The 65,544-nt window shown below is 39.3% G+C and overlaps 1 protein-coding gene across 1 annotated transcript; it reads left to right on the top strand.

Annotated features, from left to right (window-relative positions):
• The first annotated feature begins 14,329 nt into the window (after nucleotides 1-14,329).
• Nucleotides 14,330-37,944, top strand: GFRA3 (GDNF family receptor alpha 3). The gene is made up of 8 exons (XM_034441637.3): nucleotides 14,330-14,971; nucleotides 26,414-26,707; nucleotides 29,838-29,930; nucleotides 31,112-31,445; nucleotides 31,828-31,937; nucleotides 33,157-33,291; nucleotides 34,529-34,650; nucleotides 34,868-37,944. The coding sequence occupies exons 1-8, from the start codon at nucleotides 14,935-14,937 to the stop codon at nucleotides 35,012-35,014; spliced, it is 1,272 nt and encodes a 423-aa protein (XP_034297528.1). The 5' UTR covers nucleotides 14,330-14,934; the 3' UTR covers nucleotides 35,015-37,944.
• The last annotated feature ends 27,600 nt before the right edge of the window (nucleotides 37,945-65,544 follow it).

Genomic DNA, 65,544 nt, shown 5'->3' with positions numbered 1-65,544 from the left:
CAGAAGGGACCTTGGAGTTCTTCTAGTCCAACTCCCTGATCAAGCAGGAGACCCTATACCAGGGCTGTCAAACTGCCAGGCCGCGGGCCGGATGTGTCACACTCTGGCCACACCCACACCTGGTTTTGCGAAGGGGGGAAAGCCCCGATATGTCATGTGATGCCACCATGACATGAGTTTGACACCCCTGCCCTATACCATTCCAGACAAGTGTCTGTCCAGGCTCTTCTTAAAAGCCTCCAGGGATTGGAGCACCCACAGCTTCTGAAGGCAAGCTGTTCTACTGGTTAATTGTTCTCACTGTTAGGAAATTTCTCTCTAGTTCTAGGTTGCTTTTCTCCTTGATTAGTTTCCATTCATTGTTTTTGTCTTGCTTTTGAGTGCTTTGGAGAATAGGTTGACCCTCTCTTCTTGAATCTTAAGGGCAGCCCCTCAAGTATTGGAACACTGCTATCATGTTGCCCCTAGTCCTTCTTTTCATTAGATTAGAAATGCCAAATTCTTTCCAGAGTCTCAACATCTTTTTTTATAATATGCTGACCATAATTGGATGCAGTATTCTAAGTGTGCTCTTACTAAGGCTTTATAAAGCAGTACTAATACTTCACGTGACCTTGCTTGATTCTATCCCTCTGTTAAGGCAACCTAGGATTGCACTGGCTTTTTTTTTTTTTGTATTATAATCACATGACTGCACCAGTACACCAGCACTGAATTAACCACACCTTTGCCAAATTTCAATCCCATGGGAGTCGTGGGACTTGGATTTTGGATTTTGGATGCGTAGTTCAAATTCCTGCTGCCAAGAAAGACCCCTCATGTCTGCCTTCTTTAAAGGTAAAGGCACCACAGTAATTCATCTTATTATTCATCTGTTAAAGCAAATGGGAAGTACCTGCCCTTCTGCTCCAGCTGTCCATATTGACTGTAGCTGCAAGAAATGTGGGGAGGAGGGAGGCGCCTGTGGCTCTGTTGTCAGCCAGGGGTGGGGCACGGACACACAAAAGTGTACCAGACAGATTGATCTGCTGAATGTCACTCATTGTTTTTCTCTGTCTCTTTTCTAGTTTGCACAGAACAATAATTCTGTTTGCTAAGAGATGCCAAATTACTACTAAGTGGTGGTCAACAAGCAATTTATGATACTCTGTCTTGCTATACCTGTAAAATGTCACTGGGGCTGAAGGCTTAGCTTTCCGTTTTAGGTTTTCTGCCTATTAACACAAGCAGCGCAGAAAGATGCTTCTTTTTCTGAACAGCTGCTCCCCTCAGGCACTGGCCCAGTTCTTGCTCTCTTTATGTGCCAGTGCACATTCAATTCAGAGTTGCTTTGGGGGAAAGCAGTTCACTGCCACAAAAAAACGCAGCACATCTGCAAACTGGAAGAGAAAAACAAAAGAGACAATCTTGAAATATGAACAGCTGCTACTTTGTTTGATACCAAAGATAGATGTGTCTTTAAACACCTCTGCTCCATATTTTCATTTAAATTTGTTTCTATAGCTTGGGGATAGGACAGAAATTTTCAGTTCCATTTGTTCCATCAGATATAGCAACCTCAGATAAGTGTGCATGGCAAAGTGCATAAAAATGTATGCAATAGTGAGCAGAAATGGTCAGAACCTGCTGACCTCTGATCAAGATAGACCTGTCTTGCTTGAATTTATTAGATCCCCTTTTAAAACCATGGAATTAGCAGCCATTGCATCATATAACAATATGTTCTACAGCTTATTTTATATAAATCTTTGTGCTTATTTTAAATTTCATACAGTCGCCTTCATTGGGTGACTCCTGGTCCCAGTCTATAACAGAAAAGCAGCACTTTTCCCTATCCATTTTCCTCAAACCATATATGATTTTATAAATCTTAATCTTGTCCCTACTCAGATGGCTTTTTTTTACAGGTCAGAAGGTCCTAAAAATTCTAGTCTTTCCTTGCAGTCCAGGCCCCTGCTGATTTTGTTTGCCGTCTTCTAACCTTTTTCTACCTCTTTTTATGAGGGTTCTTTGCTCTCCAAAGAATTGAATGCACCACAGCATATTATAGCAGATCTGTACAAAATACTTTATTGCAACACATACTTTCCTCAACAATAGGCTGTTGTTCTGGGTCAATTTCACACTTCTAGGCTTGGCAAGTGATGTTGCCACACGAATATGTCTTTAATATTCAGGCCTTTGATACTTATTCTTTTAATACTCAGATCACACAAAATTCTAAAAGTAGAATAACATACAACTTTTGCCTTTTTCCAAACATTCCTGCACTAACTGGGATTAGGTGCTGCTTCGGTGTGTTTGCTCCTTTTTTAGTTCCAGGTAACGTTCCAAGCTCCAGACAGGCCTCTCTGCTGCTCAGTGTAGCCTGTGGTTTTGGAAGTTGAATGGTTGGGTCTGGGTGGGAGCCCAAATGTCTCCTCTCCATCACCCAACTTCAACTTGAAAGAACCCTCCCATGACTCAACAACCGAAGCTGTTGTTGGGGAAAATGTATGCAGCAATAAAGTATTTTCTACATATTTGTTACACTGTGGTACATCCAATCTTGATGAGCAAAGAAACCACACAAGTGGTGGTAGTGGTGGAATCCAGGCCTGTGGTAGGATCCAGGACTCATATTTGGGAAAAGGATGCATGGGATCTAAGACTGTGATGGAATCCAGGACTGCAGAGCAAGTAAATGTATGAATGCATTTATGAATGTATGAGGGAAGGGGTAGGTGGGTGGGTGGGGTGTTTCTGCCTTTCCCAAAACACAGGCAGCAACCCCAACTTCATTCTTTCACACTCTTACATTCTTTTTTCAACTGTACCAAGTTTTATAGATGCAGATACACCATTGATTTCTATAAAAGCATTACAGTGTTTGCTCTTTTATTTTCAGTCTCTTTCCTAATGTGCCTTATATGAAATTTGCCTTGTTCACAACAACCTCATATGAGGTATTAATGACTGGTGAACTACTAAGAGTTTAATTACTTTCCATTCCCTGCTGAAAAAGCTTCTTGGATGAGAAGTGAAAGATCTTCAAGAAAAATCAAGAAAGTCCAGTTGCAGATTGAAAAAAGCACCTTTGGGACATACCTCATATGAGCTAATATTTTCATTGAATTCTTTGTTGTTGTCCAATATCCGGTTAGTTAAACAGTCTGCATCTGCAGTTAGTGAGACACTCAGACTGCATCGAAATGTGTGTTGTCCCAGTATACTTCCTTTACACTTAAATTGCATTTGTCATTTACACAAAGAAATCTTTCTGGAGCTTTTCCTAGTCTTTTTATTTTTTACCACCTGAAATAATTTAGTACAGAGGTTCTCAAAAATGTTTGTTCATAGTGCCCACAGCATTTCTCAAATTGTGCACCACAGTGTTTTGTGCAGAGTTAGAACAGTTAAGTAGTTAAACTACCCCATGGCACCTCTGTGAGTTCACACATTTTAGGAACCACAAGTTTATTATCATCCATAATCTTGACTAGCTGGCTCATTGCCCACCCAAAAGTCAAGATCATTGATAAAAAAAATAATAAAAGCACTAATTTCAACCCAAATCCTTGAGAAATTCAGCTTCTTTTGTCTTTTCATTGCCTCTTTACTCCTAGTTTTTATTTTCTGTTCTTTAACCAGTTAGCAGCAACAGGACAAGTTTTCTCAACCCATGAGCGTTAAATTTACTCAAGAGTTTTTAATGAGGAATTTGTTAAAACATTTTGAAAACCCAGATATTCAGGCTGACAGGATCACCTTAATATATATGCTCATCTATCAAAAAAAGGGTAAGGCAAGATTTGTTTTTGCAGAATCCATGATGGTTTTTGTTAAGCAAACTTTACACTAATTTGCCCTGTATACTGTACATGGTAAGCCAGCATAGGCTTCCCTAGAACTGCCCTAGGTTCATTTTAAAAATTAATGGGGCACTGGCTACCTTCTAGTCCTCTGCCACTGAGCCTGATTTGAGTGAGAGGTTATGTATTTTAGCAAGGAGGTCACCAGTTTCATATTCTTCACATTAAGAATTCTTGGGTGCATACCATCAGGACCTGGTAGTCACAGTATGGTTTTTCAAAATGTTCTGGAATATTTTCTATCAATATATGCAATGCTATGCATTATTGACAAGTTAATTAAATGAAGGATTGGCATGTGCATAGTCCATTGCCCTCAATGAGGATTTATGTTGTATAGATTTTACATGTGGGATGATCAGGGAATAATTTTCTCCTTAATTTAAATTGTTTTGATTTCATGCAAATAACTCAGTTTGATCTTTTGTCCTTGTTATCTCTAGGTTACGTGGGGTGAATTGACTGCAGTGCAGCTGCATGGAAATAAAATTAGTAACTAATCAAACTTCAGTTTAATTTATTCGATAGGGCCACCCACTCCAAAAGATTCGGGGCAGTTCGCAAGATCCACAAAAAGCTGTAAAATACAGGTAGCCCTCGAATTGCGACCACAATTGAGCCCAAAATTTATGTTGCTAAGTGAAACATTTGTTAAGTGAGTTTTGCCCCATTTTACAACCTTTCTTGCCACAGTGGTTAAATTAATCACTACAATTGTTTAATAACACAGTTGTTAAGTGAACATGGATTCCCCATTGATTTTGCTCTTCAGAAGGTCGCAAAAGGGGTTCACATGATGCCGGGATAATGCAACCATCATAAATATGAACTAGTTGCCAAGCATCCAAATTTTGATCATGTGATCATGGGGATGCTGCAATGGTTGTAAGTGTGAAAAATGGACATAAGTCACTTTTTTTCAGTGCCATTGTAACTTTGAATGGTCATTAAATGAACTGTTATAAGTCAAGGACTATCTGTAACTGAAACCATTAAAACCCAAGCAAACAAGCCGCTGGATTAAAACAACTAGAATGACAAATGGTACCAATAGTAGAAAAATACGAACAGGAGCCCTACCAATACATTACAACCCCATGAACTCCCCTCCTGGGAGCAATGCTAGGTCTTAAGGACTTTCCAGAAGCCCAATGCTCAGTTGATTAAAAAAAAATAAGATCGTAAGTCTGAATTCTGTTTAATTTTGCATAATTTTTCAGAATTAAACAAAGTAGTGGTCATTTGTGTCCATATTGTTGCTGAGAAAAAAACATGGATGTGTCCATGAAGACATCAGGAATCAACATCAATTTATGAGGCACTTTATTAATAGAACAAACACTATAAAATCTGAAGTATCGGAACAGCTGCTATGTCATCTTATTAAATGTGCGTCTCCCTACAAGTTACCATCTTAGGAAAATGAAATAATTGTTTTTTTCAGCATCACAGTTGTTCTCTGGATTAGTTGCAGGGAAACAAATTTCACGTGACATGCTAAATTTCATGTGGCTTGTTTGGTTTAGGATTAGCATGTTGGGCAATTCAGTCACTGTGTTCTTTAAACCATGTTTATGACTTAATATATTTTGCAAATGCAGCAATGGTTAAAGAAAGCTTGGCTTGCAAAAATCTAACTTGCTACTAATTAGGATATCATACCTGCAGTTATTTACCAAGGCACAAGCAGAGATTTTGAGCCATGAGTGCATATTCTCTCCTGTACTAAACTCTGGACTGTACTTTATGAAGCCTGTAATGAACAGATGTCAAGAAACAATAGCACTTATGTTTGTGTCCTTTGAATGTTGACATTTGCTTTCCTTGGCTGTTTGCTGGAGGTTAATAATTCTGTGTGGCACAGGTACTAAATCATGTTTTGGCTATGTTGTGAATGGCTTTGCCCATATCCTAAGAAGGCTCCATTGTTCTCCTATTGAATTGGCAGGTATAAATCTGAAAAGCATCTTATTTCCTCTCCTTCCATATGCCCTCAAGAACTTCTGTCAGAGAGCAATTTCACATGATACCAATAAAGCATGTCACTACATTGTGGGAGACAGCAAAAAACAATGCCAACCTAAAGAATTGCTAACCATACTTCTAAACTCTATTCTGCCTGACAACTACATTAGGTAGAGGTTCTGTCCACACAAAAACCAGCTGGCAGTGAGAGGCACAGAATAATAACCTTCTGTTTTGGTGCCAGCTAGTCATCAATTCTTCGTCCCCCAGAGTGATCACTCCATGGGAAATGGAGAATGGCTCTTTCTTCTCTCACCTGCTCTCTCCTTTTCTCCTGCCACCCATGGCATGAAAGGCAGGGAGAGAAGAGGTCCATCTGGGGATCTCCTCCCCATCTTTTTTCAACCACCCGTGGCAAGGTTCCCCAGCTTTGTTTCCTTCCCACCCAGTGCCAGCTGCCAGAGAGAAAAAATGCCATCAATCACTCTCCCTTAGAGTATAGTGGAACAGGCTTGGGTAAGTGTGGGTGAATTCCTAGAAGAGAGGATTTAGGAGACATTGCCTGAGTGATAAGTCACTGGTATGGAAATGGCTATAAAGGGGAATTACCAGTGACCAGAGAGAGAAAGGCAATGCCAGTTGGAATTAAGCCATTGCTTATGGTGACATGAAGACCCACAGACAGCACTGTTTATGCCACACATTGGAAACATCACATCTGATGCAGAGCAAGGTGGGGGGGATGGAAATCACCCCTGCAGTGGGCAGGAGTATTTTCAGAATGCTGTTGTACATTCCATGTCCAGAACATTTTCAAGAGAGGGATAATTAAAGAAGCCATAAAATAGCTCATGCCTAAGTTAGTTAGAATCGCTAGCTTAATTCTGATGGGGAATCCAGGTTTGATTCTAGCAGCAGCTGCATCTTTCTCTTAATAACTAATTTCACATATTGTTTCAAGTTAAAATGTGATAGTTTTGGATTTGGCATGATGCGATGTGTGAATCTAGCCACTGTTTTTAGATCAGTCTTCTGTAAGCGTGGCATCACTCAACTGTCCTGAAACTGTAGCTCCCAGAATTTCCAGCTGTTTGGGAAAGACGTTTTCGGGTTGCTGTTGCTATAACATAGTACCCTTTTAAAATTTTGTGTTCCCTTTAATTATTAATTATTAATTGAGTAGCTAAACATTTATCGACTGGATTTACACATTGGCTTGGTTTTCATTGGGGTAGCATGCGGGCTTAGAAATTAAGATGTTGGACTTGTTGCCTGGAAATACCTGAGCACCATGCAATGGGGTGACCTCCCATCCTCACCCCAGCTCCTGCCAACTTAGCAGGTTGAAAGCATGCAAATGTGAGTAGATAGATAGATAGATAGACACAAACAGTGTTGACTGGTGGCCCCCAGGGGGAGAGCCTTTTTTGTGAGGGCACCCACCATCTGGAACGAGCTCCCCCCAGAGATACAGAAGATCCCGGATCTGCGCACTTTCCGCCGTGCCCTCAAAACATTCCTGTTTCAGCAGGCCGGCCTGGCCTAACTTTCCCTTTATATTGCTTTTGATTTTGTTTTAAACTGGGATGTCTTGAATTATCTAGGACCAGAGTGTTTAGTATATTTTAATTGGTTTTTTAACATTTGTATTACATGTATTTTTATCTTTCGCTGTTCACCACCCTGAGTCCCTCGGGAATAGGGCGGTATATAAATTTAATAAATAAATAAATAAATAAATAAATAAATAAATAGATAGATAGATAGATAGATAGATAGATAGATAGGTACCATTTTGATGATATGGTAACAGTGCAACATGACATCATGCTGGACACATGTCCACGGAAATATCTTCGAACAGCACTGGGTCAGTGGCCTTGAAATGAAGATGAGCACTGCCCACTATAGTCAGCAATGACTGCCAGAGTAAAATTTACAGGGATTCCTTTACCTTTTTTTGTAGTTTGTTCGTTATCATTGGGCAAAACTAGTCATTATGGTTATAAACCAGGTATTACTATTTATTCATCAAATTGTATTTCTGAACTGCTTTTTATTACAGGGAAACTTAATCACAACACATTTTTGACAGCCTGCATTTTTCACATCAACTTAATTTGCGTGAAACCAACCAATTGTGGTGTATTCAAAAAAATAAGCACAGTTTAGTGTAGCACGTTGTATAAACATAGGCAGCTTGGTTATACTCTCTACGGCATAAATAGTAGGGTTCCCAGACCTCAGTAACTGGGGTTCACATATTGTCCTATGCCAAAACCATCTTCTAGGTTAGCACAATGTGTATGGATCTTGTCAATAGGCTTGTTAGAAGCCAGCCAATTCACTATATTTTGGTGCTTGCTGTATACTCCCAAATTCCCACTGATTAACAAAAGAGTCCAGAGTCTACAAATATCTTTCTTTCCATATTATGTCTTCCCAGATATTATTGGCAAATGTTAACTGTAAGCAAATAATTGTGAGCACTTTAGCAAATTGTTAAGGAAACAAACAAACATCTTGGTTTGTATGCAATATGAGTAGCGTTTCACAGCGCAAGCACCTCCCCGTACCCTATAAATTCTAATTCAAAGTCTGTTCAAAATTGTTTCTAGGCTATTTTGATCATTAAGGAACCAGAATACTATGAAAATGGACACAGTTATACAAAAAAACCTGCTGTATTAGCCAACCAACACTCTGCTTCCAGCCTACCTTTGCTCCAAAGATTTGCATTGTTATTATGGTTCATCACACAGTCAGCTGATGTTTAAAGTGGATTTAGCATTACTGAGTTCTTTCCCAAGGATCCGGGATATGCAGATATTGTCATTTGATTATATTAATTATTATTATTATTAGATTTTTATCCTGCCATTTTTACGTATAACTCAGGGCTGCAAACATATCTAATATCCCTTCCTCCTCCTATTTTCATTTCCACACTTCAAAGAAAGAAAAAACCATTTTAATGGTGTTTCCTCAGGCTTCCCTGCTCCACTCCATTATCTTCTGTATAAGTGCTGCTGCTCACGTATCCATAACACTGCATTTCAGCACAAGTGACAGGCACACATACTGGATTCCTTCCCAATAGAAAAAGTAGACCATTCATATGCCAAGTGCACGTAAGCTGTTTACAAGAATCACTTCTACCATAATAATGGTTATGGCTGTTTCCCAAATGACCAAAACATTGGGAATTCAGCATCGTGTAACATTTTACAAAGCATCAACTAAAGCAGTAACTGAAGAGTAGAGAGCTCATTGTTTACCTTGTGTTCTCACAAATCTTATCACCCTCATAGGCTAACTCTAGGCAGTAAACAAGGATTACTAGTGTGGTTTTTAGGTAGGTGATTAAAGCTGCAAATTTCCCAGATTCAGTTCCAGGAGGTTCTTTAATGATGCTTTCGGCTGATCCCAGAAGTGGAAAAAAGTGGTTCAACTTTTCCATAAGCCGCTGACCCAAATCAGGATGGAAAGGATGGGAATGTTCTGTTTCTTACAACCCTGATAAAAAGGAGAACCCAAACTTATTTTCTTAACTCCAATTATTTCTTATTCTAAAACTGGATCCAACTCAACCTTTTATCAGGGCTGCCAAGTAATGTTCTGGGTTTTTGTTAGGAAAAATCCAACAAGTCTGGGAATGAGGAACAAGAATGTTCAGAATGAGCTGAACAAGGAATGAGGAAATGCTCTGAGTTTCTTTCAGCAGTTGTTAGGCCACATCATCAGATTAGCAAAAGTTAGATGCTATTTGTATAATTGCTAAATAGAATTTAGAATATTATGGCTACATACTTTTCTCCAGGGCTTAATTTGAGCTAAAGCTCACTCCAGAATCTGTTTTCAAAAGCAGAGCTGAATTCAGAATTCATAAACTGTAGGCATGGAGTGTCTTTTGCTTCATCACTGTAATAGTCCTCAGAGCAACCCATCAAAAAGTCTTATTACTTCTTAATAGCTAAAAAAGTGTTGGAGGGAGAGGCATAGCCAGGCTGGCAAAGAAGCAATTGAATCCTCAGAGAAAAGATCTCAGCACAAAGACTGGGGAAGCTGGACCTCTGACTTAATTCCTCTTGGAACTTGGTGGACGCTGATGCTAGTTGAACCCAATGTTTTTGTCACCCAAATATTCCCTCTGTCACCTCCCTAGCAACATAAAGTTGGAAGGGGTCATTTAGGCTCCTGAGTCCAATCAGTCCCACTCCCGTATGCAGACTTTTGGTTTTCTACTTGCTATCGATAAAATTCCTGTTTAATGTTGGTAAGTTTTGTGGTTCTAGAAGTGAACTGGGGAGTTTTTTCACCCTCTGACATTTTGGCAGACTTTTGGGGAAGCTGCCATCTGGGTTCCTATCTTCCATAGGCACATAAAGATCCAATAGATAACAATCAGACACCACAAGTGGAGTGGGATTGCCAAGTGATTTTCCTATGTCCTGGCTTGATCTCTTGCAACAATACTGTATATAGAGTGAAAAATAAAAATGTTATTCAGGACTAAACTGAAGGGAGAGAATGCTAGAAAATGGAGATAATATGGCAAAGAGTAGAATTGAAACAAATGCACAAATGTTGCAGTAAGCATTTTGTGGTAAATTAGTTTCTCAGTCTCCTACGCTTGAAGCTTCATAAATTTAAAGTTGAAGTTATAAAGACTAGATGGACAAGAGAGGGGTTTTGTAGATGATTCATAAGCTGCCCTTTGACACCCAAAGTCCAAAGCAATATACAAAACAATCTAAGGATTGTTTTCTCCTCTTCCATTCAACTACAGTATGAATGTTACTTGGAAGCTTCTTTTATCTGCTGAATTCTCATGACATTGCCTTGCCCACAAAGTTAAAGGAGTGTTTTCCCCATTCAGGAGCCAAAAAGCTGCTTTCAGTTTTACTGTGGGGACAATCAATCGGGCATGCTTGTGTGTGTGTGTGTGTATGTGCATGTTTTCAAGCCATTGTTGATTCCTGGAAACAGTCTGGACTCTGGACAAACCTCTGCAGTTTTCTTGGCAAGATTTCAGAAATAGTTTGCCATTGCCTTCTTCCTAGGGCTGGGGTAGAGTGATTGGCCTAAAGTCTCCCAAATGGCTTCATGCCTAAAACAGGACTAGAACTCATGGTTTCCTGGGTTCTAGCCTGGTCTCTTCACCTCTACACGAAACTGGGTCTGTAGTATGCTTTTTGAGCCTTGTGTCAGTGGCCCTTTCAGGGGACCCCAGAGAGTAGAGTATGTGTGGCACTTCCCAGCCAGTTTAGGCTGGTGTGCACATGCCCTGCCCTGCCCCGCTAGTCCCCAAGGCCAGTCTGCTTCAGACAGCAAGTCTAGCCTTTTAAACAGGGCTCTCACCTTGACCACGCCCGAGGTTTCTGAACCATTCCATTGCACAGCGGCAGACAGAGAATAAATATTTAAAAGAAAAAGTGATAACAACATTTGGAATTAAACTGAAGTGAAGAGAAGCTGGGTATTTTAGAAATGTATTTGGGGTTAATAATAATATGTCAAAGAGTAGAATGGTATACACATGTTGTTAGAGTGCAAGGAAATACTATGAAAAGGCAGAAATGCAAAACAAATATATGAAGAAAGAGTAATGAGTTGTGGGGAAGTGGAAAGACCGAGAAAGTGGGGCTTAAAAATGAGTGATGCGTCAATTTCAAGAACAAAAAACAATATAGGAATTTCCTTTTTCTTACTTTGTACCTTTAATATCTTTTTTTGGCTTGCTATTTCATTTTTCTTTTCTTCATATAGCATTATGTTGCTTATCCTGAAAGGGAATAGCATTAAAATGTATAAATGTGTATTTCTCCTGCAAAGGATTTCTTGAATTCTGGAGAATATTCTGTGTTTTTTATGACTGATGCTGCTAGCCTTGCCCTTCAATCGCCCAGAACAATTTCAGAGTTCAAGGCAAGTGACCCCACTAGTTCTCTCCCCTATCAGGCTTTTCTCCAACCAGCCAATGGAAGAGCTTAAAAATGACAGCCAATTAGTACCTTGCCCTCATGCATTCCTCACTAGCATTTCCTGTGGAATAAAAGGCTAAATTTATATTTAATTGGTTCACTTTCAAATTCCCAAGCCCTCTGGGTACAATACTGCAGGGAGACAGGGGCAGGGAATTGAACTTGGCTTAGCACTGAGTTCACACATGGGAAGGACCTTAATGTTAATATTCTTGGGTAATAAAATGTTGAAGCTGATTAAAGTTCATCATCATCCAGCTGTTGTATTCATGCAACACATGGCAAATATTCTTATTCTCTTATCCAGTCGGGTTATCAGGGGGAAAAAACTGGAGAGCAGAGAGCAAGGGAGTGGGAGGGGGAGTCTGCCATCAATCTAGCAGCCACCTCCAATGTAGAACTCCCTTTACCTTACTGATGGTAATTTTTCAAATGCTATCATATTGATATATTTATTCTTGTTGTGTTCCTTTGTTGTTGTTTATTTTATTGTTCTATTATTTTACTTCTGTTTACATGCCTTTCATTTTTTCTCCTTTTTATTATTGTAAGCCATCTAGCCCTATGGTGAGATAGGCAGCAAATAAATTTAAGTCACAAAAAAGAAATTATTATTATAGCAAAGGAACTTAGGAAGCTAATAATTCAGTGAAGAAAGACAAAGTATTATGAAGGTACTGAATGAGTCACATGACTATTAGTTTATCAAACTGCATACAGCATGTGCCTCTGCACCTATTCAAGGGTTAAATATAATTTTACAGAATTGTTGCCATATATGACAACAATGGCTGCTCATGTAATTAAAATTATTTAGTGATTCACAGTAAATAGAGTGAAAATATCTGAGACAAGAAAGTTTTTCAAAAACTTTGAAAAAAAAAGAAACAAGGCGGCAACTTTTTCTTAACAAAAATCAGAAAAGGAGCCATATCATAGGGGGCGCCAGAATGCAACTTTGCCTAGAGCACAAAATGCCTATTATTGGCTTAGTTCCATTCAGTTCATTGTGATTTATCCTTAGGTATGCAGAATTACAGGTTTACCATATCAATAGCTCTGTCATTTGAAATAAATTCTGTGCTTAATCTGTGCTTAATTAAAGCCAAACTGTTTCTTGAAACCACAAGAAGATACTGTGATCCAAAAATCATACAGGATGTGGGAAGAATCTTCTCTGTTGGGATTGTTGCAGAAGTTGCATTAGTAAAATTCAAATAAAAGAAGACTGTTGATGAATATATGTGTTTGTGTATATGTACATGCACGTGTATGTGTACGTATATGTAAAAAGAAAAATAGAAACCACGGTAGCCCTTAAAGCATTCAATTAAGCATTCAATTAAGCATTCAATGAGACTTCAGTATTTGTACCTCCTCCTATGACCTATTCATATATTTTATCTTTGAAGTTTTAATTGTTTATAATCAAGCCCTTGGAGTAAATGAAAGATGAATACAATACCTTCCTCCCTGACATGTGTGAAGGGTGGCATAAAAATTTAATAGATAAATAAAGTATTATGTTTTGAGGGTCAGATTTTTTCACTTTTGGGTTAAATCACTTTCTATGTGTTCTTTTTATTCTTCTTTTTGACTATGTATCACCATCACAATTATTTTTGGGTTTTTTTTTCTTTTTTGTTATTAATTTACAATCAAAAATAATATCTTCACCAGTTGCATTCATATATGGCTAATCAACTTCTTGAATTAAGCCATCTGCATGCATTCACAGAATACATGATTAGAGTATGTTGACCCTAATTTTATTTTAGTTTGTTATAGAAATTCAGCCCTTATGGATTTTCAAGTTAAAATTGATAGTGGAATTTGGAAAAGAAGCATTTTTAAAATTAAGTGCAGCTGTTTTCAGTTTATTTGAGATGTTCCCCTTTATTCTGCATTTCATTTCAGTGTTGTCATAAAGAGAAATACATAGATAGTCTGTGGTTCTCTGTTCTTCATTCTGAAATATATTTTATTCCTAATCAGAGAAACCTTTGGAAAGACTGCTAAGATATTCAAAATGTAAGGTGAAATTCACCAGATATCTTAAATTTGTAATGACAAGAATACTTCAAGAACAGAAAACTCCGTTATTTGCGAATAGTTCCTTGACATTGCTGGTAAAGTTCATTAGGTTTCATTTTTTATCAATGCAAAGGGAGCAGCTGACATGATCGTAAACCAATTCAAGGTGCCCAATGTGGGGCTCTCCTCCTTCCGACTCCACAAGCCGATCGCGTATTCTCAACCTGGGTTTCAGGTTGAGTGTTAGACTACAATTCCCAGGCTCGGCAATGAGCAAAAAAACATGGGAACTGCATCCCAATGTTTGGGCTGGGAAAAACGGAGGTAAACAGAGCTAGATTTCTCTACTCCATCCACCTGCTCTGTCGAATTTACGTGCCAAACGGCGAAGCGAAGAACCACCGGCTGCCACGAATGTTTGATTTGCTATTTGCAAAGTTCCAACAACGTTGGGTTTTTTTTAATGCCATGTACGGATTGCAGCCTTTGGAGCGCAGAAAGGTGCAGTGAGGGGGGGGGGTGCCTCGAGCGTGGCGGGAGGCGTCTTCGTCCCGCCCGTTTTCTCGGCTCTGGCGATGTTCTGGCACAACCCAGCCGGTTCCTTCGAGGTTTTGACAGCGCCGCTTAAACGCGATAGGAGCGCTCCTATTGGGGGCTGCTGCATCCTGGCTTACCAAAGCCCCCGCCTCCGCTTCCCCCCACCGCCCCCACAGCCCTGAATGGAAAGATATACAAGGAAACTGGCAGTTGCCCTCGCAGAAGCTGCGCGCGAGGTTGCCTCTCACCCTCCACGCTCCCCCCCCCCGCACCCGAGTCCACTCTCCCGCCTTTTGTCAGTTGCTCGCGCGCTCCCTCAGAACGGTGGCTGCTCCCTCGAGCCTCCCTCGTGCGCGCTGGAGGCGACTTTTCAGTTCGGACTCCGCGCCGACGCCTAGCCCAGCCCCGAAGAGGAAAGTCGTCGCAAAAGCGGAACGAAAAAAAACCCGGTTGGGGCTGCCCGGGCTTCGCCGAACCAGGAGGGCACACCAGCTCTCCTTCGGAGACCGTTTGGGAGCGAAACAACCACCACCCGCCCGACGTCTCTTTCGCTTCCCTTCGCCATGGGGCTCCCCCTGCTGCTGGGTCTGCTGCTTTCCGGTAAATTTGGGGCTGCAGGAGTGTCGTCCCCTTCACCGCAGGGTTAATATCCCTATTGAAGGGAAGGGAGGTTTATTATTATTATTATTAATTCCTGAGGGCTAAAGGCTGCGCTGCGCGGGCTGTCGACGTCTCATAAGACCGGGGAATTCTGCCTGTTGCTCCCCAAAGCTCTCTTTAACCTTCCTCTCTTTTTAGGGCAATGGTTTAATTGTGTGTCCCGCCGCGGCTTTTTCTTCCTATATATCAGATATGATCAGTCAGTCTTTTGCTTTTTAAATATCTATCTATCTATCTATCTATCTATCTATCTATCTATCTATCTATCTATCTATCTATCTCTACCTACCTACCTACCTACCTACCTACCTACCTACCTACCTACCTACCTACCTATATCTAAATGCTTTCTTGGCTTTCTCGCTCCCCTTTCCATAAGGGGGCTTTTGTTGCAATTCCGGGTACAATTTGTTGGTTGTTAAGATAACTCTCCCTCTCCGAGGTTTCTTTACGCCCCCAGCACGCTTAGGATCGGGCCCTGAGGCGTCTCTTTTTCGAGGCTCGTCCAGATTTCTAGTCTGCGTGCGGGCTCTGTAGTTCAGGTTTGCGGCTGAGGAGGACGTTTGATCTTCTGTGATTTGCTGGTCACTTGGGGTGTGTTCGGGTCAGGCGGGTCCCTGGTTCACTTTATGGATGATGGGTGCTGTGCGGGAAAAGGAGAAGGTGTTGGAGTATAAAAAGGGGACATTAGGACAGGGACGGTAGGCACGTTGGTGGGCTTATGCACGCCCCTTACAGACCTCTTAGGAATGGGGTGAGGTCAACAGTAGACAGTCTAAGGTTAAAGTTTTGGGGCTTTGGGGTTGTCGAAGTGGAAATAGAAAATATGGCACTCACAGTTTTTTGTTCTCAGTGGCAGACTGAGCACTGCTCCAGTGCATAAACTTTTGTCAGGTGCCTGCCAAGATTTTTGCTGGCTAGGAAAGAGCAAAGATTTCCCCTCCCCCTCCCCCAGCGAAAGATCTGTTTACCTGCATGTTATAGAAGCACTTTACAACAGGCAACTCATTCACTTAAGTAATATGAAGAGAATTGTCCTAAGTAATGTTAAATTAGATATCCGTATTTCCAGAAGAGGGGATTTGAATCAAAGGGTTTTCATTCATGAGGCTTTTAATTTTGGTTTTCGTTTACCTTTTGCCTCTAATCTTCAACAACAACTGTACAGTTTTAAAAGATTTCCTGTGATTTCATGCTGGTCAAGGCAGTTTTACTGAACTGCCCTGAAGAAAAAAATCTCGCTAGCGCACCAGTTGAGAACCTTTAACTACCAGATGTTGAACTGACTATACCGTATACTGATTTTGACTTTGGGGAGTTGCAATTCAGCAATGCCTGGAACCCAGGGATTTCTCATCCTAGGTTACCATTTGAGAAGATCCTTTCATCTAATCTAATATAAACAGTTCTTAGATAACTTAGTTCATACTAGGAAAGAGAGACTGGTCAATTTAAAAATAACCCATCTATTTAATTTGCTAATAACCCAGGGACATAAATCACACAATTAATTCAGATATCCTGAACAAGATCTGTAGGGTTCCTATATTTGACAAGATGCAAAAGACAAGTTGATTATATCCAGTTTGGGGCAGTTGCAACTGGGTTCCAAGAAGCAAACTTTTCCCATTCTTCCCCTCCAGCCTTTTCCTCTCAAATGCTAAATTTAGAATTGGAGATACAGCTTTATAGCAAAGGTTGTTGTTAATTGCATTTATATTCCATCATTCCTGCTGAAGCAAAAGATGCTAAACAAAATTTTCTCAACTCCCTTTTACTTTCACAACAATTTTGTGTGGCAGCCTATTGTAGTCACTTCTTATTTATTTAAACATAATTCATGAATAAGCTACAAGAAGGATGTTACACTAAGGCCATAATGACTGAATTTACTTATTGTACTATGTCTGAAACAGACCAATTGGATAATGACTGAGCAAAAGGTGTGAACCACTGAATGACCAGCCCCAAGTCAACTTCTTGACTGAATGGGAATCTGAATTTCATTCTCCCAATATTGCTAGGATGCTCTAACTAGATGTTTAAAATTACTTGAACTGAAGAATATGTAGTTCTTCAGCTCTTGATGAAGAACTACATATTTGGAAGAGTTTCCTGCTTCTATGGTGGCTAACCGGTTGGGAACAAATAGGATCAGAGGCAATCTTGTTCCTCCAGCAACTGTTTAAAAGGGTGTTGTCTCTGTTTATGCAGATACTACCTATATATTGTATAACAATCAAGATGAATACACCACATTGTAATAATAATTTAAAAAAAAAAGAATTAATGGCAAAATGCATTGTAGCCTCTTCCCGGAGTTCTGCCATTGATTTTGGCTGGGTTCTCACCTCATACTAAGTCAAACCCCAAAAACAATATGATGGTATACCATGCAGTTTGAACCTAATATTTATGTACAAAACAGCTTGATTTAACATTAAGTCTGCTAACATTTTTCTGTGCTGAACTCATGGAGGAAATCACAGTTATGACTTTTCTAGTTGCTTCTGGCAGAGTATTAAAATGGTATATAACTACGATGGCGAACCTATGGCACGCATGCCAGAAGTGGCACACGAGCCATCGCCCGTTGCTCTTCCAGGTTCCAGCGCGCTGGCCAGTTGGTCTTCACGTGTGCGAGAGCATCAGAAACCGGAAGAGCAGCCACCCGGTGTGCATGCGCGCTCCGGGCAGCTGCTCTTCTGGTTTCTGGCATGCACACCGGCCAGCTGGTCTTCACACGTACATGTGTGCCAGAAAGACCAGGTGGCTGGTGCACGCAAATGCACACTCCCATTTTGGCACTCTGTGCCGAAAAGGTTCGCCAACACTGGTATATAATCATATGTGTGTGTGTGTGTGTGTGTGTGTGTGTGTGTGTGTGTGTAACTTTTATATGTTGTACATATAGTGAGAAACAATTAAAAAGGTAAAGGTTTCCCCTTTACCTTTTTCAGACTCTAAGGGGTGGTGCTCATCTCCATTTCTTAGTGTAGGGGAATCAGCATTGTCTGAAGACCTTTCCATGATCATATGGTTGGCAATGGCAGGACTATATGCTGAGGCACATGGAAAGTTATTATCTTCCCACTGAAGTGGTATCTATTTATCTACTTGCATTTGCAAAAAAATTATTCTCTCCTTATAAACTTTGACATTTCTCTTATGTCTCAAGTGCTTATGTTACTTTTTATTTGTTGTTAGTCATCCCAGGCCAGACTCATTACATATGATGAATTAAAGGTATACAGGCTGGTGAAATAGGTTGTAGGTATCATTGCTCAATGAAGAAAGTCTATATGAAAAAATACACTGTCCTATGTTATCAGATATATTCCACTGACTGACAAATCCAAGATCATTTCTAAAATATCTTCATGTATCTTTTAATACATTAATTCAGTTTCTACAGATGTTCCAATCTCTTCAAATTATCATTATTTTTCCTTTACATGTATATTATGTACAGCATATAGAATCAAAATATTCAAGTGACCTCTTTTGGGAATTCCAAAATACTGTATTCTAATTATTAAATCTGAGTTCAATTGGGTAGATTAGCAATCAAAATCCAAAAGTACAAAATAAAGTATAGCATTAGGTTAAATGAAATAAAAATAGAAGGTAATAACACAAAATGCAAACAGAAGTAAGAGGCTTTTTATTGATAATCAGTCTTATAGAAAGGTTTGAATAGTGTTAAAATCTCTTATTACTTTAATCTGCCTGGGAATATGAATTCCAGTGTATGGGAATTATTTGAGAAACAATGCCATAGACACATTTGAGGAACAGAAAAAGTTCATGAATTACTCACATGCAAGTTCCAAGGTAAGCTAGAGAGAAGAATAAAACCAATTTCTATGTTGTGGTCATTTCCATACGATTTTGAGCAAATGCCCACATCAAAAGGATAACATCAAAACCTGAAAGTCATATATAGGGCACTAGAAGAATTGTGGAGTGAAATCAAAGTAGTTGTTAAAGTTGAACATGAAAAGAGACAACCAAAGACCAAGAAACAGAAGAAGCAAACTGGATGTTAGATCAAACAGTGGAAATTGCCAATAAGAGAAAAACCAATCCAAGAAAGACAAAAGTCTCAGGAAGGAACTTGTTTAAGGAATTTGAGAGAGCTGTTTGAAGAGACAAAGAGCAGTATTGCTAAATATTGATATAGAGAGGAAGAAACACGGAAAGTCTTCCAAAAGCTTTCTAAGCTTACAAGGAAATTCCAGCTTTCAAAAGGATGAAATGTTAAAGGATGCCAGTAGGCAGATGGAAACTGATTCCGAGAAGATCAAACAAAAATAGAGGGAATATAATAAACTTCAATACAGTAGAGAGGCTTGTATCCAAGATATCTTAGAAGACATTCCACATTCACAAGAAATTGAGTAAAGGTTCTGACCAAACAATGTCAGTAAATCTGAAAAATGCTATAGTAACCAATAGTTGAAGAGGTTGCCTGTATACCAATGCCAGAAAGAGAGAGGGAGGGAGGGAGGGAGGGAGGGAGGGAGGGAGGGAGAGAGAGAGAGAGAGAGAGAGAGAGAGAGAGAGAGAGAGAGAATTAACAGACTGTGGAAACTATTACACAAATCCTTAATTTTTCACATGCCAGGAAGCTAATGCTTAGGATCATCCAATGCAAATTACAACTCTCCATGCAAACAGTGGTGCCAGATGTTCAAATTGGTTTTATAAAAGGCAAACTAATAAGAAAAAGTATAGCTGAATAACAGAAAATAAAGAAAACCAAAAATAAATCAGTATACGCTATATGAAAACAAAACTTATAATTTGAAGAAACAAAGAATGGAAAGAATATTGATATTTTTGTATTTTATTACTGGAGACAATTCTTGAAACAACCACAGCTGACAAACCACAGAAGACAAACAAACATGAATCCAATAAAAGATAATATTTGTAGCTCAGTGTTGAAATTAGGGGTTCTTGGTGCTCTTGTTCTTGGTTATTTTTTTGCAGACATTTCATTACCCTAGGTAACATCATCAGTGCTGGTCTAAATAGATGGATAGTACAATAAATCAATTTAGAGTTTTTGTGGCACAAATGACCGAGTATCATATTTTGGACACATTATACAAACAACTAACACTCTGAAGAAATCTGTAAAGCTGGGAAAAGTGGAAAGAAAGAGAAGAAACAGCAAGATGGATGGACTTAATTACAGTAGCAACTAGACAATTTGTGACCTGTGGGATCATCAGAGATATTTCTTTACCAAATTCCTCAGTGTCTTCAACAATGGCAGAGTTTCTAATGTATTCTAAAAATTCAGGGAGGAATTCAGAGATTAACAGATTAACAAAATTGGAAGGGAATTTGTAGGTCATCTAGTCCAATCCCCCACCCAAGCATGTATCTGCCTTGAAAGTAACCCACACTGAAGTGTCAAACATCAGGAGCTGACCACAGAAAATGGTTTTTGATAATTTTTATTGTCATAAAGTGATTTTTGATAATTTTTGTGTCATAAAATGTTTTATAAAATTTATCAAATTTCAAGTCCATGGGAGTCATGGGTCCTGAATTGTGGATACATTCTATAATTAAGGTCATTTGAAGTATCTTGTTTGAAAAAGTTTTGCTCTATGATGCACCAGTTGAGAATTGAGAATTTCAGTAATATATAGATGGGTATACTGTTGGAAAACCTGAAAGGCCAAGATCATTCTAGAGAAGCAATTTTCATATGATCCTTAAAAGTTGATACCAACTTAATGGCACCTAATGAATTTTTTTTGGAAATTGAAATAAGTTTGGGGAAAGGGGGCTTAAGAGTTGTTGGGATAGAAGGGAATTTTAGAGATTATGGGTTCCTTTCCAAAGCTCAAATATAGTTCTATAGCCAGAAAAAAAGTAAACCAGCATAAATGTTGCTATCTCTTTTTTTCAACCCTAACAAATGCTGGCCTCCTGATATTTCAATGTCATCAGATGGTATGAAAGCTCTCTGCCAATGAAAACATTCCTGTAATACCAATGTTTTTAATACATGGATAGACTTGAAGACCTGTTAGAACTGTTCCCACTTCTCAAAAGAAATCTCATAGAACTTGAGGGAGACCAACAATAAAAAAAAAAGTAGATTAGTACTAGGTTGACCTCCAACCATGATAGCCCACTGGGTGACTTTGGGCCAGTCAATCTCTCTCAACCCAGGCTGCCAAACAGGGTTGTTGTTGGAAAAATAGGAAGAGTGACCTCTCTCTTTAAAAGAGAGAAGAATGCATATACATAGTTGTACATCTACAATCATATTTTAAAGGGTGTAGGGTTGATGAAGCTTTACTTTAGAGATAGATGCATCCCAAAAGAGTGTTGCTATTTTTAAATATATATATCTTTGTTAATTGCCTTGAATTATTTATTTATTATTTTATTTTATTTTATTTTTGAATTTGTATACCGCCCTTCTCCCTGAGGACTCAGGGCAGTGAACAGCCAAATAAAAACATCAAATACAAATATTAAAACACAGTTAAATATATATATATAGACTTGGCCCCATTAATTAAAACGATAAACAAACAAAACAATTAAAAAACCCTTAAAAAGAAATTAAGCCAGCCCGGCTTGTTGAAAAAAGAAAGTTTTAAGGGCACGGCGGAAGGCACTGAGGTCATGGATTCTCCTTATCTCAGGGGGCAACTGATTCCAGAGGGTGGGTGCCCCCACAGAGAAGGCCCTCCCCCTGGGGGTCACCAGCCTGCATTGTTTGGCTGATGGCACCCCGAGGAGGCCCTCTCTGTGGGAGCGCACGGGTCGGTGGGAGGTCGTCGGTGGCAGTAGGCGGTCTCGAAGATAGCTAGGCCCTATGCCATGGAGCGCTTTAAAGGTGATAACCAACACCTTGAAGCGCACCCGGAAGACCACCGGGAGCCAGTGCAGTTCACGCAGGAGCGGTGTTACATGGGAGCGCCACGCTGTTCCCGTCACTACCCGCGCTGCTGCGTTCTGGACCAGTTGGAGTCTCCAGGTGCTCTTCAAGGGGAGCCCCATGTAGAGAGCATTGCAGTAATCAAGGCGAGAGGTTACGAGGGCATGAGTGACTGTGCACAAGGAATCCCGATCAAGAAAGGGCCGCAACTGGCGGATCAGGCGAACCTGATAAAAGGTCCCCCTGGTTACAGCCGTCAGCTGTTCCTCCAAGGACAGCTGCGTATCCAGGAGGACTCCCAGATTGCGAGCCCTCTCTGTGGGGGCCAAAGACTCGCCCCCAATGGTCAGTGATGGAGTCAACTGACTATATCGGGATGCCGGGAACCACAGCCACTCAGTCTTGGAAGGGTTGAGCTTGAGCCTGTTCCTCCCCATCCAGATCCGTACAGCCTCCAGGCACTGGGACATCACTTCAAGGGCATCGTTGGGGTGGCCTGGGGTGGAGATGTACAGCTGAGTATCATCAGCGTACTGATGGTATCTCACCCCAAAGCCACGGATTATCTCGCCCAGCGGCTTCACATAAATGTTGAACAGGAGGGGCGAGAGGACCGACCCCTGAGGCACTTCACATATAAGAGGCCTCGAGGTCGACCTCTGCCCCCCTGCCAACACGAACTGCGACCTGTCGGAGAGAAAGGAGGAGAACCACCGTAACACGGTGCCCCCCATCCCCAACTCTTCCAACCGGTGCAGCATGATACCATGGTCGATGGTATCAAAAGCCGCTGAGAGGTCTAACAGGACCAGAACAGAGGAGCAACCCCTGTCCCGAGCCCTCCAGAGATCATCAACCAACGCGACCAATGCCGTTTCCGTGCTGTGCCCAGGCCTGAAACCAGACTGGAACGGATCCAGATAGGATGTTTCCTCCAGGAATTGCGGGAATTGCGCGACCACACTCTCAACAGTCTTCGCCAGAAAGCGAAGGTTGGAGACAGGACGGTAGTTGGCCAATATTGCCGGATCCAGGGACGGCTTCTTGAGGAGAGGCCTCACCACCGCCTCTTTCAAGGCCGCGGGGAAGTAACCCTCACTCAACGAAGCGTTGATAACACCCTGGAGCCAGCCTCGTGTAACCTCCCGGGAGGCCAGTACCAACCAGGAGGGACACGGGTCCAGTAAACATGTGGCCGCACTAAGTCTCCCCAAAATCCTGTCCACATCATCGGGAGTCACAGCATCAAACTCCTCCCAGATAACACTCTCAAGCAGTCAGGTTAAAATAAGTTAATCTATTCATGGTAATTGTAATGGTTCAAATATAATACAATACCATGGAACATCTCTTTATTGTATCTAGAAAAGCATAAGAATTAGACTATGGAGCAGAGTATCAAAAGGACTGAAAGCTTTTTTGGAAATCAGGGATGAGAATTTGATTGCAGGATGAATATGTGAACCATTAGTATCTCTGTTATTCACTTGCTTTTTACTGAGAAATAAAAACTTCTCCCTGGAATTTTGTTTCTATATATGGTAGCTGCAATGAGATTGTTATATGTTCAAAAGTGGAAAAGTTTAATCCTACCAGCAATGGAGGAATGGTTGGTGAAGATGACGGAATTTGCAAAGATGGCTAAATTGTCTTTTTTGATTAGAGAAAAGGCAACATCTACATTTATGACTGACTTAATGCTTTTTGCATTAAACAGAAAAAATGCACTCATGACTTGTGGTTTTGATGATTAGAAAAAAAATTAGATAACAGAAGAAATGAGCTTTTTATAATCATAGAGCAAGAGATAATTTTGTAATTCTTACATTTACTACAGAGGAAATCAAAAGCTTCTTTTTATCTTTTCTTTCTGTACTTTTGCTTTTTTATTTTTCTCTCTGTTTTCTTCATTCTGTATTAGTTTGTGTTGGTTTTTATATTTTCTTTAAAACTTTTAATAAGATATATATAAAAAGGAATCAAAACATCAAGGTACCAGAAATTTTTTTAAAAAATTAAACAAGAAATAAAAGCAAATAAAAAAGAATTAAAATGTAATAAATGTATCACACATGTTTGTATGTGCATTTCTTAATACAGACATTTTAACTATCCATATTTAAAATTTCAAAGCAAAATTACATTTGTACAGATCAAGCTTATCTATTGATAAGAACATTGTTAACATAGCTGATAAATGATGATCACAGTTACTATTTTTGTAGATTTTTTTCCCCAAAACTCTCTGCTGTTGTGTTTAATTTTTAACCAGAACAAATGCTCATACTTGTAATATTTTTATTTTTATACCGCCCTTCTCCTGCGGGACTCAGGGCAGTGCACAGCCGAGATAAAACACGACATAAAAAATTTAAAAACAGTTTAAAAAACAATTAAATAATTTCGGCCCAGTAATTAAAACAACCCAATGAAAACCAAATTCAATTAAAACTGAGAGGATGGGATCAAGCCAGCCCGGCTAGATGGAATAAGTGTGTTTTCAGGGCCCAACAAAAAGTCCGGAGGTCCGATATCGTGCATATCTCAGGGGGTAGGTCATTCCAGAGGGCTGGTGCTGCCACAGAGAAGGCTCTACCCCTGGGGGTCGCCAGCCAGCACTGTCTGGCCGACGGCACCCTGAGGAGGCCCTCTCTGTGCGAGCGAACCGGCCGGTGGAACGCTATTGGCGGCAGAAGGCGGTCTCGCAAGTACCCCGGCCCTAAGCCATGGAGCGCTTTAAAGGTGGTCACCAACACCTTGAAGCGCACCCGGAAGACCACAGGAAGCCAGTGCACCTCGCGCAGGAGAGGTGTCACATGGGAGCGCCCCGTCGCTCCCATAATCCCCCGCGCGGCCGCATTCTGGACCAACTGGAGCCTCTAGGTGCACTCCAAGGGGAGCCCCATGTAGAGAGCATCGCAGTAGTCCAGGCGGGAAGTGACGAGTGCTTGAGTGACCGTGCGTAGGGAGTCCCGATCCAGAAAGGGGCATAACTGATGTATCAGGCGAACCTGATAGAAAGCCCCCCTGGCCACGGCCGTCATATGCTCTTCTAAAGACAGCCGTGCATCCAGGAGGACGCCTAAGTTGCGAGCCCTCTCCGTGGGGGCCAGTGATTCGCCCCCAATAGCCAGCGATGGCACCAGCTGGCTATATTGGGACGCCGGAAGCCACAGCCACTCGGTCTTGGAGGGGTTGAGTCGGAGCCTGTTTCTCCCCATCCAGGCCGCACAGCCTCCAGGCACTGGGACATCACTTCAAGGGCATCGTTGGGGTGGCCTGGGGTGGAGATGTACAGCTGGGTGTCATCAGCGTACTGATGGAACTCCACCCCAAAGCCACGGATGATCTCACCCAGCGGCTTTACATAAATGTTGAACAGAAGGGGCGAGAGGACCGACCCTTGTGGCACCCCACAAGCAAGGTGCCTCGGGTCAACCACTGCCCCCCTGTCAACACAGATTGCGACCGGTCAGAGAAGTAGGAGGAGAACCACCGCAGAATGGTGTGCCCCACCCCTAGCTCTTCCAACCGGTGCAGCATGATACCATGGTCGATGGTATCAAAAGCCGCTGAGAGGTCTAATAGGACCAGGATAGAAGAGTAACCCCTGTCCCGGGCCCTCCAGAGATCATCTACCAATACGACCAATGCCGTTTCCGTGCTGTATCCAGGCCTGAAGCCCGACTGGAACAGATCTAGATAAGCCGATTCATCCAAGTACTGAGGAAGCTGTCGCGCTACCACACTCTCAACAACCTTCACAACAAAGCGAAGGTTGGAGACTGGACGGTAATTAGCCAACACTGCTGGGTCCAGGGAAGGCTTCTTGAGGAGAGGCCACACATTAAACCAATGAATTCATTTATATTTCTCAGGAAATATGAAATAAATAATCAAGAAGATTTATTGTAAAAGATGATTGGGTAATTTTCCCAATTTCTTCAAAAACTTCTTACTAATTGGACTTGTTCATATAAATGTAGCAGTATGCTTACAACCCTGCCAGCATAATCTAGAAAGGTTATAATTTATTTAGTGTCATTTACTATCATTTTAACATTAGTGCTATTACCTATATGATATCTTCATGATCAGTTCTTCTTGCCCTGTTGAAGTAAATTTAAAAGAAATTCTGTGCCACAAAAAACTCTAATAATATTAATCAAGTTCAGATACCAGATGATCCTTGCAGAGTTTTTAAACACTTGGGTAAGAGTTTTATGATATATTAATATTACCAAGAATCCCTTGCTTTTAAGTGAAGCAGGTCTACATCATTCTTCAGCTGTTCTTAATGCTCTTAATTGATGCAATCTAGATAATTTATGAAGGAATTATTGAACTTGACTCACTTGAAACCAAATTGAACATGAAATTAGGAAGGCTCCTTTGGTAACCAACACTATGGGATGAGAAGTTGGCTGCAGTATATATAAAATGATGACATTCCTTCTTTTCCCAAACAGGAGGATTCCAAGTTATGTCCTTTGAGCAGCCAAACAACTGTCTAACAGCTGAGACCCTTTGTCTAGCTGAGCCTTCCTGCAGTACCAACTATCAGATCCTGCAAAACTGTTCCCAGCATCTTTCTAAGAACGGTTACATCTTTCTGTACCATGAAGCCAAGGACAGATGCACAGAGGCACAAATAAAAATGAGAAATAGTCATTTTCAGCACTGCAAATGTCATCAACGGGCACAGAAGAAGGAAGAGCGTTGCTTGCAAATCTACCGGGCTGTTTATTCAACTTTAACACAAGGTGTGATAGAAATATGATGATGATTGATTTTCTTGTATCACTAGAGGTAACAGAAAAAAATACCCAACATTCTGGTAGAAACAAATGCTTAGACCTAAGAGGAAAATAACTGGCATCAATTTCTGAAATCTCATTACGGTCTTTCCCAGCTTTGCCACTTGAGACTTAAGTAAAGAACCTGGAATCCCAACCCCCTTATGCTCAGGGCCATAAGGAGTACTGTATATCATAATAAGTTACAATCTGTTAGAAAGGCTTGCAATACATACATGTGTTTTATGCCTTAAAAGATAAGAATTACAATGCCACATTTTGGCAATGAGAAAGAGGTGGTTGTTGTCCAGGAACCAGAAAAAAGGGGCTGGGATCAAAGACCCCATTTGGAAATGTCTTCTTTTCTTAAGATTAGCCCTCAGACTGAGCTATTTGCAGGCGAGAGCAAAAATGACTTTTTTAAAAAAATATATTTTTTATTGAATATTTTATATTTTTAAAACCAAAAACATAATAGAAAAAGACAAAAAAAATGAAAAAAGAAAAAAGAACATACACATAGACATACACCAAACGGTAAAATACAAAACATAAATAACAATATTATATAATATTTTACAACTTTCTGCATCGACAATTATCTTTACTTTTAAATTCAATCTTCCTAATCATTCTCTTATTCTTGCGTAACCATACTGAGCATTCTTATAAACTAAATTGTTATATATACTTACATCCTATTTATTAACATAGCCAATATTAACTTTTGTTGTAGATTGGAATCCCATTGGCAGACTCCCTGGTTCAAACTCGGCAGAAACTATCTAGATGCTTGACACAGCATGGCTAGCTAAAAATCTTTATTGCATGCTGAATGAATCCCCTTTAAGCAAGAGATCACCTTCTGTCAATATGCAACTGTTGTCCCTTTTTATACCCATTATAGTTTAAATTCAGCACTACCCCACCCACCCACACATCTCAATGGGCATTTTGCTTTGCCATTTTCAAGGGTGTTGGTCCCTTCTACTGTATCCTCCCATCCATCAGCCAGTAGAAAAACAAATTGGTGTAGATTTTGTTGATCCCATCACTAATTTCAGTTACTGTCCCTATTTCCTGTATAGCAAAGGTTATTTTCCCTCCCTGCTGGGTCTAGGAGGTCATAGTTGAGGAAAGGGGCATGAATGGACAGAAAAAAAATATCTTTGTATCTGAGCAAGTTACTGGATACATTAGCATAGGACCGTGATGGCGAACCTAAGGCAAGCATGCCAGAGGTGGCACATAGCGCCCTTTCTGATGGCATGCGAGCCGTCGCCCCAGTTCAGTTCCCCTGCACATGCACGTGCACCTCCCACTGTCCAGCTGGTCTTTGGGTCTCTGCTGTGTGGGGCCCGGGACTCTTGCAGGAGCTGCACCACGGGGGGAGGGGTGCATGCACGGGGGACGCGCTCACATTGCATTTCAGAGGTTCAGGCGCATGGGCAAGCACGCTTTGGGCACTCAGTCCGAAAAAGGTTAGCCATCACTGGCGTTGGAGGCACAGTATATTTCTTCCTGGAGATAAAAGCAGGGCACCTACCTTTTAGATAGTAATCTCATAGGATGTGCTAAATGGCTTGTTACTTAATGAAAGAAAATCTAGTAAATCCTGGATGATGATGCTTCATAGTGCTTTACAGCCCTCTCTAAGCAGTTTACAGAGTCAGCATATTGCCCTCAACAATCTGGGTCCTCAGTTTACCCACCTCGGAAGGATGGAAGGCTGAGCCAACCTTGAGCCTAGTGAGATTCGATCTGCCAAATTGCTGGCAGCCGATGATCAGCAGAAGTAGCCTGCAGTACTGCATTCTAACACTGCGCCACCACGGCTCATAAAAAATCAATGATGTTACCATTGAGTTGTGTCTTTCCATTTCTTCTGATCTTGCACTATTCCTTTGAGTTTTTCTATTCTCTGGGTGTATCAGCTTTGACAGTGTCCAGCCACCATATGTCAGGGTTCCAAGTAACCCTCCCAACAAAATCAAAACTCCGAAACTGGCATACCTTATTTCTTTTTACTGCAAACTCTTCCAAACATCATTACTTTCGCCAGTGAATCTCTGTTCACGACATGGCCAAAATAAGTGAGACTTCTAGTGACATGTCTGTTATGCACTCCAATACTTTCTTGATGCTCACTTTTGCTGTCCAAGGAATACACAGGTGCCTTCTTCAGCATTACAGCTTATTATTAGCACATGACATTGTTTCATTAGCCAGGAGACTACAATGCTATTGCAGAGTAGTAGTTTGGCTGTCAGTTTACCAGCTGTATTGTAGGACACGCTCCTACACTTCCCAAAGTGCATCACAGGAGGGAGAGCTGGCTTCGCACCAGAAAGAAAGTCAGGTGGCTTTTTCTGCAGTGTCATCCTAGCCCCTTCCTCCCTTCCCTGGAGCTGCTTCATAAATGGGCGCTGCCAGGAAGGTTAAAAATGGCAGGAATCTGACTGACTGCCCGGAGCATCAACTCATCCCCCTCCCTCCCATGGAAGTGGTACCTACTTGTATAGAACATGCTTTCAAACTGTTAGGTGGACAGAAGCTGAGGCGAGTGACAGGAGCTCACCCCGTCGTACAGTGCTAGGACTCGAACCGTTGGAACAGAGACTATCTCCAGGCACTGCTTTTTTGATGGTACATGCTTTAGCTTTGACTTTTGCCACCAACACTTCATGATCTAAGCCACAATTATTAAGGATATGTGTCTGACATATATAATGTGAAGACAAATAAATAATTGAAACAATTTTATTTTGGAACCTATGTTAAGAACCTAAAACATTACACTGCTTCATATTGTTTTAGATAAATAGTAGCTGAGCATAATTCTACTCACTATATATTATAGTATGTTATTAGCAATTATTAAGTTTAATAATGTTAATATTCAGATCAGTTGTTCTTTTATAATGTTTGCCTCTCAAACTAACTGTTGTTTACTATGTAAACTGTGTAATGTACACTTTGCTGTGTTCAGGCAAGCCCATTTTCTAAAACTCTTGTTTTTAGATAATGGTTTCTCATAATCTCTTGGGAACCTTTCAGTACTCTAGCAGATAAAATTATATTTTTTTATGTTGTACAGATGACTTTCATTTGGAGGTGCTTCCCCATAGGGATATAGCAAACAAAGAAGCTGTGAAGATAAAATACAACAAGCTGGCAACTCGTGTCTCAGGTAGAATTTATATCAACCATTCGCAATCTTTAGCATACTGCCTGGAATCCCTTAGGACTAAGATAGTAAAAAAAATCTTACAAAGAAATTAAATAAATTCAGGTCTCTTTTTTTTCCACCTATAATTTGCATGTAGGGTAAATCTGAGATAGAGGCAAATATTTGATAGGTAATTTTAAAGATAGCTTCAAGAACATTAATGCATAGAGGTAGACAAAGACATTTCTTTGAACCCCCAGTTTTCTACTCTAACCAAAACCATTACTTTCACAGAAAGAGAAGCCAAATTTCCCTCCACTCTAATTAATCTGTAATTTTCCAAAATCAGACTCTCACCCATAAAGTGATGCCTCCACAATTATCTCTCATACTGTCAATCAATGCAAAACAAGCCGCCACATAAAACCAAAAGTAAAATATCTTCCAAATCTATCACCTTATTTATCTCCACACATAAGCTTATTACATCTAAGGTTACCTTTTATCCAAATAGCTATCCATTCCAATATAGCTATGTGCCCCATCCACCCATCTCTTGCATGGAATCCCAGCTCTGCCTTCTACAATACCAGCTGACTTTCTAAATACTTAATTGCATTCTCAGGTTTTTTTTTTTATTCTGTCCAGTTTCCAAAAGAATATCCCCCAGACACCTTTTCCTTTTCACCTGGCTAATTGAAGAACAACTGTTTCCCAGCCCAATTCTTTTATTCTGAAGAATCATCTGAGTCCAGAGGATATGTTGCCCAGGGGTGGCACATTGCCAACTCCAGCAGTTTATCCAACTAACTATTATTCAGACTACTGACAAAAATGCTGAACGCTGAAGAACCTATGAAGAACCTACTTTCCTCAATTCTCAATTCATGCAAAAAATATTATAGATTTGCAGAAGGAAGAGACATTATTTCAAACATTCCCACTTATTTTTTCTTATTTCATAATTTATTTAATTAAGCCAGTGGTGTGTATGACACTTTTACAGAGTTGTCCCAAGGAGCTTTCTGTCCTAAATTTGACATAGGATAAATAACAAAGAAAAAGAGTTGGGTTAAACAGAAAAAGAATTCATCTTTGAATTGTAGAGAGATTCTGGCAATTGTCTTTTTTTTTTTTAATCTCCTTTGGCAAATCATTTCTGGAGTTTACTGTTACCCCGTTGTGTTTCTATGGATTTATAGGTTCCCATAGAACCAAAAATAGGCCAAATTCCTGTGTGCTTGCTGCTAATACTTGCCAATTGGACCACAAATGCATGCGTCATCGCTCACAGTATGCTCAGGCCTGCACTACAGGATACCCCTGTGACCAACGCGCATGTCACCGAAATCTGAGATACTTCTTTGAGAAGATTGGTGTGGAATTCACCAAAAGGCTCCTGTTTTGTCCTTGCCAAGATGAAGCTTGTGGGGAACGACGCTGGCAAACCATCGTCCCACAATGTTCTTTCCTGAGCAGCAGCAAGCCCAATTGCCTCCTCTTGCTGGACGCCTGCGTCAAGGATAATACCTGCAGGTGGGTCTAATGGAATGATTATCTGAGTAAGTTTCATGGCATATGCGCATCTGAATATTAACGTCTATAAGAGCAGTAAAACAGATGTGTTACAATTCTGATAGTGTGATGTACCTATTTAAAAAGTACACACGCTCACACAACCCATCCAGAAGTGGCCACAAGGGGTTTAATATCACGTCCACTCATGTGACATCAATGTTTCACTACAATCCCTAAGGTCCTTCATTATTTTTATGAAAATGGGGGAACTATAGTGCAATCTCCCACTTTAAAAAAAAATCCTCGATTTTGATTTACCTTATCAAATACTTGGAAAACATATAAATAATTTTGGGCTAATAAAGGGGTTTGTCATTCTGATAGTTGTGTCTCCTGTCAGATCCCGGCTGGCTGGTTTCCAAGAAAAATGCAAACCGTTACAGGCATTAACAGATAGCTGCTCTCCGCTGAATTATGCAGCATGCCTGCAGGCTTACATGAAGATGATTGGTATGTGTTGGAACTGGTGGAATTTATTGGGAAGTTTAATAGAAAATCTTTTCTGACTTTGACCAGTGTTGTCCAAATGGGTCTCCATACTCCCATCATAAATGCCTCTATTTCTATAATCCTTTGCCTGGGTAGCTCTAGCCACAGGGTGCTGAAATCAATACATCTTTTGATTTATTTTAGTAAGACTCATGCTTCAATCATTGATAGTAATCCATAATAGAATAGAATTGAATTGAATTGAATTGAATTGAATTGAATTGAATTCTTTATTGGCCAAGTGTGATTAGACACACAAAGAATTTGTCTTGGTGCATATGCTCTCAGTGAACATAAAAGAAAAGATACATTCATCAAGAAACATAAGGTACAACATTTAATGATAGTCACAGGGTACAAATAAGCAATCAAATCATATTAGGAAACAGTCAATTTAAATCATTAGGATACAAGCAACAAGGTTACAGTCATACAGTCATAAGTGGGATGAGATGGGTGATAGGAACAATGAGAAGATTAATAGTAGTGCAGACTTAATAAATAGTTTGACAGTGTTGAGGGAATTATTTGTTTAGCAGACTGATGGCATTCGGGAAAAAACTTCTTGTATTTAGCCATCTTGGTGTACAGTGCTCTATAGCGTTGTTTTGAGGGTAGGAGTTGAAACAGTTTATGTCCAGGATGTGAGGGGTCTGTAAATATTTTCACAGCCCTCTTTCTGACTCATGCAGTTTACAGGTCCTCAATGGAAGGCAGGTTGGTAGTAATTGTTTTTTCCTTAGTGTTTTTCCTTAGTGTCTCACTGTAGAATATCCCCAACATAAGTTGTTGGCAGTTAAATAACTATCAATACACTATATGGACTGAAACCTCACTGAGAAAAAGGTGGTGCAGGTAGTTTATTGAAACTAGTTTATTTCCAGATCAGAATTATATAGTCTTAGGGTGCTGACTGAAAAGAATGATTCACCAGCTTTATTGCACGTTTAAAGAAAATAGTTCTGTGGTTTTATATTTAGCCTTTTTGGTTTAGGAATTAAAAGGTAAATCTCTGTTAAAACTATATTTGGTTCCTTAAAACTATGTTTTAAAACTATCTTGATTAAAATTATCTTGTAATTTCATAAACACTTCTATGTAGTTTTCTTGACAATAACATGCACCTGACCTACTTTATTCTGGGTTGTCTGATTTTATTGTATTGCTTTATTTGAAACAGGTACATCTTTGACCCCCAATTATGTGAGCAATTCCAGTACTGAAATCACACTTTGGTGTTCCTGTACAAACAGTGGCAATCATAAAGAGGACTGTGATCAAATCCTTAACTTATTTTCCAGCAACAAGTGTCTCAGTAAGTCAATATTGAATATGAATATTAGGGCAGATCTTGATTTTTCTAACCGCAAAAGTTTCCCAATGAAATAGATTGGCAGAGGATTCCATGGAGAAATGAAAGTAGATTTCTATGCAGTGTAAAATTAAACTTGAAAGTTATTGCTAGAGGACTTTAATAAATACTCCATGTATATCCCACCAGTCTTTCAATGGTGTTCAGGTCCATTACAGATTTTCATAAAGATTGGAGAAATTCATGGAGGACAGATCTGCCAGGTATTGTTAGGATACTAAACTAGGAGTCCACATTCAGAGACTGCAGATGAGATTTATTCATTTTTTACATTTATACCCTGCTGCAATCTCAAAGGATATTGAAAATATAAAAAATATGCTGTTCTTGCCTTCATTCCCTAGTTTCAATTTATCCAATACCTTTAATTTCTTTCGTATTTTGGAAAGAAAATTTGAAGCTAGACTTTTATTCCGATACTATATATTGCAATAAGCAATATACACTATATTGCATATTGTATTTTTATCTCATTAATTATAATTAATAATTGTTACTTTATTAATATCTTACTTCATTAATTACATCTGCATTCAGTAAGAGAAGTTGATGCTGATACTGGAAAGGTGACAGTCAGTCACCTGAGCACTAAAAGTATATTTGTTTTCTATCCCCATCATTGCCTATAGAGTTTAGAAAGTTAAGCCTTGTAAGATAAATATTTTTCACTCTTGAAAAGTGAGGTTAAACATTGGTTTCAATTCTTAATGTTTCACCTTTTTAAATTGTAAAAAATGCTTATGAAAAAAGTTCTTTGTGCTTCTTGATTAATTTTTAATTATGATTCATTATCAGATTCTCTTATCTTCTTTGGAAGGGAAGAAAGACATATGCCTGAACTTGATTGATAAATTCCAATCCCTGCCAAGCCTGGTGATATATTACACTGGAATAGTTTTCTTGATCAAGAGCAATATACAGTGAGTTAATTGCCAAAATGCTCTTGCATTAAAGCCAAAAATCGATGAGTAAAGAAACTGCAGGTTCCTGTGTAGCCAAAGAAGAATGGAAAATGCCTGCTAATTTTTGATAGAGACTTCTGAAAAATATAAATACAATAATTTATCAGCATATTTACTCTGCTAAACCTAGAGCCTTCAACCAATGGCTCAGAATTTATATAATGGACGTATGAGCAGTTAGAGCTCCTCAACACTCCTCCATATTCTCTGTGTCACAGATAATGCGATCCAAGCGCAGATGAATCTTGGCCAAAAGAATAAGGACCAGCCGCAGTTCACCCCTTCCTTAGACATTCAAGGAGATGGCACCAGTACAATGTTCACTGAAAAACTGTATCAGGTAAGTTAATTATGTTAATTAAACAATACTATAACTGAAATCAGAGATATGACTCTAAAATTACCAGCTTTCAGTTAAATATATTCTGAGAGGTTTTCACCTTCCAAAGAGGCCTCCAGAAAATCCAACAGAAAAAAAGGGGAGGAAGAGAGAATTTAAATGAGAGATATCCAATCAGAATTTAATGTTTTCCCTCTTTCTCTGTCTCCCTTTATAGGAACCTGAGGTGAAGGAGGAGAAGAAAGATTCAGAAATTCTTACCCTCAACCAAGAATCACCCCCAAATTCTGAATATCCCAGAGCTCAGTTTTCCTCACTCATCTTGATCTTAACCTTAGTCTTCTTATTTCTTGGCCCACCTTAACCTAATCTGAATTTCATTGCTACTATTGTATATTTCCTTGAGAAGGGGAAACTGACTTGTTTCATGCAGAGAGGAAGCATTGGTCCCTGCATATTTGTTTAACCTTCTATCAGCACAGTGGGCCTTTGACTCATTTTTGTATACAGTTGCAATAGAAGCCAGTGGGAGATGACGGGGAGTTCAGATTACCTCCCCGCCCTGCGAAAAAGGCAAGCAGATAGGAGATTCTAGGGAACTAGTTTTTAAAATCTAAATCAGGGTAAAATTTTTATATTCCAAGATATCCTCTTTAAGAAGACAAAGAAAAACTGGTTCATCCTTAGTCTGTTAAATGATGTACAATTTCTGGCCAAAGGAAAACCCCAACATCTGGATTATTTTCAGGACTATGTTGTCGAATAGTCTTTTTTTTAATCAGCCAAGGCAAAAATGTTATGTTAAGGGCATGATACTGAACTGTAGCCTCTGTACATGGTTTCTTGTTTGACCAACTAATCTTAAAATGTTAACTGTTCAGGGGAAATTTAAATCACCTGAGCCAAGATGGATTTATTTTTTTCAATAAAATGGATCTTTCTTAGCAATAGCTACAAAGTCCAGATTTTCACAAGAGTCTGCATGCAAGCTAAGATTTTATGCACCAACAGATTCCTAGATGCATCAAATGTTGTTTGCCATAAGTTAGCATCCCCTTACATACCTTTCTGTACATTGTGTAGAATTAAAAATTATCCATGATCTGACAATTGTGGATGTAGAAACTGTGATATTATATGTTGTTCTTTTAAACTGCAATGGTATGTTGTTAATGCTGTTTATAGATTACTTATTTACATTTCTTATATGGACACTGCCATGAGAAACTTTCAAGTTTTGAAAGAACTATCAAGAAAATTCAGTAGTTCTTCACTGCATCTCTTTCCTTCTTACTATAAAGAACTGGAATGTTGTGGCTGTGAAGTTGCCTGTCATATGTGCAAGGATTAAGACTGTGCTGCATTCCATAGTGGTGGTTATTCTAAAACAAAGTTGTAACACAACGTATAATTGTAATAATTCTCTACATCTTAGCATGTTGTGCACTTTTTTATTGTGGCATAGGTTTTGTCTTCTGAACAGTGAAGGATGTGGAGCTTCATCTTCATTTACTGTATATTTAGTATCAAAAAATGAAGACCTTATTTGCACAGATTCCTACACCATTCTGCAGTAACAATGGCACCTATTATGGAAATTATAAAAGGATTTGTCCCCTTTTTAAATTTGCAATTATATTTATAAAAAAAAATTGGAAGCATGGCTTATTTTTTAAAAAAGGCAAGAAATTGTTATCAGAAGGAATATAACAATATTAAATCTTAACAATTTTTAAAAACAATTCTGACTGTAAATAAAACATTAGAACATATTATAGACTGGAATTAAGCATTTGAACTTTTGTACAAATTCTGAAGATGGGGAGTTATAGAATTCATTTAGGTAAAGTTAATAATTTTGCAATATTAGGAATAGTCTACAATTTCCATTAAGAAGACATGACAAAAATGCAAAGTATTGGAAAGCCCTAAAATTAAACTTTGTAATAAGTAAAAAGGTAAAGATAATTTTTAAAAAATCATAGCATTGTTTTCCATGATTGACTTTCTGCAGTTATTACATTGATAATAAATTAATAATAAAGTAGAAACATGATTATGAATACAGGAAATGTATACGAATTGTACCTCTAGCTCTTGTAGAGCTAGAGGTACAATTCGTATACATTTCCTGTATTCATAATCATGTTTCTACTTATATCTGTTATCTTATACATGTTTGACAACCTAAATAAAATAAAAAACAGCACAATTACAAAACTGAACATCCATATTATAATGAATTAAGAAACTAAGTTTTCAAGAGGGATGTGGTGGCTCAGTGGCTAAGACGCTGAGTTTGTTGATCGAAAGGTCGGCAGTTCAGCAGTTTGAATCCCTAGTGCCACGTAACAGGGTGAGCTCCCATTACTTGTCCCAGCTTCTGCCAACCCAGCAGCTCGAAAGCACATAAAAAATGCAAATAGAAAAATGGGGACCACCTTTGGTGGGAAGGTAACAGCATTCCGTGCATCTTTGGCGTTTAGTCATGCTGGCTACATGACCACAGAGATGTCTTGGGACAGCGCTGGCTATTCAGCTTTGAAACGGAGATGAGCACCGCCCCCTAGAGTTGGGAACAACTAGCACATATGTGCAAGGGGAATCTTTACCTTTACCTTATAGGTTTTCAAGGGTGTGGTCCTGGTATAGCATATACATCAACAAAACTCTGATAAACTTTCTTTTGTTCACTTGGGCTGCACATTTAGGCTTCTCTCTCCTTCCCCTAGATAGGAGGAGAATGTCCCAATCAATCCATAGGCCTCATATACCTATGTATATGGTAAGTGGGAGAACAAAATATTGAAAGGTGTGGTATTGCAACTATCAAGGTCAATGTTTATCAACTGGCAACTTTTAAGTTTCATGAATTTCAACTTCCAGAAATTCTAGTGACTGGAGAATTCTGGGAATTAAAGTTCATAGATCTTAAAGTTGCCATGGTTCAGGAACATTGGCCTGGGACATACCAGTGAGCATTTTCAGCTAAAGTATTGTTCCTCCTCTATTTACTTATATTGTTCTAATACTTATTTCATATTTCTTATATGGTTATATTGATTTTATTTCATATAATATTGAATACATCAACAATTCCCATGCCTCTCCTGAAAGGAGAAACTGCAGAACACTAGACATTCCTAAAATGTTATCAAATGTCTATAGTATATTGTCTAGGTCTCTTGGCAAACATAAAAGAAGTGAGAGTATTCTGAATTACTGTAATAAAAATTCCAATATCTTGTACGTGTGATTCAGCTTATAATGTCAAAAATAAAGTTTACTTTACAACTCTGGGCGTCTTGTTTCCCCCCCTTGAATTCAGCAAGAGATGTATTGAATGTCAGTACCTCTGTGATGATTCTACAATACAGACGGCTCTTAATCTCAGTTATGAAAATGGAACTAAGCCTATCAGTAGTCTCATCACTGTTTGCACTATTCAGTTGTGTGCATATAACTAGACCCAGAAAACATTATTCCTCAGCTATTTTGAAAGTAGGTTGTTACTTCATGAGAGGTATTTCCCCAAAGACATGAAGTAAAAAGACACTCTCACATTGCAAGAATTAAGTTTCCTTTAGAGATTTCCGTATTTTAGAGCTAATTAAGATTTAGAAAATGCTAAGAGCTAAATTGTTCATATGACTACAGAGTTGGAAAAACATCTGATTTAATATTATTTCTTGAATCCTTGGAGGAGTTTCCAGTTGATACAGTATATTTTATTGGTAGAAAATGTGGATCCTAGGTGTCTTCTGCTTATCTGAGCTTCATAAAACTAGGAAAGTTTGAGTAATGAAACAAGTGAGATAATTTGAAATGCAGAATGTAAGTGGAGAAAGACATACAAATTAATCAAGCCTAGATCTCACTTTAGATCCTACGCTGAGTGACAATGGATAAATAAATGTACATTTCACAATAAGCACTCTAGTGCAATCTAAACAAATTGGATTGGGTCTTATAAGTGATTTTAGCTAGTTGCAAGTATCGGAGCATGTTTCTTTGTAATATCAAGCATTTTGAGTTTGAAAAAAATCTTCAGTTACAATTTGGTCTAAATTACATAAAATGTCAAATGTAACATTGCATCTAGTGTGTTGCTTTTAGAAATGAAAATTGAATTAGCACAGAAGCCAATAAGTAATGTGATCAGAATTGGTATACAGAGGAATACATTCTTTTCTTAGATCTGAGTACAATGCCTCTTCCAAAGCAAGATCTCTTGTTGAGAGATGGGAAATTTTCATAGCTACCAATGTTACCAGCCCTGGTAACCCCCATATGACTTTTGCTAGAAACTCTGGATCTAGGAAAATACTAGGAAGTATCATTGTTTACTCTTCTCTCTTCGAATAAGTCACACAAATAGTTCTTGGTTAAGAAAGGTAAGTGGGACTGGACTTTGCATCACTAAGCAATGCAGTTGTAAAACATCATGTGACTGCATTGGTGGGTTTCTACCAGTTCACACCGTTTTGGGCGAACCGGTAATGGCGAGAGGCTCCGCCCACCCGCCCAGACGTCATCACGGACACACTGTGCACTGCGCACGAGTGAAGCAAGCGTGCATGTGTGCTCCCGGTTCCGAACCGGTAGTGAAGGTAACTGAAACCCACTACTGGTCTGCATCACTTAGCAACAGCAGTTTTGCCACTTGCAGTTGCTGCTGTTAAATGAATCTCATAATGTTAAAGTGCAAGGTCACATGGTCGCCATTTGCAATCTCTTGTCCACTTCCCCATTGACTTTGTGAGAAACCAGCAGAGGAGGTCGCAAATGGTGATTGGATGAGTATGGGACAGTATGTCTTAATTGGGAGCTGGTTGCCAAGTGTCCAAATCATGATCATATAACCGTGGGAATGCTGCAATGGCTTGAAATTTTAGGACCAGTAATAACTTCCACTTGTTGGAAATGTGCCATTGCACATTTTGTCAGTGAACAAATGTTCATTAAACAAGTATTTGAATAAGTGGCTTTACACCTCCCAATATTTCCAAATTGAAGCAGGAAAAAAAGATGGGCTATATGCCTGGTCTTACATTGGACAGCTATGTTGACTTTTGATGCTATCGGCTCTGATATTCTCTTAGAGCACTTGAATTGAGGTAGGAGACAATTATATTGATCTGCTTATATTTAGCAAATGGACCTGTTATGTTGTGGTTTTATCCTTTGAAACATCAAGCTCTATTTTCTGTTCCATGCCTTTCCACATTTACATTACACTAAAGCTGTCCGAAGAAATGAAGTTATATGCTTGCTTTTGATAGCTGGCAATATTTTTCATCTAACCTAGATTGATCCTGAACTAGGTGAGAGGATGGAAATATTACTCATGAGCAGCCACTAATCAGAGAGGAAAAAGCAGTGATTGACTATTTCTGTATCAGTTGCAGTATCCCTTAATGATCAGCTTCACAATCTGGGAAGTAGTATTAAATGAGGCCTTAATTTTGAATGAAGTACAAAGCCTGTTTAATCAAGCATTCATCTGCCAGAGATACACTTTTACCATATTTTAGTAACAGTGATCATTGTGATATACCTCATAAGAGAGAATTTGGAGAAGGGAACATAATGAACACTACTGATTTCCTAGGGGAAAGTCATAATAATAATAATAATAATAATAATAATAATAATAATAATAACAACAACAACAACAACAACAACAACAACAACAACAACAATAACAACTTTATTGTCATTGTACGTGTATACACCATATACCCATACAACGAAATTCACTTAACACCCAAAGACCAGGTCCAACACACATAACAATCCCCAAACACATCCCCACCCACCACAAATTCCCCACCCCTAAACCACCCAAATAAAATAAAAGGAAGGGGGTTTAACTTGTCTTCTCAACCCTGCCTCGTGGATACACATACATCTTAATCCTAAAACACTTTGCAAAGCAAATATAACTGTAGTGAGCTACAAGATAAAGCCTTCTTTTGAAGAAAGGATAAACAACTTACTGTACTTTGTGTTTCCTTAATCTCTCAATTCTTACTTTAGTCATGCAAAAGCTAATGGAACGATGATATAACTTTTGTTGTTGTTCAGTTGCTAAGTTGCGTCTGGTGTTTCGCAACCCCATGGACCATAGCATGCCAGCCCCCACTTCCCCTACACCGTGCTTTCCTGTCTCCTGGAATTTGCCTAAATTCATTGTGTCAATGACGCTATCTAACCATCTCGTCCTCTGCCATCCCTTTCTCCTTTTGCCTTCAATCTTTCCCACCATCAGGGTCTTTTCCAAGGAGTCCTCTCTTCTCATTAGGTGGTATTTGAGCTTCAGCTTCAGTATCTGTCCTTCCAAAGAACAGTCAGGATTCCTTTAGGAAACTTATTACTTTGGCTATGTTTTAATTGCTAAAAGCAATTGTTTTAGCAAAATGGTGACAGAAGTGAATATATGGCTGCATTCACATTTCAGGTATTATTATCAAATGCATCACAGTTACATGTCATGGGTGTTACCTATGCAGTTTATATCAACATGGTATTTCTAGTCCTGTTTCAGGGAGCTAATTTTAGCTTTCATAGAGAGCAGCTTGAGCACCATGAAAGCCTATAATTTGTTCAGAAATCATGATGGTGTTCACAAACTAAACATCAGTAATGAGCCAATGAATCAAAGTTGTTTTGCTTCTAAAAAGCTATTCTCCAGATGCAGCTAGATACAAGTGACACATTACTTTTGAAGTGTACATTTTAAAAGCAAATATTTTCTATTTCTAAAATACTCCCAAAGAAATTGTTTGCTTTGTTGTGATTTAATATTATAGAAAAGTACAGAAATGGCTATAAATAAGGCTATTGCATAAATACCAGCTTACCCCTGGAAGGGAAGAGTGAGAAAGGAACTCAAGATTGTCCCATCTTGTCTTTGGCATAAAAAGGGGAAAAGAGAAGTTTGTCAGACCCTGCAGCAATGAATTAAAGTTCCAGTATTATTTGTGGAGTCTTGTCTTCCGGCCTGGCTTATCTAGAACAGCTAACAAATATATTATTTACTTCTTTATTTGCTATACATTGCTTTAAGAAGGTTTTGCCCTAAAAGATTGAATATGTAGGCATTAACGCATAGTTGAATCAGCTTTGATGCAAGGTGATGGTAAGACAAAATGTTTTTTTGTTTTTTTTTTTGCAAAAATCTACATTATGATCACAAATACACTTACCAACAAGCCAACACTGACTATATTCTAGGCTACTGTATTTGGAGTTGCTTGTGAAATGCTAATTTCTGACATATGGTGTGCAAAATAGCCACCAATGCACGAAAATATTTGAAATAAAGTTTAAAGGTCCAACTTTATATTCATATAGGTCGATTACTAAAGACAAGTTTGTCATCTGCTTTGCTAATGATTACTGTCTCCAGATCTTTTCCGGAAGCTTTAAACAAGCATACAGTACTATGTCATAATTGCTTTGTTTTTAAAAGCTCCTTTAAAAGTATTCCTTATTGATAATTATTGGGGATAGTACTTTGAGCTCATATAGGTGAATTGTTGATCCATAAACAATTACAGAGTAATCTGCTGATTCAGTAATTCTATTATGGAGCGCATGGGACTTCTCAATCATTGAAGATAGACTCTAATTCTCCAAGTCTTGCATGAGTTTATAGGAAAGTAAACCAGCTATTGGATTCACAGATTAATCCCCAGTTACTGGTTTTTTCTGAGTCTAAAGCAAAGTACCACAGCCCAACATAAGTTCTCCATTCACATTTTCATTTTCCAGGCATGTTTCACAAGTGGATTCTGCAGCAAAGGTTATAGTAATCATGACAATTTCCCCGAAATGTAGATTTTCTAGTAGTAAACATAAGCCTCCATTTTTCACTTGCGTTCTTATTCAATCCATGTTTATTATGTGCCAATCCATGAATTAGGCCTTTTCCACACTGCTCAATTGCCCCATTGCCAGACTCACCTTGCAACATGTTACATTAATTGCCTTTTCAGCTTCCAACAACCTCAGAGCATCAATTTCTCCTCCATTTCCAAAATACACATGTCACCTTGAGTGCTCCTGTCTGCCTCAGATAGAACATTTTATTTTTCTGCAGGCTAATTCAAGCAATTCAATGGTTATGTCACAAAGGAGGACCACTGCTTCAACCATCAGTGATTACCATAGTCTCTGACACTTTTTAAAGCAGGCCTGTCATGGATGCGTCAAGTGCTGGCCATACCCACACGCAGTTTAGCAAAGGGGAAAAAAGTTTTGATACGTCGCGTGAAGCCGCCATGCTGATGCGAGTTTGACACCCTTTTTTTAGAGTTACTTTTCCTATGAATGCTGTAATATAACAATTGCCTAGTAAAAAGGCTGCAGGTTTGAGATACAGCAGAATTATTTAAGCCAAGTATTTTTCTTGTGTTTATCCAGACCTCCAAAACCTCCAGACACTGAGGAAGAACCTCAGCAGAAAAACACAGTTGAGTATCATCAGCATACTGATGATGTAGCCAGTAAAAAATGATGACCTTATCCAGTAGTTCAGCAAAAAGAGATTAGAGTCCTGAGGCACCTGCAAAGCAGAGGTCTAAGGCAAGACCACTTGCCCCAACATTGACTAAAACCAGAAGGAGTTATCAGTATTACCTCTGCAATACTGAACCTCCTACTCCCACCCCCCGTGAGCAGTGGTGAAATCCAAATTTTTTTACTACCGGTTCTGGTGGTATGGCATGGTGGACGTGGCAGGGGAAGGATACTGCAAAATCCCCATTCTCTCCCCACTCCTGGGGAAAGGATATTGCAAAATGTCCATTCCCACCCCACTCTGGGGCCAGCCAGAGGTGGCATTTGCTGGTTCTCTGAACTACTCAAAATTTCCACTATTGGTTCTCCGAACTACTCAAAATTTCCGCTACCGGTTCTCCAGAACCTGTCAGAACCTGCTGGATTTCACCCCTGCCCGTGAGCTAGTGCAGAAAGATAACCTAATACATTGGAACATACTATGATTTTTGCCATTGCCAATTGTAGTTATCTCCAGTGAAAGAATCTCGTTGTAAGCATCAGCAAGACCTTCTGCATGTTCTGTTTGGATGTTTGCTAACCTAAAAGGCAGATTGGTATGGTCTCTAAAATGAAAGACGTTTCTTTCGTTTTTGCAAAGTTTCAGGCCAAGAGAGGTTGTTTTAGGCTGAGCTTTTTCCACAATGCCACGAGCAAACAAACCCATGCCCTTTACACTTGCAGCTGATCACTTCCATTATCCGAAGATGAGATGATCAGTAATTGTTAAGTGCTTGAATCAGACTAATAGCTGCCTGCTCATTTGCTCTGTAACATGAGTCTGTATTCCTGGTAAACAAACTGGCTTCTTTTCATACACAGGGATGTTTGCCAAGAACCTAATATTAGAACTCTGGAGTGAAGGCTTTTAGAGCAATTCCATCCACTCAAAGATGGTTAATGACATTAAATTGTGTACTAAATAATTAGAAGATGAAGGCTCACTTGGAGCCAATGGTTATTGTCTACTTAAAGTAGGGGGGGAAGCTCAGTTCTACTTTTAAACAACTTTCCTAAAACAGTACACCTGATACATTATAAGGATAACCAGGCCTTTACCTGTGGTCAGGAAAATTGGCACCAGAAGAAGCTATCCATCAAGTTCATGGAGGATAGTTCCTGGCTTCAGCTTTCTTCCAGTTGGCCTTTAAAAGCGTACTGCTATAATGGTGCCATAGTAAAGCCAAATATAGATCTAAATTTAAAAGTAGCTGTTGGCAAGAATGTATGGCTTAGCGAATAGGTTCTCTGCTTCGGAGAATGTATCAGAGATTTAAAAAAGCAGCTGTAGGGGAAAAAAAACAATGCCAAGTTTAAAGAACATCCACTACCTGGTGACTCTCACTGAAGGCATATACACACTGATGAGCCAAGGAGCATCTGACTGCATGACTAAATTAAAGCTAATTGGCAAACTTGTGCATCAACTTTATCTCACCAACATAAGCATAGACCAAAAAACTGCAGGCTGTGTTCATGTGTTCAGTGCAAAAGGAACCAAATTTTCCCACACTCTTTAATCTAGATTGACTATGTCTAACCCCTTTATCATATTCATAGACATTTTTTGAGTTGGCCTCTTCCATACTTTCCCAACAGTTAATATTTAGTTGATGTGCACTAAGCATTCACATGGATGAAGTTCTTGTAGATTTCTACCTAGGCTTGCAGTTCCTTCTTTTGTTTCCCATTGACAGCAGGGACAGATGGGGCTGGTCACAGAATGGTGAGTATTTTACAACCTTGGACAATACTTTACCTGTTGTGGGAAGTCACCCCCCCCCTCCTAGAAGAATGAAATATTTTGAGGAATATTAAAAAGGCAGAATATTGTATTTCCCTAAATGAGAAATAGAGAAACACGTTTTTTTAAAAAGGCAGGAAGCAGACTCAATCTTTCTTAATAGCCCCCAGCAGATATTTTGTGCCCATTAAGAAATATTGGGCCAGCCTATTCAGAAACCAGCCCCAGTCTCCCTGCCCTCAAGCAGAAACTGAGGCGGCCACCTTTTAGAAATGCAGATTTGATAATCCATCCAAGACAGGATATTTTGAAACAAAGGCAGAATGGTAGGATTAGAAGCAGCCCAGAGCAGTCCAAACTTCAACCAAATTAGCTCAGACAAGCACCTGGGTCCTAGAATTTGCATTTCCTCTTTTGCCTATAGAGCCAACTATGACCCCTACGTAACCTCTACATGAACCCATAGGAATCTGACAACTGCCAATAGAATATTAGAGGATATGTTCTTGCACAGGAACAGGAAGCTCAAATACAAAGCCCAAAGAAGGTATTGATCTGTCCCCGTCCACACACACACACAAACACAGCCAGCCGAGGGTTAAGAAAGTACTTGGCACGCACACAGGTCGTTATCTCAAACTTGGCAGCAATATAATCACCGTCTGCCAAGAGCTTTTACTGCAACAGATAACACAAAATTACATACGTATTGCAAATAGTCCAGCAAAACAATATTCCTTTCGGCAGCTTCAGACGTTGTTCAAGTGACTAGCCAAAGTTCGTTTTTGTTCGTCACGGAGTTTTACCAGCCACCACCCTCTCTTATATAGTCTCTGGGGTGTGGTCCAGTGACTCAGTTCTAATCCCTAGCATGCCTCCTTAACTGCTGCAACCGTTTATCATGCCTTCGTTGGCGTGCATCCAGGAATGACGGCTCTCCTTCGCTCTCATCCAAGACACCTGGCTCCTGGCTAATCTCCTCTCCCTCGGCCAGCACCTGAGACAGTGCCAGAGGGAAGGGGCCTGGAGAGGGAGGCCTGGCTGACTCCTCTTCCTCATGTTCGGAGCTTTCTTCCTCCGATGAGATAGGCTCAGAGGGCGGGGCCACAACAGGTATAACCCCCCATTCTCAACTCCATTTTGTCAGCTGCCCAGAACCACAAACATGTTGTTTTGCTTCACCAATAACCATCTTTCCAATCAGCCTCCATGTTGTTTCCAGCTTCTTTCTCCCAGCTTGGAATTGAACCAGATGGATATTTCTTCCAACACTACTTTATAACCAGCAAAACATTCATCCATATCCACTTATATCACATTTAAAAAACCGTGCATATATAACTGTGCACAACTATTTAGTGGTGAAATCTTCCCCGGTTTGCCACAGGTTTGCTGCCCACACATGCACAGTGCATGCTGCACGTGCATGCACAATGCATGCCATTCACAGTATGCACCAAACGCACATCGGAAATACTGGTTTGGACCAACTGGTAGGCTTTTTTTTACTACCAGTTCATTGAACCGGTAGCTTTTATCATTAGTGGTTTGCCCAAACCGGTGCGAACCGGTAGGATTTCACCACTGCAACTACTGTATATTCTAATCTAAACTACTGTATATCCAATCTATATTCTGAATGAATTTACTAGTTCTAGTTCTTCTACCATTCTGTCAAGGAGGCTAACAGCGTATTTTTTATTATATACAATTTCAAATTCATTTTTTTTTTTTGCTAAAATGTCTTTCCAGGATACAGATAATCTGGGATTTATAGTCTCTGAAGCTTCTTCCTATCACAATTGCAAAAACGACTTAATATAATTTTGAAAAACAATCTTTTCCCAAACTTGTTTCCCCAAACCCAGGGAGAAAAAATCCAAGCAAGTCTGCTTCTGTTCAACTATGTCTGACAGAGCTCTGCCCTTTAAATCATGTTAATCCCATTCCAGGCAACCAAATGTTTGTCTGGCCTGCAATATAACAAAGCAACCAGACATTGCTGAAATTTCAGCTATTTCAAATGGTTGATAACTCCAACAGTGATCAAAATCCAAAGAGCATTTTAATTAAATATATCACCAAACTTATAGTTCATAATGATTTTCCCTCATAGCTTTCAGCTAGATTTCTCACTTGCAATCTTCCAATGCCCAGCGTTATCTTGGATTAAATCTCTGCAGGTGAGTTTTAACTAGTTGCCATCTGATCTAGAACGGCTCAGTTGTCAAAATAAAAGTAATCCTGTTATATCTGTAAAAGCCTAGTGCAGAGGTGGGCAACTGTGGCCCTTTTACAACCTGTGGACTTCAACTCCCAGAATTCCTGAGACAGCTTGGCCCATCCCTGGCCTAGTGCTTTTTAAATTGATAATTGTGTTACACTATTTATACCCTGCAGTATGAAGTGATGGTTGGCTCCCATTGATGCATAAAAGAAGGCTAACTTCTTTGTGAGTTGTTCTTGCTATGTTCATGTTAAAAGTAGCCTCTTTCTCTATTGGAATGAGCCCAGAAGAAACTCAAGTTGTTGCTTTTTCAACTGAGGAAAATCTAGCTTTTAGCATTAATTGGCCAAAGCCTCTGTCACCAAAATATTTATTTATTTATGACTGATGTCTCACCTTTTGACTACAAAAGCTTTTAAGGCTTTTAAAAATATAGATCAAAGCATGTGCAATGAAATCATTACATAACATTTTAAAGAACATTTATTTGCATGTTATAATAACAGGCTTATTAATGTTATTGAAATATTACACATGCAGTGTTTTTTTTACAAGCATCTTATTTAGTTTAGTTTAGTTTAGTTTAGTTTAGTTTTATTAAATTTATATACCACCCTTCTCCCGAAGGACTCAGGGCAGTGTACAGCCAAGATAAAAAACCAACAATATAAAAGTTAAAAATTATTAAATTTAAAATTATTAAATAGTTTGGCCCATAATCTAAAATAATATAAAATAACCCATTAAAAATCATATTTTAGGCCAGCCCTGCTTGATGGAATAATAGTGTTTTAAGGGCGCAGCGAAAGGTACGAAGGTCGGGAATCCGACGAATCTCCGGGGGCAGCTCGTTCCAGAGGGTAGGTGCCCCCACAGAGAAGGGTCTCCCCCTGGGGGTCACCAGTCGGCACTGTCTAACCGACGGCACCCTGAGGACACCCTCTCTGTGGGAGCGTACTGGTCGGTGGGAGGCTATCGGAGGCAGAAGGCAGTTTCGTAAGTACCCAGGTCCTATGTCATGGAGCGCTTTAAAGGTGGTGACCAACACCTTGAATCGCACCTGGAAGACCACCAGGAGCCAGTGCAGCTCGCGCAGGAACGGTGTTACATGGGAGCATCGAGTCACCCCCATAATCACCCGCGCGGCCGCATTCTGGACCAGCTGGAGCCTCCGGGTGCTCTTCAAGGGGAGCCCCATGTAGAGAGCATTACAGTAGTCCAGTAGAAAGCATTTAAGATTCTGATCAAGTTTCACATATTTACGGAGCGATCCTCTTGTTCATTGGAAGGTACCTTAGAGATATTGTGGATTCGCAATAAGTCTCAATATGGTATGTATGTTTTTTTTCTTCCAAATCAGTGATGGGCTGTCCCTGGTTCAGACCGGTTCTATAGAAGCGGTAGTAAAACTGGTGGGATGCTCTGTCCACCGACCCCGATGTCATCAGAAAGCTTCTGTACATGCACGCGGCCCCATTGCGAACCGGTAGTAAAGGTAAGTAGAACCCACCCCTGTTCCAAATGCTTCCCATTCTCCACTTGCTGCCCCCCCCCCATGCCTCCCTTGGATGAGTTATGCAAGATTTAGAAATCAGCAGTTTTCTTGCTATGGGTCTTGTCTTCTCTGTCCCCATAGGCACGTTCTGCTTTTTATTTGTTAAATGATACATCAAGAATGGGCAACATGTGGCCCTCCACACATTGCAGAACTCATTCATTAATCTTAGCTAGTCTAACCAAATGTGTTGGTCAGAATCTTCGTAACATTCTGTGAATGAGGCTGGGTGATTATAGAATAAAAGCATCTTTACATCATCTGAAATACGCGCACATGGTAGAGTGTTGTCAGATAACATACTTCCGATAAGCAGAGTTATTTTTCAGGATGCTGCCTGTGGTTACTTATACATGCTTCCCTCATTCAACATTCTTATGGAGCAGGGGATTTATTTATTTTATTTTATTTTATTTTATTAGATTTTTATACTGCCCTTCTCCCACAGGACTCAGGGTGGTGAACAGCCAAGAATAAAAACATCACATACAAAATTTAAAATTTTAAAAAGAATTAAACAAAATTTTGGCCCAATAAGTTTAAAACACCCCAACTAAAATCCATTTACAATTAAAAATATCTGGGGGGCGGGCTTGATGAAATAAGAAAGTTTTAAGGGCACGGCGAAAAGCACGGAGATCTGGGATCCTACGTATCTCCAGGGGCAGGTCGTTCCAGAGGACAAGTGCTACCACAGAGAAGGCCCTCCCCCTGGGGGTCGCCAGCCGACATTGTCTGGCCAATGGCACCCTGAGGAGTCCCTCTCTGTGGGAGCGTACTGGCCGGTGGGAGGCTATCGGTGGCAGAAGGCGGTCCCGTAAATAGCCAGGCCCTAAGCCATGGAGCGCTTTAAAGGTGGTAATCAACACCTTGAAGCGCACCTGAAAGACCACTGGGAGCCAATGCAGCTCGTGCAGGAGAGGTGTCACATGGGAGCACCGCGTCGCTCCCATAATCCCCCGCGCGGCCGCATTCTGCACCAGTTGGCGCCTCCGGGTGCTCCTCAAGGGGAGCCCTATGTCTAATAATGAGCATGTCTAATTATGAAAGAATACAAAACTTTTTTGCAATGTAGCTTTAAAGTAATTGATGATTATGTGCCATCAATTCTTGATGACCACAAAGGTAGATTTTCTCCAGGATGATTTGCCCCCAACCTGCCCTTCAGGTCTTCCTGTGGGGCATCCATTGCTGCTGTAATCAAGTCCGTCCATCTTGCTGCTGGTCGCTCTCCCCTGTGTTATAGACTTCCTGAGAGAATCGTACCAAAGGATAGATACTATGTCTCTTCATTTGCCAAACTGATGTCAACTAAAATATTGATGTTCCCCTAATTATAAAAGTCTGAGGTAAATTTATTTGCTGTTTTCCAGACTAGTGCAGAGGAAAAAAAACCTAAGAACAAATAATTTTGAAAACATATTTTAAGTAACTGAAGTCAGCTTTGCTAAGTACTACTACGGTAGTTCTCAGAAGCTGGTTCTGTCAGAGATCCCCAAGGAAACATTATGTATTCAAAATAATATAGAAATAATTGCGGTTGGTTTTCTCTCCTCCCTTTTCAGAAAGGGACAATCATCAAAGCTATTTTCCCCAAACTATAGCTCTTTGTATCTGTGTGCATTTCCTCAGCAATGACTTACTGACTTAGAATAACTGGATCTATATATCTATAAGTAGCAAGGACAGGTTTCATTTCCCTTTAATGATGGCTGACTGATGTTATAAGTCACCTGGGGGAAGTAGCCACAGCAAAAAATATTTTGTTCCAAGAGAGAGTAATAGCTATCTTCTCCTAGGACAAAGATTACAAGCTGGAAATGCAGGCAGTACCTCAACGCTTTACATCTTACTTTTGAATTTCTAATATTGTATGTGTTTATCTCAGACTTTTCATGTCCAGGTATTATAATGTCACCATCTTCACAACTCTTTTCAAGGTGGAGTTCATTTTGCTCTATGGATCTACTAAACATTGCTTGATGTTCCTGCTAAGTCTATTCCACTATGCCACTGATCATCATCTCCAGCCATTCCAATGTTGTCTCTGAATGATTTTGTCTTGGAATTTTTGCCGAAGAAAGGAGCACAACACCGAGGAGAAATCCCAAACTTTATTCAATGATTGTTGGGTTCCTGCTTTTCCCAAGAAGGATGCTGAAGAATAGAAAGAAAGACAGAGTTTTTTAATACACTTCAAAGTTCAAAGGTAGGAAATCTAAAAGAGCAGATTCGTGATCACATTTTGAGCAAGTGAGTTAAGTATTCAAGCAAAAGATATAGATATAGATAGAGGTAGAGGTAGAGATAGATAGAGATAGAGATAGAGAGCTTAAACCAAAGCTGCATCTTTCTAACAAGACAGCCCAGGTAAGAATTTCATTGCTAAGAGGATGGGATGCTGAGATAATCAAACACTGGATTAGAATGGAGCATCTGTGCAGTTTCCCACCTTCTGCTTTCTAGGTGAGGACTTTTAGGTGAGGACTTTTTTATTGTTTTCCTTATACCGGTAATAGCACCAAAAGGCTATCTCGGAAGTGGAAACAGATTCATCTTTGGGTTATATAGTGCTCTGGGGCTGGTCCAGTTTATGGATGCAAGTGGGAGGGAGGAGGGGTGGTAGAGGGAAATGGGGAAAAGAGTCTGTATGGGGAGGGGGGCAGAAAGAGGCAGGGGGAAGTGGGAAGTGTTTGCAGCTTTATTTTATAATTTTTCTCCCTCATAATTTGCCTTTTCACTTTCTCTTTATTTGAAGCAATGTCTTCCAATAAGGTACAGATTTCTTTCCACTTGTCTACTTGCTTTAGTTTCATGCATAGCTCTTGAAGCATAGCTTTGGGAAGTCAGAAGGCTCTCTCTATACACTACACAGTAACTAAAACAGATCCTCCTTGCCGTAGAATGAACAAGATTTAGTGGACATTTTGCACAAACCTTTTAGCTAATTCTTGTAATATAAAAGAACAGCTATGAAAGACTTGTTTGGCTATTTCAACCAAATATGAAATTTCATTTTCTTGACCTTCCTAGCCTCTTCTGGCCTCCATAATAACTTTCTCTGTATGTCTTACCCAGGGGTGAAATCTACTTACCTTCCCTACCAGTTCGGAAGTGCGCGCTCCTCAACACAGGCTAGGAAAAACACATTATTTTATGCAAGTGTATCACATGGTGACATTCAAAGGTGGCCCAGTCATCAGCTGTTTTTAGCTAATACTCTAATACTTTTAGCTAATACTTGTTTAGCTCACTCTGCTAAACAAATAATTCCCTCAACACTGTCAAGCTATTTACTAAGTCTGCACTACTATTAATCTTCTCATCGTTCCCACCACCCATCTCCTTCCACTTATGACTGTATGACTGTAATTTTGTTACTTGTATCCTTATGATTTATATTGATATTGTTTCCTGATTGCTTATTTGTACCCTAGGACTATCATTAAGTGTTGTACCTTATGATTCTTGATGAACGTATCTTTTCTTTTATGTACACCGAGAGCGTATGCACCAAGACAAATTCCTTGTGTGTCCAGTCACACTTGGCCAATAAAAAATTCTATTCTATTCTATTCTATTCTATTCTATTCTATTCTATTCTATTCTATTCTATTCTATTCTATTCTATTCTATTCTATTCCAATAGTTGAGCCCCTTTTGATTACAGGCTTTGCATTATTCTAGAACAGCGGTCAAGGTCATGTTCAAAACCATCCCAAATAACAGCTAATAGGAGAGTGAAGGTTGGCAGCATGAAGCAGCAGGAGATGCTGCCAATGCTGGCCAGCTGTTTTTCAGGCTGTTCTAGGTCTCAACATAGGATTGGTTTGGAGACCAGACCAACACAGAAGAAAAGTCTGGTTTGAAAGACTGTATAATTTTCCTGCTGTGCAAATCACAATGTTCCTGCCCAGAAACAGAGGGGAGGACTGAGTTCTTCCACCAGCCTGAAGTGCCAATAGAAGCTGAGCCAAACACAGTCCCTGGGAATGACCTGGCCATATTAGAAACAGGATGGTCAATGAGTCATGCCAGCTTAAATCCATAACAAACAAAGATAAGAACAAAAACATTGCATTAAAACTAGAACAGCTAAAGATGATGAATGGCTGCTTGTGATGTGGTTAACTTGGAGGGTATAATAAAAGCAACATCCTGATGAAGGCAAGATCTTCAAAACAGCATCAACATAAAAAACGAGCTTGCTTGCTTATGCCATAGTTAGGCCACGGGAGGAAAGCCTATAGTCCCTTCTCATCCATTACTCAAGTGCTTCTCTAGCTCTATTTCCAGTTGCAGTTTACTTGACCCAGTAATGCCTTAAAAGCATGAATTGTACAATGTGGTTCCATGACACTGTCTCCATCAGCCCATAAAAGAAATAGCGTAAAGTCTTCTCTTCTGCTTCTGCTTCCCCTGCTTCCTTTTCTTTTTTTCTCTTCTTCCTCTTCAGGAATATTCCATCTTTGATCTTGAATGTGATATAACTCTCCCCTTCAGGCTTGGTGTGAAATCTGGAGGTCTTCCTTGACATCAGCTCCTGTTAATGAAATTTACGAAGGCTCAAGGACAATACTATACAGTATATATATATATACATAAATATGAAATTGTAGTAAAAACGTTTTCAACATTTATTTTTACATTTCATAAAGCATTAAAAGTGTTTTAAAAATTACTGCCTTCACTTTCATTACCATCAATCATTTATTAGGGCAGATTAGAAACTATTCAGAATCAGAAGAAATTCATTCTTGATAAATTCTTTTTCTTTCCTGGTTTATAATTTTCTGTGGTGCCTAAGTATACATCCCCCAAATAGGTCTAGTGTGAATAACTATTTGTTTTGACTTTGGTTTCTCTATTCTTTATGAAGCCTCAAACAAACATATATTTCTCTTCTTGTCTAAAGTTTTCCCTTGCCCACAATTAGGTAAAAGTATATCATTAATCTTTTCCTTTGCAATAGTTTCATTCTTCTTACTTTTATGGTTGTCTCTCACTGATAATTTCAACAAATGTGCCATAGATTAGCACATGATAGAGTAAAAATGAAGAGCTTGGAAAAGATGTTCAGACACGATGATATATCAATACTTACAACAAATTGTGTAGATGATGATTTTCCTGTAACACTCTATGGGCCTCCGAAAAAGCAAAATAAGATAGTGAAATTGTAAAAATTTTAGTGCAGGAAAATGCCATGGATAGCCAAAAAAACAGTATAGAACAAATCAGTCCCAATTTTATACTTGAGGCACCAATGAACAAACTGCCATATTTTGGATACTTTATTTGAAAGTGCAACTCCCTTAAGAAATCCATAATGGTGGGAAAGGTGGAAGGAAAGAGGATAACCAGGAACAAGGTGTATGGACTTATTTACAGGGGAAGTGAATGCACCACAGGAAGACTTAAAAATCCAAATTATCCTAGGGACAAATAATCCTGGAGAAGGCCTCCTAGGTGTACAGTAGTCACTAAAATATTGCTTTGATGGTGTAGAATCAATCCATCGATCTCCGATAATTAGGTTTTTCTGAAATTCTTTAATTTCCATATTCTTTCTTCCTAGTATTTTACCACAAGTTCAAGATCCAGGTTTTTTTTAAAAATCAACTGAGTGTTGATCCATAGGTTGTGACAGGAATTGATGTATAGGCTGGTCGTCTGAGCTTGATGTTGTGGACTGAAAGAGCGTGACTGGCCTCAGTTCACAGACCCCTAGTTTTTTTGCCTGATGCCTTAACCCTTAGATCAAACGGGCTCTCTTTAATTTCTATATACTGTACTCAATAACCCAACAATTTTCGGTAAATTCCAGGGCCACTTTGCTGGATTGTTACTGATGAACCAACTAATGCCACCTTTAGAGAAAAGGCCCCCAGCCATGAAGAGTATTTTAACCTTTTCCTAATCCTTTAAACTCACTAATATTATTTCTGATTTGTGCAACTCCCCCCACCCCCTCCGTGCCTGTTAATCCTGACATTTGGAAAGAAAGTGGCTTCTGCAAGTACTGGGCCATGGCATAATGGAGTGTGTCATTATGGCTGTCAAGGCATTCATGCAGCTCAACTCAGGGTCACACTATTAACTCAGAGTGAAAGGGCTCATTATGCAGATGCATTTCTTCAGAAAGAAAGGAGAGAGGATCAAAATCAAATCAGCCCCAGTCCCTCTTCTTCAAGTGCTGCTAGTTGGTGCATTCCAAGGCGGGTAATAAGGACATAATCAGATGACATTAAGCAAAGGGAGATAGAGAATGAATTTAAAAAAAAATATATTTCAAAGCTCAATTAGCTATAGTGCAGAGACAAGGCACTCTAGTTGGTATTCAGATGATCTACAGGTCAAATGGCTGAAGTTCATCTTTATCTATTACAGCTGTGACATTAAAACCTGGCACGTTCCTCCCATGCAGCTTTTGATGAAAATCTGTGTGTTTTCTCTGCAACTTTAGCAGGAAAAAGAAAAGTAGAGAGAGGAGATGACTGCTGAATCTATTTTCTCTAAGCAAGAGTACATATGACATCATACTTGTCGTTTTTATTAATTGGCATAATTTGTTCTTCTTGCAACTGTTAATCCCAATGAAAGCACATATGTCTGTTCAGGATTTTTTTTTCTTTATTCACTGCATGTACTTTTATGACAGGCACCTGGGCTAAGTGCCTGCAGAGTTTTCATTCCTACCCTCTTCACAATCTCTAGCTGTTTGGACTTTACAGTTTGTGGGGGCAATAAGCTGACTTTGTATAAATATACAAAAGTATGAAGGCTATTGCTTAACGCATTGTAAGCCGCCCTGAGTCTCCGGAGAAGGGAGACATATAAATCAAATAAAAAAATAAAAAAAAATTTTAAAAATGTGCACAAATACCGTATTTTTAGGAGTATAAGACACACTTTTTTTCCTCCTAAAAAGGCTGAAAATTTGGGTGCGTCTTATACTCCGAGTGTAGCTTTTTCAAAGCTTTTTTTCAGACCTAATGAGATACTAGCGAGTGAACTGATCTCCGTGGTTTGCCTGCTTTTCTCATTGCTTCTCTCTCCAAAGATCAGTTGTGCTTTAGAAGCTGTTTTTTATCCCCAAGCATGGAATAAAAACCAGAAGACTAATGTGCTGAAGCTGACCAGACTAAGGTCGCTAGCCAGATGAATACCTGGTAGGCAAATTTCCACCCCCCCTATTTTCTTCCCCAAAAACTAAGCTGCGTCTTATACTCCAGTGTATCTTATACTCCGAAAAATACAGTAAATATTTATTGTTCAAGAAATTGCAGTAGGCATTACAATGCAAAATGAAAGCTTGTACAATGAATGCATAAAAAGTAAAAAAAAAAAAAGTTCCGACAATCAGCTGTACATCAATCAGCTGTGCTTCACAATCATCAGAACTTTTGTTTTTACTTTTTAAAGTATTTTTTTACTGCTGGTTCCAGCGAACCGGTAGCATTTTTTTACTACCAGTTCGGGCAAATTGGCCCGAACCGGTAGCATTTCACTCCTGAAGTAGGTTGAACTGAGAGAGGAGAAGGACATCTTCACCCACTAGACTGCTGTGATTAAGGCTGGATTTAAATCTGAGTTTCCCCAACCATTTGTCTGAAATGATTGGATAGGAGCCTGGATAGCTCAACAGACAGAAGCACTGTAATTTAACACCAGCTGTCTGCAATTAAAGTAAGATCGAATCTCACCAGGCTCAAGGTTGACTCAGCCTTCCATCCTTTCTAAGGTAGGTAAATTGAGGACCCAGTTTGTGGGGGCAATAAGCTGACTTTGTATAAATACAAAAGTATGAAGGCTATTGCTTAACGCACTGTAAGCTGCCCTGAGTCTCCGGAGAAGGGCGGCATATAAATCAAATTTTAAAATTTTTTTAAAAAATGACATAGGGTCTCCTGCTTGAGCAGGGTGTTTGATTATAAGACCTCCAAGGTCCCTTCCAATTCTATTATTCCCTCTGCTCTGCTCAGTGCAGAAACTCAGATTAAAGTATCCATACAAATACTGTACTATCTCGCCTCTATCTGCACACATTCAGTTGTTGCAGATTTGACTATTGGGATATTATAGAGTAACAAAATGCTCCAGGGCACACAACACAGAGGATTTTTGTTACCCTACAAAAGCTTTATTAATTATAATTGCTTAAGTGTTACAAGGGCACACACATGCACGCGCACACTTCTACGCATGTGTACTGCTGCACCCTGGCCAACTGATGGATAGGGATTTGGGAAGAAAGGAGCACTTTGTGGATAACAGTTGTATGTCAGAGTGGGAATCTGTGTAGCCCTTTCTTTTATTCCGTTCTCAACCACATTCCATCAGTATTCCATCATGTGTCACCTCAACTGTCCAGTGGTTGATCTGTTGGGTTCTTGGGTCAAATGTGACTTCCGGCATGGCAGTTAACTTTCTTATAATCCTTCATCTTGTTTGTTCCTGGATGTATTTTTCTCTAGGACATTTTTTTGATTCTGCTCCCAACATTTTAGTTCTTATAACACAATGAAGGGTGAGCCTACTCTTTGTCCAGCTATCTGGCTCTATACTGAACTGTTTTTATTGTTAGGAAGTTTCTTTCTGTCATCCAGATGGAATCTGCCTTCCTGTAATTTTTATCTATTGTTCCATGTTCCACAGCCTGGAATGCAAGAGGTCATGGCCTCCTTGAGTGTGACGTTCTTTCAGGAACTTGAAGAATGTTATCATATTCCCTCTCAGCTATCTGTACTCAAGACCAGACAAAGATTTCCTTTAATATTTCTACAGAGGACTTGATTTCTAATCTCTGATTATCCTTATCCGTCTTTGAACTGTAGAGTACTAACTATCCCATCCCATTCTGTGACATCTGCTAATGGGATAAGCATTCCCTCCACATAGCAGCATTTGTAATAAACTGCAATAATATAAAAAATGACATGCATGTTATGTCGTAACAATTGATGCAATACATAAGTTGCATTATTATCATTTCCCTGTAATAATTTGACCCCTTGACCTCCTGTAGATACCTGTCTCCACCACTTTATCCAAGTCATTAATAATAATATTGAAGCGTTAAGAGGATTGATTTTTAAAGCATTCTACTTGATACCTCTTTCCAATTTTGATGAGTGATTTATGAGCAATTATGAATCCACTTAATTGTGCCATTTAACACATTCTTTATTCACTTGCTAATCAGTATGTTGTGGATGTTTATTCAAATGTTTTGTTGAAAAGATATATTATGTCTACAGCATTCTTACAATCTATTAAGAAACTTGATTTTTTTTAAAAAAGTAAGATTAGCCTGGCAAGATTTATTTTTTAAAGAATCCATACTGACTTTTGGTAATTACCAGATTATTTTCAAAGTGAGCAGATGAATGTGCTTATGATATGGTTTATAACCTTCCCGTATACCAGTGACTATCTTCTCCTAAGTTAGGAACAATATTTGCTCTCTTCCAATCATTTTGTGTAAACTTACTGCTTTCTATTGCTATATTGTTTCTGTCATTTAATTTTTTGTTTTGCAGTGTTGGAAGAAATGTCCATCTGGCTTCAGTTCCAAGTGGGGAGAAAGACACTGGAAACATGGAGGCTGCTTGGGAGGATGCTTTAATGGTGAAGCAGAACCACCAAGCACGTGTGATTCTGGGTAGATGACCATATGGAGTGGAGAGTAAGATACATTTATACCCTCTCTTGGGCCTTGCAAGAAATGTATCCTATTGGTTGTCAGACTCCCAGGGGGCTATGCAGGGGTCCAGCTAACCTTGTAGGCTGTCTGTGTCCCAGGCTTGGTTGAATCTTGCTGGGTGATGATGTAATGAAGAGGGTTGTGTTCTGAAAGGGTGTTGTAATTCCTATTATGGCTTAATGGCTTTGTCCTGGTTTGGCTCTTGAGTGAGGGCTAATCTTATCACCCTAGCTGAAGGCCTTTTATCTTGTAGATAGGATGGCCCAGTCTTTCTGGGGCTATTAACAAAGGTGGGGGTTGCTTTCCAAGAGCAAATTTCTCCTTTTCTCATCCAGGGAGGTATAATATTCTGCCTTTTTAATATTTCCTATAATATTTCATTCTTCTAGGAGAGGGGTGGATGCTAAGTCTCTACAGCAGTTTTAGTACTTTCTAATGCTTTTCACAGCTCCTTTCCCATTAGTTTCCTAATTATTATTTTTCCCAATTTATTTACATCAGATTTTTTTAAAACCTCAAATATGTGGTTGACTACACTCAGCTTTAGCCCAGAACTGTTAGATCAGGGAAAAAGTTAAATATATAAATAAATACTCTCCTTTAAAATAAAACTCCGCATTAGATGTTCAACTTCTGCCAATGTTATTTCTGCTATTTATTTACATAGTTTGATTTATATTCCACCTTTAGTTTATACACATTTAGTTTGCACATAATGTTTCTTTCTCCTAGTTTCCTCAGAACAATAACTCTTGTGTTAGCAGAAATAAAGTTGGCAAAAGTATACCAAAATACTTCACAGATAAAAGAGACAGTAAATGACAGCCCTGGAAAAGGAAGAAGTGCGAGTTACTTCTTGTCCTGTCCTCAGATGCTTTGTATTCAGATGCTATAAAAGTGACAATATAGTTATAAAACCTAGTATGTATAGAAATATAATAATATATTGTAACATGATATCATAGGATATATAATAGGAACCACCCTGCTTAATTTTCTTCCTCTCAGCTCTCTTTTCCTCACTTTCTGCTTGTGTTTTATTTCAGCTTCTTTTCTCCCTCCTTCACTCTACGATCTTCCCACATCTTCACAAGCCTCTCCCTGGTCTTCCTCCTCCTGTCAGGATCAGAATCTCTGGACTGGACAGGCCCTGCTTCACATTTAAAAGGCAACATCCTCTCCAGCAGCTTGTCCTGCAGCATCTGCAATATAAAAATACCTCCCTAGCTCTTTTTATTTTCTACACCCAGGACATATAACATGCCACGGTACAGGTGCTTTTCCCCCTTTCTGCCTACATGTTCTTGGACTTGTGCCGAGTCAGCTGCCTTCCCTAAAAAAACAAACAAACAAACAAACCACCACATGACTTTAGCACAGACCCAACTGCTTTCCTTCACCCAGGCACTTCAACCTACCACATACTTGCTGCAAATAAGCAAATGCATATAAATTCTTCCTTTCTAAATAAAAAGTTTTGAAACTTTTATTTTTTTATTTTTTTTCTTTTTCTTTTTTATTGAAAAGTTTTATGAAAAATACAAACATTTTCACCCCCCCACCCTTCCCCCCTCAACCCCCCTCCCCTTCCCACCCTCCCTTCCCCTCCCTCCCCCCACCCCCCTCCCTAGACTTCCCAGAACGAGCACAGGGTATAGCATTCACAAACCAAGAACTAAAATGTGCTAACAAATTATTACATTTCATATTCTCCCTAGGTCCTTAACTCCTTATAACTCAGAAAAAACAAACATAAACTACTTAATATTATTTCATTCATAAGCTATATGAATCTTCTTATTCGGATACTTCTTCTGTATGTAATCAATCCATTTTCTCCATTCCGATATATATCTCTCGTTTGAATGGTCTTTAAGGTATGATGAAATTTTTGCCATTTCCGCCAAATGCACAACTTTTAATGTCCATTCCTCAATAGTAGGTGGATCTTCCTTCTTCCAGTACTGTGCCACCAGTAATCTGGCAGCTGTTATTAAGTTCAAAACCAGCTTAGTCTCTATTACAGTACAATCCGTAACTATTCCCAACAGAAAAAACTGTGGTGTAAATTTAATTTTTTTCTTCAAAATATTTTGAATAATCCACCATATTTTTATCCAAAAAGCCTTAATCTTTTTACATGTCCACCATATATGAAAATATGTAGCATCTTCACACTCACATCGCCAACACTTGGGTTGTAAATTTGGATACATACAAGCTAGTTTTTTTGGGTCTAAATGCCATCTATAAAACATTTTGTAAAAATTCTCCCTTAAATTTTGTGCTTGTGTAAATCTTACATTTCTAACCCATATCTTTTCCCATGTTTCCATCATTATTGGTTCACCTACATTTTGTGCCCATTTTATCATACAACCCTTAACTAAGTCTGTTTCTGAATCTATTTCCAATAATCCATTGTACAACCTTTTTATGTGCATTTGACCTTCATCTCTTATTTGCTTTATCAAATTCTCATCCTGCTGCAAAATACCAATTTTTTGATCTTCTCTCCATCTGGCCAGCAGCTGTCCATATTGAAACCAAGTCTTAATAGTCCCTTCTTCTTTTAATTGTTCCATGGATTTTAACTGTAGTCTGACTCCTTCCTTATAAAGGAGTTCCTTATATGTAATCTTATCTTGCTTTTGCTCTAAATTTATGTTCTCTATCGCGTGTCTGGGTACTGTCCATATTGGTAACCTATCATTTAGTTTATATTTATACTTTTTCCAGACACGCAATAGAGCATTTCTTAATATATGACTTTTAAAAGTCTTATCTACTTTCTTATCATACACTAAGTAAGCATGCCAGCCATAAACCAAACCATATCCTTCAATATTCAATATCTTTTCCTCCGTTAAGTTTATCCAATCTGTGATTGCTGAGAGGGCAGCAGCTTCATAATACAATCTTAAATTGGGCATCTTAAGACCACCTCTTTCTCTAGTATCTTGCAATATCTTTTGTTTGACTCGTGGTTTCTTCCCTGCCCACACAAACTTATTTATGCCCTTCTGCCATTCCTTCAAATTCTCATCTTTTTTAAGTATTGGTATCATTTGAAAAAGAAATAGAAATTTTGGTAAAATATTCATTTTTACAGCAGCTATCCTTCCCAGCAAAGACAGTTGTAGTTTTTTCCAGTTGTCCAACTCTTTCTGTATTTTGTGCCATAATGGTTCATAGTTATACTGATATAATTTCGTATTTGCAGTCATAATATAGACCCCCAGATATTTAACCTTCTTAACTACTTCAAATCCTGTTAACCTTTCTATCTCTTCTTTTTGGCTCCTAACCATATTTTTAGCTATTATTTTTGTTTTAGCTGCATTTATTTTAAAACCAGATACTTGTCCGTATAAGCAGGTTATATCCATCAAGGCTGTAATCGATTGTACCGGTTGGGTTAAGGTAACAACCAGGTCATCCGCAAATGCTCGTACCTTGTATTCATGCTGTCTAATTTTAATTCCCTTAATTGTATTCATCTCGCGTATCTTGTTTAATAAAATTTCCAGCGTCAAAATGAACAATAACGGGGACAAGGGACAGCCTTGCCTTGTTCCTTTTTCTATATTAAAAACATCTGTTAAACCACCATTAACTATTATTTGCACTGTTTGTTTTTGATATATTGCCTTAATAGATTGTACAAATTGTTCTCCAAATTGCATCCTTTCTATTAGTTTAAGTAAAAATTGCCAATTCAATCTATCAAAGGCTTTCTCAGCATCCAAGAACACAAGCACTGCGGGGACCTGGTTGTTCCTTCCCAAATTCTCTAATAAGTTAACAATTTGCCTTACATTACCCTTCATTTGTCTACCATTTATAAAACCAGTTTGATCATGGTGAATCATTTGCTGCATGACTGTCATTAATCTATTTGCCAAAATTTTTGCAAATATCTTATAGTCTGTATTTAAAAAGTTTTGAAACTTTTAAAGAATACACAAAATTCATCAACTATCAAGGCACTGAAAATAAATTAAAATTGTTTTGTCCCCTGTTAATTACACTGCTGGGTTCTTCTACTATACAAAGCCATGGCTTGTATTAATTGTGGTTTGTTGCATATAAGACAATAGCTAGATTTATGTTATACCATAAATTATGAATAACGATGGGTTTATCAACACCCTGTGTCAAAGGCAAATAAACATGTGAATTCAGCCACTGTGAAATACCTCAGTATGCCTTCGATATTTCTTTCCCAGAAAAACATTCTTGCACGTGAATAAGCTTAAGACAGCTGTGAAAACATTTCCTACACTCAGGCTGCAAAAGGAAAGAGCAGAAATAGTAAGGAGAGAAGGGCGAGGTGGAATTAGGAGCAAACCTGGCCAGAGGGTTAGGGCATTTGCAACTTTCTGGGTGTTGTGAACTACAACTTCTGGCAATACTAGGTGGCATGGGCAGTGGTTGATGGGAGTTGTAATAAAGTGACATCTGAAGGGTTCCTCACCCCGATTATTATGGGGGGAAATTACCTTGAAAAAGAAACTAAGGTTTCTCAGCTCCAAAACTTGAGAGGAAAAACAAGTGGGGACCCGACTGGAAGGGAGCTCTTGTTCTGCCTCCTGCAGATGTCAGTTAATTAGAGGAGAAGGTTATATCATTAGTGGCCAAATCGATGCAAAAAAGATTAAGAGCTTTAGACAGCAAGCCCCTGTGCTTTCCATACAGCACCCGGGGCTGTATTTAGTTAAAACTCAATATACATTAGCAAGGCAATCAATGTAGAGTTGCACTGGGATGTCTTCTTGAAATACTTAATTGGACTCTTTCTAGAATTATCAATGCTGCCCACCAAGACGTCAGCTTTAAGCAGGATTGCTCTCATACACCCAGAGCTTGGAAAGCAGAAATCTGCTCCTTGTAACTTTTCTTCCTTTTAGATGCCTATTAATAATGATTTTCCCTCCAAAACTGCCTGGCCTTGAATGATTTAACGAGTATGTTTGCTAAAAAAAAAAAGGGGGGGGGAGGGAGAGGCCTTCAGACTATTTATGATGTCAGTTGTGCCCCCTCTCTTTTTATCATCATGAATATCCTCCTTTCCCAGGTCTAGATGACATTTTTTGGATCCACCCCCCCTCCCCAATACAAGTAATAAGGGTTGACAGCCAACCATTTATCTTGAATTTATATTCTAAAAAGGACACAAATCAAAGTACAGAACTTGCTTGAAATCATCAGGTCAATAAGCAGAAAATGCCAAATTAGTAACATCTATGATGGACTGATATCTGACATTGCAATATTATGTGAGGCTGCACAAATGGCCCTAATAACAACGCTTGTTTCCATCCTACTTGTTGGATGCTGAAGTGCATCACAAAGACTTCTCTAAGTTTGCCTTCTACACTCACCTAGAAAGAACTAGTATACTAGTATGTGCTAGCTACAGCCTTCTCTCTGAACTGAGAGACAGCAGGAAAGTGTTAATAATAAAAATATTTCACACATCATTTTTATGCAGTAGGGAGTTATAAAGAAAGCTTACAAGAAACAGAAATCTAAGGCAATGGCTGCCTGCATGAGTAGCTTGGCTTATGCGAAGCTCCTTTGTTGAATATCCCTGTCAGATGATGTTGGAAAGAAAGTGGCAACTTTCCAGGTACACCTACTGTTTTCTAAATTACTGTGATGTGTGTTGCTATTTATTTGCTTATGAAACGCTAAAGCTCTCATCAAAGCCGAGGTAAAATCTAGCAGGTTCTGACAGGTTCTGGAGAACCGGAAGTGGAAATTTTGAGCAGTTCAGAGAAACGGCAAATACCACCTCTGGCTGGCCCCAGAGTGGGTGGGAATGCAATCTCCTTCCCCCTGGAGTGGGGTGGGAATGGAGATTTTGCAATATCCCACCAAGCCACGCCCACCAAGCCACACCAAGCCCACCAAGCCATGCCCACAGAATCGGTAGTAAAAAAAATTGGATTTCACCACTGTATCTAAGTGTAGTTTTTCATACTTTCCAGCTCAACAGAATATAGGAAGACAATGATAAAGAAGCTATACAGTCTATCCATCAACAGGATTGTTGAAAACAGAGTAAAATGGAAAGAGAATCTGACAAAAGAAAAAAAATCAGGTGTGAAAAAGGGCTGACTTCCCCTGGAGGACCCTAAGATCTGCTTTAATAGTCACTTGACATAGAGAAATGCAACAGGTGAAGTTTTTCTGGCTGTTTGCAATTAAAAGTGGAGATACATTTTACCTATATATTACTCAAACTCTAGTTTGTATCTTTTAACTGGGTAAAATGGTGCATTATAGGACAAAACTTTTTCAACCAAGTTACCTCAACTGGGCTAACTTGTAGAACAACACATCCAAAAGCAGGACTCCCTTAGGATTGAAAGTTGGCAAATTTTTAATAACATTTTATGACATAAAATTGTCACAAAGCATTTTGTGATATAATACAAAATGTAATAGAACATTTCCTCTGGTCAGCACCTGAGGTTTGACTGTGCTGTACAGTTCAACATAAGTTATTTTAGGACAAACAGATCTCTGCATATCTCCCTAAAGTTTAAAAGCTTTTTAAGTACATTAGAAGCTCTGCCATTGTTGAAGGCATCAAGGAATCCGGTAAAGAAATATCTCTAAAATGATGACCCAAGGGGTCACATATTGTCTAATTTTATTGTAATATTTTTTTCATTTACTATTTTCTTTTGGAAATTGTTTCAGGTTCCTTCCTTTGGAGCTCCACTTCATGGCATGGGTCCAGGCTACTTGAGGGACCACCTCAAGTGGAGCCACTGGGATTGGCCCACCCCACCCATGCCAGTAGAGGAGGCATGCTGCAGGCTCCGTTGGTCAAGTATTCCGGCTTAGCAGGATCTAGAAGAGCCACTTTGGAACATTTTGCCCCCACCTCCCCGGAGTGAGCTTGGAGCTCCAAAGGGGAGGCTTCAGGTTGGGGGTGGTTGATATATTAATATTAGATCTCAACTACCCCCCTGCTCATCCTTCCCTCCCCATTTTTTAGCTATTTTATTTTGTATATTTATATTTTTATAGTGTGTTGTTTACATAGTGTTATCTTTTTAATATTGTAAGCCACCCAGAATTATCCT

This window comes from Pantherophis guttatus, chromosome 2 (assembly GCF_059756535.1).
Source record: "Pantherophis guttatus breed Tessera chromosome 2, ASM5975653v1, whole genome shotgun sequence".
Lineage (NCBI taxonomy): Eukaryota > Metazoa > Chordata > Lepidosauria > Squamata > Colubridae > Pantherophis > Pantherophis guttatus.
Note: the sequence above shows the minus strand (reverse complement) of the source record. Positions and strands in the feature narration are given on the sequence as shown.

Coding starts and splice junctions, on each gene's coding strand:
- GFRA3 (XM_034441637.3), top strand. CDS start 14,935: ATGGGGCTCCCCCTGCTGCTGGGTCTGCTGCTTTCCG. Junction 31,938..33,156: donor GGCTTACATGAAGATGATTG/GTATGTGTTGGA, acceptor TATTTGAAACAG/GTACATCTTTGACCCCCAAT. Junction 33,292..34,528: donor TTCCAGCAACAAGTGTCTCA/GTAAGTCAATAT, acceptor TCTGTGTCACAG/ATAATGCGATCCAAGCGCAG.